The following is a 72,089-nucleotide window of genomic DNA, read 5'->3' as shown; positions in this document are numbered from 1 at the left end:
ACACATACAAGATGATACCACAAATGCCTGAAGTGATAATTATGCAACATGAAGTCACCCGAGCAATTAATTCTACGTGCAATTGGAAAGCCCCTGGAAGAGATAAAATAGCAAATTTCTGGCTAAAGAAGTTCACCTCAACACATTCACATCTCACTAAATTATTAAATATGTCTGCTTGTGTCTGTGTGTGTGTGTGTGTGTGTGTGTGTGTGTGTGTGTGTGTGTGTGTGTGTGTGTGTGTGTGTGTGTGTGTGTGTGTGCGCGCGCGCGCGCGCGCGCGCGCGCGCGCGCGCGCGAGTGTATACCTGTCCTGTTTTCCCCCTAAGGTAAGTCTTTCTGCTCCTGGGACTGGAATGACTCCTTACCCTCTCCCTTAAAACCCACATCCTTTCATCTTTCCCTCTTCTTCCCTCTTTCCTGACGAAGCAATTGTGGGTTGCGAAAGCTTGAAATTTTGGGTGTGTGTTTGTGTGTTTTTTTATTGTGCCTATCTACCAGCACTTTCCCATTTGGTAAGTCATGGAATCTTTGTTTTTAATATATTTTTCCCATGTGGAATGTTTCTTTCTATTTTATTTATAAATTATTTAACAGTTACATTGCAGAGCCATAAACATTCCCTGATACACTAGGAATAACTTATCTGAAACCTAAAGATCAAGCAGACACAGCAAACCCAGCTAAATATCGCCCCATAACATGCCTACCAACAATATACAAAATATTAACTTCAGTCATTACACAGAAATTAATGACACATACAACACAGACCAAAATTATAAATGAAGAACAAAAAGGCTGTTGCAAAGGAGCACGAGGATGTAAATAGCAACTGATAATAGATGCAGAGGTGACATATCAAGCTAAAACTAAACAAAGGTCGCTACACTACGCATACATTGATTACCAAAAAGCTTTTGATAGTGTACCCCACTCATGATTACTACAAATATTGGAAATATACAAAGTAGATCCTAAATTGATACAGTTCCTAAACATAGCAATGAAAAATTGGAAAACCACACTTAATATCCAAACAAATTCAAATAATATCACATCACAGCCAATACAGATTAAGCGTGGAATATACCATGGAGACTCATTTGTCCTTTCTGGTTCTGCCTTGTTCTGAACCCACTATCCAACATGCTAAATAATACAAAATATGGATATAATATTACTGGAACATACCCACACAAAGTAACACATTTGCTATACATGGATGATCTAAAACTACTAGCAGCAACAAATCAAAAACTCAACCAATTACTAAAGATAACAGAAGTATTCATCAATGATATAAATATGGCTTTTGGAACAGACAAATGTAAGAAAAATAGAATAGTCAAGGGAAAACACACTAAACAACAAGATTACATATTGGATAACCACAGCGACTGCATAGAAGTGATGGAAAAAACAGATGCCTATAAATATCTAGAATACAGACAAAAAATAGGAATAGATAATACAAATACTGAAGAAGAACTAAAAGAAAAATATAGACAAAGACTAACAAAAATACTGAAAACAGAATTGACAGCAAGAAATAAGACAAAAGCTATAAATACTTATGCTATACCAATATTGACCTACTCATATGGAATAGTGAAATGGAGTAACACAGAACTAGAAGCACTCGATACACTTACGACGATCACAATGCCACAAATATAGAATACATCACATACATTCAGCAACAGAAAGATTCACATTAAGCAGAAAGGAAGGAGGAAGGGGATTTATAGACATAAAAAAACCTACATTATGGACATATTAAAAACAAAGATTCCATGACTTACCAAACGAGAAAGCGCTGGTAGATAGGCACAATAAAAAACACACAAACACACACACAAAATTTCGAGCTTTCGCAACCCCCGGTTGCTTCGTCAGGAAAGAGGTAAGGAGAGGGTTTTAAGGGAGAGAGTAAGGAGTCATTCCAATCCCGGGAGCAGAAAGACTTACCTTAGGGGGAAAAAAGGACAGCTATACACTCGCACACACAAACATATCCATCCACACATATACAGACAAAAGCATACATATTTAAAGGCAAAGAGTTTGGGCAGAGATGTCAGTCGAGGCGGAAGTGCAGAGGCAAAGATGTTGTTGAATGACAGGTGAGGTATGAGTGACGGCAACTTGAAATTAGCGGAGATTGAGGCCTGGTGGATAACGGGAAGAGAGGATATATTGAAGGGCAAGTTCCCATCTCCGGAGTTCGGATAGGGTGGTGTTAGTGGGAAGTATCCAGATAACCTGGACGGTGTAACACTGTGCCAAGATGTGCTGGCCGTGCACCGAGGCATGTTTAGCCACGGGGTGGTCCTCATTACCAACAAACACTGTCTGCCTGTGTCCATTCATGCGAATGGACCGTTTGTTGCTGGTCATTCCCACATAGAAAGCGTCACAGTGTAGGCAGGTCAGTTGGTAAATCACGTGGGTGCTTTCACACGTGGCTCTGCCTTTGATCGTGTACACCTTCTGGGTTACAGGACTGGAGTAGTTGGTGGTGGGAGTGTGCATGGGACAGGTTTTACAACAGGGGCGGTTACAAGGGTAGGAGCCAGAGGGTAGGGAAGGTGGTTTGGGGATTTCATAGGGATGAACCAAGAGGTTACGAAGGTTAGGTGGACGGCGGAAAGACACTCTTGGTGGAGTGGGGAGGATTTCATGAAGGATGGATCTCATTTCGGGGCAGGATTTGAGGAAGTCGTATCCCTGCTGGAGAGCCACATTCAGAGTCTGATCCAGTTCCGGGAAGTATCCTGTCACAAGTGGGGCACTTTTGGGGTTCTTCTGTGAGCGGTTTTGGGTTGAGGGGATGAGGAAATGGCTCTGGTAATTTACTACTGTACCAGGTCGGGAGGGTAGTTGCGGGATGCGAAAGTTGTTTTCAGGTTGTTGGTGTAATGGTTCAGGGATTCAGGACTGGAGCAGATTCGTTTGCCATGAAGGCCTAGGCTGTAGGGAAGGGACCATTTGATATGGAACGGGTGGCAGCTGTCATAATGGAGGTACTGTTGCTTGTTGGTGGGTTTGATGTGGAAGTCGTGGAATCTTTGTTTTTAATATATTTTTCCCATGTGGAATGTTTCTTTCTATTTTATTTATAAATTATTTATAGGGAAGGTATTACATTATGGACAGGTGGACAATTTAAGCAAATTCTGTATAGAACGAGCAGAAACTAGCAAAATATATATATATCGGCTACACCATTGCAATTTCATAACCACTTCTATAACCCTTTAGATCACATAACATCAACAGATACGAAGAAAGTGAATTGGAAAAAGAAAACACTACATGGAAAGCACCCGTATCATCTAACACAGCCACACATCGATCAAGACGCATCCAACACATGGCTAAGAAAAGGCAATATATACACTGAGACGGAAGGACTCATGATTGCAATACAGGATCAAACAATAAACACCAGATATTACAGCAAGCATATTATTAAAGATCCCAATACCACAACAGATAAATGCAGACTTTGCAAACAACAAATAGAAACAGTTGATCACATCACAAGCGGATGTACAATACTAGCAAATACAGAATACCCCAGAAGACATGACAATGTAGCAAAAATAATACATCAACGACTTGCAATACAACATAAACTAATAAAACAACACGTTCCCACATACAAGTATACACCACAAAATGTACTGGAGAATGATGAATACAAATTATACTGGAACAGAACCATTATAACAGATAAAACAACACTACATAACAAATCTGACATCATACTCACCAATAAAAAGAAGAAATTAACACAACTAATCGAAATATCCATACCAAATACAACAAATATACAGAAGAAAACAGGAGAAAAAATTGAAAAATACATCCAATTGGCTGAGGAAGTCGAGGACATGTGGCATCAGGATAAAGTTGACATTATACCAATTATACTATCAACTACAGGAGTCATACCACACAATATCCACCAGTACATCAATGCAATACAGCTACATCGAATCGTATACATATACAGCTACAGAAATCTGTAATTATTGATACATGTTCAATTACCCGGAAGTTCCTAAATGCAATGTAACATATACCGTACAGTTAAAAGGAAGTCACGCTTGATCAAGGTCTGCGTCACTTTCCATTTTTAACCGGACATAATGTTTGAGACAGGAAAGAGAAATAGTAATAAAATAAAGGGATTGATAAATGGACACATACATTGAAAAATGAAAAGGTATTTACACAGTATCTACCCATAAAAGAAGCTGTAACAACAACTTGTATAGGGGTAGGAAACTGTAGAGTAACTGTCAGTCTCATTGTCAAAGTGTTCTCCAAAACACGAGGGGTGGCCATTAGTAATACAACTTCTTTCTTTTTTTTAAATCAGGTTAGTTTTATTCAGCATTCCAATAAATCATTATTCCCCATTCTTTTGACTAAAAAACCCTATTTTTCCACATAATCTCCACTTAATATAATGGCCTTACACCACTTTACTAGTAGGGCTCCTATGGTACCACCCTACTAGTTGATATCCGAGCCATCTTGTTGCATCCATAACTTCTACATCATCCACGCACTGCTTCCCATGGAGTGCATCCTTCAGTGGCCCAAACATATGGAAGTCAGAAAGCGTGAGATTTGCGCTTTAGAGTAGATGAGCAAATGAAGTTTTTAAGCTCCCCTCAGGTGCAGAGACTTTAGTGAGGCCTTTCATTGTCATGGAGAAGTTCATTTGCATTTTTGTGCCAACAAACACTCTGAACTCATTTCTTCAATTTCCTGTGGGTAGTACAATTCACTTCAGAGTTGATTGTTGCGCCATGTGGCAGAACATTGAACAGAACAACCTCTTCAGAGTTCCAGAAGACCGTCACCATGATTTTACTAGTTAACGGTGCAGCTTTGAACATTTCCTTCAGAGAAGAGGTGGTATGATATCACTCCATGGGTTGCCTTTTTGTTTCTAGTTCCAAGTGATGATCCCATGTTTCATTACTTGTGGTAATGTTCGACACAAACTTGTCATGGTCAGGCTCATAACACACAAGCGACCCTGCATGGATGGTCCTTCACTGCTCTTTATGTCTTCTGTTAGGCGGGGAGGGGCTCAGCGGACACACACCTTTGGGTATCCCAATTGGTGGGCAAATGTATCAGCAGTATCAACAGAGACCTCCAGTTGTACAGAGAGGTGTTTGTCTGTGATTCATTGATCACCTGAAGTGAGTGTGTCCTCATGTCCCGACACTACAGGAATCACAGATGTGTGTGGCCAGCTGGCACAGAGGAGATTGGACAAGTTTGCACGACCACATTGTGAATACAACAGATGCTTCAACCAATGACTCGCTGTGCTTTTGATCACTGCCAGATCTCTGTAGACATTCTGCAAGCACCTATGAATATCTGTGATGATCTGGTTCTCTGCCAAAAGAAACTCAATACAACTCTGTTTGGAACACACCTCCATTACAGACACCACTTTGAAGGCTACGTATAGTGCCACCACCTATCAGAACTCCATAGAACTATAGGGGCTGAAGGGGGAATATTCAATGACGTCTCAGAAAAAATTCCACCTTCTTTCACCCAAAACCACCAAAAAAAAGTGTGGAATTCCTTTTGAATACCACTCATAGTTAATAAATTTATCTGGGCACTGAGGATTCTTTGCATTTATATTTACATACATGTCTGACCTACCAGTGATTTGAGATTCAAACTATTGAGAGTGGTGTACATTAAAATGTCAGTCTGTACCTTCTTATGGTAATGATGACCCAAAACATTTTTTATCTCAATAAATTTGAGAAACTTTTGCTGTTGTTAACAATGAATTAAATACAAAGTAAATACAGTTACCTACAGGTAAGAGTACTGTAATAATGATATAGCCTGATTAAACAGCACAAATATTGCTCATGTTATGTATTAAATGGAAACAGTGTGTGTATAAAACAACTGCCTGACTGTAAAATGGGAAATCCAATACAAATTGACCAATAAATGGAAAATCAGAAAGTCAGTTATTAGATTATAACATGTAATGAACAACAGTATGGTTCAACAGACATACACCAGTATTTTGAATGAAGAGTGTGAAGTGTCAAATGAGGTGATTAAATACACACATTCTTATTTAAGCAAGCAAAATTATGTGATAAATATTTTTCTAAAATAAAAATGCAAAATTGAGAGCTAAGCTGCACAAGTTTCAAAAAAGAAAGTGTATGTAAGAAATAATGAATTAAGGCATTTGTTACAAAAAAGGTAGTAGTAAATGTGATGGTGACTTTTGTAATGTGTACAGATAAATCAGTAGAGAAGGTGTATGTTATAACTGTCAAGTTTATTCCAGGAAACCTAATATTCATTAATTACAAGGTCTAAAGAAAAGAAATATGATTATACATGTTCTGGTTGCTTGAGGAAATAACAAGAGGTTTGGTCTCAAGCAACTTTAAGTGCTGCTGCTGCTGCTGCTGCTGCTGCTGCTGCTGCTGCTGATGATGATGATGATGATGATGATGATGATGATGATGATGATGATAATAATAATAATAATAATAATAATAATAATAATTGGATGAATGTTAAAACTATTATCTGACGAACAATTTTTAATGTTATGAGGTGTCTATAATTAGTCAAGCAAGATGGCTTACACAACACCTTTCATCTCAGTGCAGGCACCTGTGGTATAGCACGTCAATTCTGTGGAATACCATGTTCGACTTCTAACAACTTAGATCAATGGATGTTTGTGGAAACTGGAAGCATCATTTAGGCAATTGTTAAGTGTGGAACATCCCACTCTGTGTGCTCTGGTTTGCCATATGTGCATACTCGGTGTAAAAGGTGTCAGCTCAGAACATCACAAGGGTGCAACAGCGAGTGAGGGTCTCCACATGCTGTGGAGGGCTGGGCTAGGCTTTTGCATTGTGGCTTAGTGGAGCAAAGGGCACAGGTGATAATGTGAATGCTAGAATAGCTTATGATTATAGAAGGAACTGTCATTCTGTAATGTCAAATCACTACAGCAATACATATTATGCTTTGTTCACATGAGATCTGTATCACCCACAATTGGAAATAAACTTGTGTAGAGGAAACACTGTGATTATAATACAGAAGAGTTATTGCAAAACTGATTATATCATTTTAGTAGACTGAGTAGACCATAGCTATCTTTCTGCACCCACTCACTGCAAAAAGTGAAGTCTCACATCAAGGTCTATTGCATAGCATGTCCACTACAGTGAATAACTTCAAAGAACAGTGCCCACATATCAAGTGGGTGACAGATTGTGCACAAAATGGAACATACCAAAACCAATTCATACGTAAACTTCAGGCTAACATTTATAAACATGTGAATGCACATGCATGTAATTGGTCCTGTTTTGTAACTGTGCACATATGTCAATACATGTTGAAGTCTCAGGAAACATTTTTCTGTGTCCAGTTTTGTTTTCTTGTTATTAGTTGCTTGCGATGAGCATTGTTTGAGTGGTGTCAAAACAACTAAAACAGGACCTCCTTATGCAGACAAAATGTGGGAGGGGAGGGGATACTGACAATGTATTATAAGATAGTGATTTTGTACTCGACAAAGAATCAAAGGGACATAGCTGGAATATAGAGAACGCAGAAATTTAGCATAGTGAAACTAGAACTTTCAAATACATTTAGTGGCACTGCAAAATCAGAAGATATAGGTTACAGTGGAGTTGAGATCAACTATGGTCAGAAACCTGCACTGACAGGAGTAAATAAATAAAACATCTGACACCTGGTATAAAGAATTATCTGACATGCACATTATTTATATACTAAACATGAGACTGATGACTTCAGTAGTTAAGTCCCATAGTGCTCAGAGCCATTTGAACTAAACATGAATATTTGCATATTATTCTATTAGCAAATCAGATTATTTTAAATTACTACTTACATATGGAATATGAACATTTGTAGTTGAAATGATCGACAATGCAGTGAATATATTTGAGAGAAATTATGGAGGACTGATGTAGCATGTGCAACTAAAAATCTACTAGTGTACAAAAAAATGAGGAAGGAAGCACGGAATGATGAGGTAATTAGAGGTGGAGTACACGTTCAGATTAGGAAAGGGTGGGAAAGGAAATCAGCCATGCTCTTCTAAAAGGAACCATCCCAGCAGTTGACCTAAAAGATTTAGGAAAAGATGGGGATTTGAATCATTGTCCTCCAGAATGTAAGACCAGTGTGTAAACCACTATGCCACCTCCCTCAGTAGTAAGTACATGAGAAATATTAGTCTTCTTGGAAATTTCATTTCGAACTGATAACATATTTTCAAATAATGGACCAATTACAAGACTGCTGAGCAAAAAAAATCTCCTATTTGAAAATATAGGATATAATTACCTTATGATTACATTTTCTCAAAAATTCACAGCTTGGACATCTCAAACAGTGTGGTCAGTAATACAAGGTACAATCTACACTAAACTACACTGCCTGACAACAAAAGCGAAGCATCCAGAATAGGAGCAGCAAATGAAATGAAACTTTGCAGGTTGACATGGTATGTGATGTTATTTCAGTGATTACAAAATTGAGTCAAATTTGTAAAAGAATTGGCAGTATGGGCCCACTTATCAGTATGACGCTGCCAGGACACATGAACTGCTTCAGCTGTGAAGGGTGCTGAAAAGTTGTTGTATTACTCTCTTGAGATAAACTGGCCTTGGTATGCAATATGCTGGCACTAGGACAGAGTTTACATTTAAGCTGGTCTCACATTTACCTCTACATGACTCCTCTGCCATTCACACTTACGTGCCTTGCAGAGGATTCATTGAATCGACCTTCAGACTATTTCTCAATTGTTACACTCTAGAAAAGAGTGCAGAAAAATGTACACTTAAATATTTATGACCAAGCATTCATTTCTATTATTTTATTATGATGATCATTCCTCCCCATGGAGAGGGGCATCACAAATTATTTTCACAATCGGAGGAGGCTGTTGGTGACTGAAATTTCCTGAGAAGATCTCACTGCAAGAAAAAAATACCTTTGTTTCAATGATTGCCACCACAACTCATGTATCATATTCATTACTCCCTCTTCCCTGTTTCACGGTAATACCTTTCTTTGAACTTCTTCAATGTTCTCTGCCTATCCTATTATACTGCACAGCAGTACTCCAGAACAGGATGGACAAGTATAGTGAAGGCAGTCGCTTTATTAGATTTTTTGCACTTCTAAGTGTTCTGCCAATGAAACACAGTCTTTAGTTCATGTTCCCCACATTCCTTATGTGATCATTCCAATCCAAATTGTTCGCAACTGTAATCCCTAAGTGTTTAGTCAAATTGATGGGGGGAGGGGAGGGGGGCGGGCAGATGCGCGTGCGGGCGTTGTTTCTCAGTGTCTGTTTATATCAGCGCCAGCCACGGTCCCCGTCGGACCGGAGCATTCTTGCCGAATTTTCCTAATTGCAGGATCCCAAGCTGTACTGAGATGGTAACCACTGTCTCGATTAATTGAATTTTCATGCAGACGATTCTCAACCACTTCGTTTATCACCGAATCCCAAAATCTGCTAGTGCTGCATAACTTCTTTGTTTCTTCGAATTTGATGGTATGCTTTTCGTTGATGCTGTGTTCCGCCACTGTGGACTTGTCAACCTGTCCAAGATGCACATTTCTTATATGTTGCGTATGGTGCTGTATAATGCAACATTGCGCCTGCCCTATGTATTGCATTCCACATTTGCATCCAATTCTATAAACACCAGGTGTCATTAGTCCTACTGGGTCTTTGGTCAATCCAAGAATATCCTTGATTTTCTTTGCTGCGTGAAAGACGGTCTTCACTTGGTGCTTCTGAAGGATTCTTGCGATCTTCACCGTTGGTGGTCCCGCATACAGCAGGAACGCACAACCTCTTGTGTCGTCCTCTTCTGGTCTCTCTCCTCCTTCTTATTGTTCCTCAAAGTGCTTCTTATTTGTTTCTCGCTGTAGCCGTTTCTTCTGAAGATTTCCTTTAGATGTTGTAATTCACTCAGTAAGCTCTTCTTGCCGCAAATGGACCTCGTCCGGTGTACCATGGTTGTGCTGGATGGTGACAGCTCCTAGCATTGAGAGTTAGGTCCGTATCTGTTTTCTTCCTATATACCCAATGTCCCAGAGTGCCTCCTGCGTTTCTAGTAACCAGAATGTCCAGGAAGGGTAGGCTTCCATTTTTCTCTATCTCCATGGAAACTTAAAGGATACGCAATCCACTGAAACGTTGTGACTAGAAGACGATGCCACTCGGCTGATAACCCGTGAAGATTTCATAGCTGAAATATACCGAGAAAGCCTGCAATCGCATATAGCCTTTAAATTTGGGTGATTTATTGTGTAACTGAAATCTAACAAACTCCTTTTAGTACTCATGTGTATGACCACATACTTTTCAATATTTAGTCATCTGTCACTTCACACAATATAGGTATCTTGTCTGAATCCTTGCCTGAACAATTTAGCAATTGGTTTTGATCATATGGATCTTCACTATATGATAAAAAGAACACCATCTGCAGAAAGACCAAGAAGTCTGCTCAGGTTGCTTTCTAGATCATTTGCATAGATTAGGAACAGCAGAGTGCATATAACACTTCCCTGGAAAATGCCAAATATCACTTCTGTTTTAATCAGTGATTTTCCATGAATTACTACAAACTGTGACTTTTGTGACAAGAAATTATAAATCCAGTCACGCAATTGAGACAATACTCCATAGGCATACAGTACAATTTGTAGCTGCTTGTTAGGAATGTTATCAAACGCTTTCTGGAACTATAGAAAGATGGAATCAGTTTGAGATCCTCTGTCAATAGTATTTATACCTCGCATATAAAGAGCTGGTTTTAGTTCACAAAAATGATTTTTCTGAATTTGTGTCAGTGTACAGTTTTATTCTAGGTAATTCATAACACATGACGAAAGAGAAATTCTTCCATCAGCTGCAATCTGGTACTGAAATAAATCCAATGGTGGAAAGTGAAAATTTGTGGTGAACCAGGACTTGAACCCACATATCCAACTTATTGTAAGCAGTTATCTTGATCAGTTTGACTACACAAGCACACTTCCCATCCAACCCAAATTCCCATATATTGCACACTACATACATAGTGTCCTCTGTCTATTATTTTCATTGATTGCAGCTTCACCTGATTCCCACAAGAGCTCAAATGAAGAGTGTAACTGCACTGAAGCTATCACTATTTGCTGGCAAGGCACATACATTCAAATGTATGGTGTCTGTTCTTTCAGACATGTCTGAAATCATAATGTTTGAACACAGTACTTGTACCAAAATGCTACTGTGGATTGACATCACTGATGAAGGTATGCAACTCAGCAGATTACTCCTTTTTCCTTTCTTGAATATTGGTGTGACCTGTACTACTGTCCAGTCTTCATGTACAGATCTTCTATTGAACAAGTATATGACTGCTAAATACGTTGTTGTTGTTGTTGTTGTTATTGTTGTTGTTATTGTTGTTGTGGTCTTCAGTCCTGAGACTGGTTTGATGCAGCTCTCCATGCTACTCCATCCTGTGCAAGCTTCTTCATCTCCCAATGCTTACTGCAACCTACGTCCTTCTGAATCTACTTAGTGTATTCATCTCTTGGTCTCCCGCTATGATTTTTACCCTCCACACTGCCCTCCAATGCTACATTTGCGATCCCTTGATGCCTAAGAACATGTCCTATCTACCGGTCCCTTTTTCTTGTCAAGTTGTGCCACAAACTCCTCTTCTCCCCAATTCTATTCAATACCTCCTCATTAGTTATGTGATCTACCCATCTAATCTTCAGCATTCTTCTGTAGCACCACGTTTCAAAAGCTTCTATTCTCTTCTTGTCCAAACTATTTATTGTCCATGTTTCAGTTCCCTACATCACTACACTCCATACAAATACTTTCAGAAATGACTTCCTGACACTTAACTCTATACTCGATGTTAACAAATTTCTCTTCTTCAGAAACACTTTCCTTGCCATTGCCAGTCTACATTTTATAACCTCTCTACTTCAACCATCATCAGTTATTTTGCTCCCCAAATAGAAAAACTCCTTTACTACTTTAAGTGTCTCATTTCCTAATCTAATTCCCTCAGCATCACCTGACTTAATTCGACTACATTCCATTACCCTCATTTTGCTTTTGTTAATGTTCATCTTATATCCTCCTTTCAAGACCCTACCCATTCCATTCAACTGCTCTTCCAAGTTCTTTGCTGTCTGACAGAATTACAATGTCATCGGCGAACCTCAAAGTTTTTATTTCTTCTCCATGGATTTTAATACCTACTCCGAATTTTTCTTTTGTTTCCTTTACTGCTTGCTCAATATACAGATTGAATAACATCGGGGAGAGGCTACAACTCTGTCTCATTCCCTTCCCAACCATTGCTTCCCTTTCATACCCCTCGTCTCTTATAACTGCCATCTGGTTTCTGCACAAATTGTAAATAGCCTTTCACTCCCTGTATTTTACCCCTGCCACCTCTAGAGTTTGAAAGAGAGTATTCCAGTCAACATTGTCAAAAGCTTTCTCTAAGTCTACAAATGCTAGAAACATAGGTTTGCCTTTCCTTAATCTTTCTTCTAAGATAAGTCGTAAGGTCAGTATTGCCTCACGTGTTCCAATATTTCTACGGAATCCAAACTGATCTTCCCCAAGGTTGGCTTCTACTAGTTTTTCCATTCATCTGTAAAGAATTCGCATTAGTATTTTGCAGCTGTGGCTTATTAAACTGATTGTTGGGTAATTTTCACATCTGTCAACACCTGCTTTCTTTGGGATTGGAATTATTATATTCTTCTTGAAGTCTGATTTCACCTGTCTCATACATCTTGCTCACCAGATGGTAGAGTTTTGTCAGGACTGGCTCTCCCAAGGCCATCAGTAGTTCAAATGGAATGTTGTCTACCTCCGGGGCCTTGTTTCGACTTAGGTCTTTCAGTGCCGTGTCAAAATCTTCATGCACTATCATATCTCCCATTTCATCTTCATCTACATCCTCTTCCATTTCCATAATATTGTCCTCAAGTACACCGCCCTTGTATAGACCCTCTATATACTCCTTTCACCTTTCTGCTTTCCCTTCTTTGCTTAGATCTGGGTTTCCATCTGGGCTCTTGATATTCATACATACAAGTGATTCTCTTTTCTACAAAGGTCTCTTTAATTTTCCTGTAGCCAGTATCTCTCTTACCCCTAGTAATATATGCCTCTACATCCTTACATTTGTCCCCTAGCCATCCCTGCTTAGCCATTTTGCACTTCCTGTCTCTCATTTTTGAGACATTTGTATTCCCTTTTGCCTGCTTCATTTACTGCGTTTTTATATTTTCTCCTTTCATCAATCAAATTCAATATTTCTTCTGTTACCTACGGATTTCTACTAGCCCTCGTCTTTTTAACTACTTGATCCTCTGCTGCCTTCACTACTTCATCCCTCAGAGCTACCCATTCTTCTTCTACTGTATTTCTCTCCCCCATTTGTGACAATTGTTCCCTTATGCTCTCCCTGCAACACTGTACAACCTCTGGTTTAATCAGTTTGTCCAGATCCCATCTCCTTAAATTCCCACCTTTTTGCAGCTTCTTCAGTTTTAATCTACAGCTCATAACCAATACATTGTGGTCAGAGACCACATCTGCCCCTGGAAATGTCTTACAATTTAATACCTGGTTCCTAAATCTCTGTCTTAACATTATATAATCTATCTGATACCTTCTAGTATTTTCAGGATTCTACCGTGTGTACAACCTTCTTTTATGATTCTTGAACCAAGTGTTAGCTATGGTTAAGTTATGCTCTGTGCAAAATTCTACCAGATGGCTTCCTCTTTCATTTCTTTCCCCCAATCCATATTCACCTACTATGTTTGCTTCTCTCCCTTTTCCTACTCTTGAATTCCAGTCACCCGTGACTATTAAATTTTCGTCTCCCTTCACTACCTGAATAATTTCTTTTATCTCATCATATATTTCATCAATTTCTTCATCATCTGCAGAGCTAGTTGGCATATAAACTTGTACTATTGTAGTAGGTGTGGGCTTCGTGTCTATCTTGGCCACAATAATGCGTTTACTATGGTGTTGGTAGTGGCTTACCCGCACTCCTATGTTTTTATTCATTATTAAACCTACTCCTGCATTATCCCTATTGGATTTTGTATTTATAACCCTGTATTCACCTTACCAAAAGTCTTGTTCCTCCTGCCACCGAACTTCACTAATTCCCACTATATCTAACTTTAACCTATCCATTTCCCTTTTTAAGTTTTCTAACCTACCTGCCCGATTAAGGGATCTGACATTCCACGCTCCGATCCGCAGAACGCCAGTTTTCTTTCTCCTGATAACAACGTCCTCTTGAGTAGTCCCCGCCCGGAATAGGGGACTATTTTACCTCTGGAATATTTTACCCAAGACGCCATCATCATTCAACCGTACAGTAAAGCTGCATGTCCTCAGGAAAAATTACGGCTGTAGTTTCCCCTTGCTTTCAGCTGTTCGCAGTACTAGCACAGCAAAGCCGTTTTGGTTAGTGTTGCAAGGCCAGATCAGTCAATCATCCAGACTGTTGCCCCAGCAACTACTGAAAAGGCTGTTGCCCCTCTTCAGGAACCACACGTTTGTCTGGCCTCTCAACAGATACCCCTCCGTTGTGGTTGCACCACGGCCATCTGTATCGCTGAGGCACACAAGCCTCCCCACCAACGGCAAGGTCCATGGTTCATGGGGGCATTATAATCAGAAAGGAATCTAATTGGTGTACAATCTTGACCAGAAAGCTTGCCACTGTCATGTGATTTAAGTTGCTTCACAGCACTGAGGACCTCTGCTAAGACACTCATGTCGGCAGATATTCAGTTCAAATTCTGGAAAATTTACTTCAACCTCTTTGATGCTTGAATTTCATGAACTGTGTTTAGTTACTCTGCTTTAGTGGCAGTGTCATCGATAACATTATCTTGCTATCATGCAGTGTAGATACAGACTGCGTCTTGCCACTAATGCACTTTACACATGACCACAATCTCTCTGGATTTTCTGCGTAATTTGACACTGTGGAAATATTAAAAGCAATTCACATTGAAGTCCACACTTATGTTGAGCTTCTGTAAAACATTGCTAATCTCTTATTAATGTATTTGGTACATCTCTCTCAATTTCTTTGAATTTAAGTCTCATCAGGTCTGCACTTACATAGTTTGGAAGTAGTGGAGTCTCTCTTAGGAAGGCATCTAGCCAAATTTTATCTGGTTCTACATGTTCTATTGGGGACAGCTCTGGGGGGTTTGCTGACTGTGGGAGTACCTGAGCATTATTCAGACAGGCAATGCTCTATCGAAAAAAACGATGCAACACTGTCGTATAAGCAGTAAGATATAAGAATACAGGATGTCTGTGAGGTACCACTGTCCCATCTGAGTTCCTTCGATCACTACCAGCCTTGACCTGAAGGCATACCCAATGGCTCCTCAAACAGTAACAGAAGTAACATTGCTGTTTCTCTCCAAAATATAGGAAGAATGGGACCACCGTTGAGGTCCTTACTCGCCAACAACAGTCTTTCAGCATAGTGCACAATCTTGATTCATTGCTGAACACAATGTGATGCTATTCATCAGCAGCACATGCTTCCTGGTCATGGCAGCAATCCAAACGCACTGTGCTGTTCACGGTAGCCTACAAAAGGGACACTGATTCCCTTGACAGGCTGCTGCTAAGTCTCGAAACAATTACATGGGATGACACAATGTTGCATGGAGAACATAATTTGTTCTTGGATGGCAACTGCACATGTGAAAGTGTTACAATGTGCTTGGTACACAATGTGATGATACTCCCTTGTGGTGGTCAGATGTGGTAGACCAGCACCTTGGCAAGAGTATTCATGTTCCCATGAAATCCTGTCCCATCTTGACAACCCTCAAATCTGGATACTGTACCGTGTAGAGACATTCAATGAGGCCCTTTTCAAACTCTGGCAAGTGTTGATAATTCTGTCTCTCACAATATATCTCTGGATCCTCACTGTAATCTCTCAACATCCGACACTGTTCACACCCCATATATAACCCACCAGACCAGGTAACAACACTAATGCACTCTGGTGGTCATTTTGTCACACATAATTGCAATTATAATCATTTATATACCCGCCTATGTATTTAAGTGTATGGAGTTTTGCTTCACTTCTTTCGCCGGCAGTGTATTTCAACAGTGTGTGCCAATTGTATTGTCTGAGAAGAGACCTATCTTTAGATGAATCATTATTTCTTTGATGGTAATACATGCAAAGCCAAAAGCATAAACAGGGCATCAATATATACGAGCTCAATAATCCAGGTTCTTCTGTAACAAAATATGCTGTATAGAAGGGGTGTTTGATGACATGGGGACAGATGGGGACTCATGCTAGAAAGGGGGGGGGGGGGGGTGTTTGCCTTTTTCAGAGAAGCCATACTCTGAAAACAAAATTAGTACACCATTTTAGAGGTTTTCAGTTCACTCTGGATTTATTGTTGCAACAGTGCACACAGAGTACATGAAAGGATAACATTTACAGATCAATAACACAAGTGGTTCTGAGGTACCAGATAGCAAGCTATGCTGAAACACCCACATTATTAACTGCACATCAAGTTTCATGGACAGTGTGTGGGAAGCTTTATCCTATTGGAACAACACATCACCTTCGTGTTGCAAGAACAGCAAAAGAATTGGTCTAACAACATTCTGCACGTACTGAGCACTTGTCAGCATCCCCTATGGAGACATCAAAGGTGTATGATAGTTTTAGTTCATCACACCCCAGACCATAAGGCCTGGGGGGGGGGGGGGGGGGGGTTCAGTGCATCTAGGGTGAATCCACTCTATGAGAGTGTTCACCAGGTCAACTTTGAACATGCAGATGACCACCACCTGCATGCAGGTAGAACCTGCTTTCAGCGCTAAAGACTATGGCACGCCATTCCATTGTTCATGTGATACTCTAATAGCATCACTCGAGCCATGCAGGTCGATGCTGTGGCGTGAGTGGAAGATGAGCTAGAGGTATGCATGCCCACAGTCCCACTGCTAATAACTGGTTCACAACATTTCGTGTAGACATGTCTGGGCTAGCAAGCCCTTTTATCTGCGCTGTGGTAGCTGTACGATCCGATACTGCTGCCCTTACAGTACAACTATTTTGGCAGGTGTCTGTGCTGTGTGGATGTCCAGAACATCCTCTATAGGTGTGAGAATGTTCACATGACCACTGATACCAGTATCATTGCACATCTAACACAGAACATCCAACTTGTGTGGCCATTCTCCCAAAGGACTATCCTGGCACTCTGAAGGGCACAATTTGATGCCTTTCAGACTTGCATATCTTGCTGTAAGAAGCACAAGTGCTCTCTGTAGCATGGTTGCCTACTTGCTTCACACGTCTGCACACCACACAGCCATCTGGCTACGAGCATTCCCTATTAAAGGATTGACACAGATGGCTCTCTGGCAGCTATGCACTATTGCACCTGTTGGTTGATGACACTGAAACCAATACCAGTTTATCTACCATCCCACATGTGGTTTCCCCCAGCGGTGAATTCACACGAATAATTACTTCAACAGCATTGTACTAAGCAAAAATCTTTGGCATCTAAAAACACATTGCACTCTGGCACATTTAATAGAAGGAACATCCTCAAAAAGCTGAAATGCTATTGGCTTGTTATTCAAAAAGTGTTCAAATGGCTCTGAGCACTATGGGACTCAACTGCTGAGGTCATTAGTCCCCTAGAACTTAGAACTAGTTAAACCTAACTAAACTAAGGACATCACAAACATCCATGCCCGAGGCAGGATTCGAACCTGCGACCGTAGCGGTCTTGCGGTTCCAGACTGCAGCACCTTTAACCGCACAACCACTTCGGCCGGCTTCAAAAAGTGTGATGACTGAAAAGTCTAAGGATTGATGAGATGTTTCTTTTCCACAGAGTTTAAGAATTCAATATCGTAAGTGCCAAATCACGGTAGTACTTAACCTGAAAACCACTTCCAGTTGTCATATACAGTACATGTATGTCCGATGTGAGACTAAGACAGTATTATTTATGTTGAGAGTCAAGCATCTGTTGGCTTTTTAAAAAAAAAAAAAAAAAAAAAAAAAAAAAAAAAAAAAAAAAAAAAAAAAAAAAATTCTTTCATAAAATTGATACGCTATTTTCCTGTCAGCATTACTTTACACCAAATACTCAGTGTAAAACAACAATGTACAGAGACATAATAAAATAAAGAGAATACTATCAATGGTGGTTGCAATAGGTAAATGGAAGAGACTTAAGAAAAATTCCCAGAATGGTTTAATCAACAAGTAACTTAAGTTTCTGAGCAATATGCTCACTCCTGTCATTTTCTGTAGTACTGTCAGAGGCAATGAGCATTGCTGAGGTAGGGTGGAGAAGGTGGTTATTGGAATGGAGCAAAGCCACCCATGCAGTCAATTCTTGGGTTACAAATGGGTATAAGTAAATAGATGTAAGAACTACTATACACATTTAGTGAACCCAGAGTGATGGAACTTACACAATGTGTTGTTGTGTCCTTTACATACCACAATGAGCAATGTTTTTTATTATACTGCTACTACTATGTTGTTGTTGTCGTCATCGTCATCTTCAGTCCAGAGACTGGTTTGATGCAGCTCTCCATGCTACATTATCCTGTGCAAGCTTCTTCATCTCCCAGTACTATTTGTAATTATTAAATAGATTATTTTATTATCCTCACCAGTGCACATCCTGATGGACAACCTTGCATGGGCAAAACAATGTAGTAGTTCAGGAATCAGCCTCTGAGGCTGTACACATCGCATCGTGTGGGCAGACCCATCGACACGTTACGGTATACGAGGGCAGTTCAATAAGTAATGCAACACATTTTTTTCTGAAACAGGGGTTGTTTTATTCAGCATTGAAATACACCAGGTTATTCCCCAATCTTTTAGCTACACAACACTATTTTTCAACGTAATCTCCATTCAATGCTACAGCCTTACGCCATCTTGAAATGAGGGCCTGTATGCCTGCACGGTACCATTCCACTGGTCGATGTCGGAGCCAACGTCGTACTGCATCAATAACTTCTTCTTCATCCGCGTAGTGCCTCCCATGGATTGCGTCCTTCATTGGGCCAAACATGTGGAAATCCGACAGTGCGAGATCGGGGCTGTAGGGTGCATGAGGAAGAACAGTCCACTGAAGTTTTGTGAGCTCCTCTCGGGTGCGAAGACTTGTGTGAGGTCTTGCGTTGTCATGAAGAAGGAGAAGTTCGTTCAGATTTTTGTGCCTACGAACACGCTGAAGTCGTTTCTTCAATTTCTGAAGAGTAGCACAATACACTTCAGAGTTGATCGTTTGACCATGGGGAAGGACATCGAACAGAATAACCCCTTCAGCGTCCCAGAAGACTGTAACCATGACTTTACCGGCTGAGGGTATGGCTTTAAACTTTTTCTTGGTAGGGGAGTGGGTGTGGCGCCACTCCATTGATTGCCGTTTTGTTTCAGGTTCGAAGTGATGAACCTATGTTTCATCACCTGTAACAATCTTTGACAAGAAATTGTCACCCTCAGCCACATGACAAGCAAGCAATTCCGCACAGATGATTCTCCTTTGCTCTTTATGGTGTTCGGTTAGACAACGAGGGACCCAGCGGGAACAAACCTTTGAATATCCCAACTGGTGAACAATTGTGACAGCACTACCAACAGAGATGTCAAGTTGAGCACTGAGTTGTTTGATGGTGATCTGTCGATCATCTCGAACGAGTGTGTTCGCACGCTCCGCCATTGCAGGAGTCACAGCTGTGCACGGCCGGCCCGCACGAGGGAGATCAGACAGTCTTGCTTGACCTTGCGGCGATGATGGCACACGCTTTGCCCAACGACTCACCGTGCTTTTGTCCACTGCCAGATCACCGTAGACATTCTGCAAGCGCCTATGAATATCTGAGATGCCCTGGTTTTCCGCCAAAAGAAACTCGATCACTGCCCGTTGTTTGCAACGCACATCCGTTACAGACGCCATTTTAACAGCTCCGTACAGCGCTGCCACCTGTCGGAAGTCAATGAAACTATACGAGACGAAGCGAGAATGTTTGAAAATATTCCACAAGAAATTTTCAGTTTTTTCAACCAAAATTGGCCGAGAAAAAAAATGTGTTGCATTACTTATTGAACTGCCCTCGTATTAATAATTTTTACTTATGGACCGTCTGACAGCAACTGAATAAAACACAATTTTAGTGCCATACGCGTTTCGCCTTTATTTTCTGCAAGGCATCATCAGTGGCAGGTTGCGTGGACAATTTCTTACATATTACGCTCCTGTTGCATTTTTGGTGTTTTTCTTCTTCTTATGAACGCCAATTTGCGGTTTTTTTCGCCATTCCACAACACTACGCACAGAACACTTGTTTTAAAGCAATGTTTTGGTTTCTGTTAATATACCGTAATATTACATGCAACTGAGGAAGACAGGACTATAAAAGTTGAAGATGTCCATCGACACGTGTTTACTTCGCAGCAAGACAAGTGGAGCAGGCCAGTGCTCATGCGGAGTAGACTGCAGAGGATCTAGCCTAGCAGTCATGCCGAAGGTTGTCATGAGCTCAAGTCATTAGCCGACCATGCCAGCCACGTGCCGAGTTACTGTCGTACATGTTTATCTCCCTGGGTATGGGCACTCTGCTTGCCGAATTTAAATTTGCTCAGCGATTTAGTTCCATTCACAATGTTCTGTTACCCAGGTGTTACTGAGTCACTGTCTGCCTGTGAAGTACCGTGCCAACCATGTCAAGTAGCGGTGTTGCCACACCTCCTGCAGATACCAAAATTATGTTTAGATAACGGCAAGTGATATTCCTCAGTGGCTCACTGAGTATGTGCCCAGGTGTAGGCTTTGAACCCAAGTGGGTCTTTGGTTTTTTTTTTCCCTGTCATCATCTGGCAATGATTTATTACTGTAAAAAATGCCAAGCTACACTGTGGTGTGGAATTCAGTTTAAGCTGGCAAGTCAGTTCCGAGGTTGGGCGAAGGCAAGGGCATACCAGAACCAATATGACTGTGCCTAGTAAAGAACTGCAGTAATCAAACCAACCTTCAGGATGAGGACAATTATACTTTTCTATGTCAATACGAATATTAGAAATTGATTCCTTTCTGAAACATCCATCCAGCCATTAAATGGAAGATATACAGTATACCGATGTATGATGAATCTGCAAGATCAACATAGCTTGTACCAAGGAAGTCCAGTTTTGAAACCATAGAGAGGTGGAGGGAGGGTATTTTCTACTTTCCATAAAAATATTGTTTAACACTTTATCAGGTTAACTTGTTGGCTTCAGTGCAACTATCAAGAAGAATAAAGAGTAAGGGCAACATGCAGAAGTGTTTCTTTATATTTCATCTCAGAGTGGAGTAAATATACGTGTGTGTGTGTGTGTGTGTGTGTGTGTGTGTGTGTGTGTGTGTGTGTGTGTGCGCGCGTGCAGGCACGCACGCCCCCTGCCCCCCCCCCCCTTCCCCCCCCCCCCCCACACACACACACACACACACACCCACACCCACTTCACTATGTTAACATGCATGAATTTTCGTCACATTTTGACAAACAATCTACAAAAGTGCACATTCGAAGTTTAAATCAACAGACCCCATCCGGTTAGAATGCTATACCTCAATTATTGAATTTGCAGTTGATAATTAAAATAGAACTCTCAAATCTACAAGTAGGTTACTTTCAAATTCTATGGTAGAGTATGGATGTGCTGTGTTCTACATCTCACAAGCTGCCGAAATAATTGTGGACACTTTATTGTTCACTTAATCCAAATATCTTTCAACATGAAATCTTCACTTAACATTACCACAGTGTAACTGCATTTATACAGTAAATTAATGAGTTTTGGAATTTGTCTAAGTCTAAACCACATTGCAAAGGCCAGTCTCTAACCTACTAATCAAAATTAACTTTGTGGTACATACATACATGATTTAAGAGAATCTTTAACATATTTCATTGAACTTTAAATAGTACAACTGCCCAATTAACAAATGCAGAGTAGAGAAGGTAACTGTGTTTGAAGGAGCGCAAGAACAACTGTATGGCGGTAAGAATTCAAACCAATTTTTTATTATTTTGTTAACTGTTGACAATGATTAACATTTTCGGTTCCAGCAACTGTTTGAGGGAACCAAATTTTGAAAAACAGAAAAGATGTACGTCTATGCTGAATTGTGTAACGTGATCTAAGACCTATTCTTAAATAAGTTGCTAACCACTTATAACGCAGATAAAAAATTCCTAGCTTTCTTCACTAAACTATCCAAGCATAGCTCAAAGGCCCTTTTACTTTCTTTCACTCAAGTACATGACAGAAAGTATGCATGAAAATGGTTCTGCTCTCATAGAATGGAAAGGACTTCTCCTTTCATAATAAACTCTCTCTTCCACCATTGGATGTCACTAGAGATTTTCTTGTAATAAATGACTCTTTAAATATTCTATTGTGATATACAACTGTGAGGTCAGTTTGACAGTAAACCTCAACGTGCTTAGATATTTTCTTGAGGCACTGTCAAAACTGAAGCAGCTTCATCCTGCCACACGTAAAATCTTGTGTAGGAGATTGTTCAAGGCAGTAATGGCAATGCCTTCCACATTCAGCAGTTTAGAAATTTCCATGTCTCTCAACTGAACAAAATCACAATCCAAGGCAGAGAAGCTGTGTCCAGAGATAAGAAACTTATGTTCTACAGCATCAAATGTGTCATTAGTGTAAAGATAAACACCCAAAAACAAATTCACTTAATTTTTAGTGGCTGCACAGATCTCACTCCACATACTGTCACACTGATCTCTATGTTGTAAAAAGACAACTGGAGACTTTAGCACATACTACTGTAAGTTTTGGGTCTATACATGAGATATTGCAGGTCTGTAAGTTTGGGGTCTATAAATGAGATGCTGCACGTCTATACACTCCTGGTAAGGGATCACTCCTGGCAGAGCACTACTTATAAAACCAATTTTTATGGCCTTAAATGCATGCTGTTGGTTTACTCACGATTAAGATGATGATGATGACAATGGGGACAGCTGTTGAAAGATCAAGAATTTTATTATAAATGATGGGGCTTGAGGATTTTATTAACTTTCTCCACTCTTCTGTGGGGCAATTCCAGTCCAGCTTCTGCAGTTTTGGCGAGTGATTTTTTTTTTCTCTCAAATTTTACATTTAGTCACTAATATTATACATATATCTAACTGCAGCCTTTGAAAGCGAAAGTTCAAAAAATACTTGCACAAAACAGTGTGGTAAAACTTGACTGTAATGTCAGTGTTGGGCTGTTTCATTGTGAAGGCTCAAAGCATACTGTTCACATTCAGGTCTGGGGTTCAGAATTTTTTGGCTGACTACGCCCTGTTGTAACAGCTTTCTTCTCTAACTAAGACCTGTTTTAATAGCTTTCTTCTCTCACAATATTCCTGTCCTAAAGACAGGAATGAGTGCCACAATCATATTTGAATGTTGAAATATCAGTTCACAACTGTGGTAAACTTTTTGAGGCTTTATGGGAAATGTTTGCAGAAATGTTTTTATACACCCTTTCAAATTTCCCTGTCAATCTAGGACAAAGCTTACAGCGTATTGACTATGACTGATAATTATCCACCATGGCTACATCTTGCAATTGGCATAGTTAGCAGCAGTCTCCTTCAAATAACTTCTCTGAAGGTTTTGGCCTCATTTAAAAAAAATCTCCGAGTGCTTCATCTTCATTCCCTCTAATTCTTTAGAACTATATTTGCACTTTACCTTAAACAAACAGACAACAAATTACTAACATTTCATCAATAAAATAATTTTTGTTCTTACTGGCTTATCTTTAAATAATGAAACACTATTTCCAAGATGTCTACAACAGTAAATTAACATGAAAGCTTCAAATGACAATTTAAAGACATGTAAGTAATAAAAATATTTAAATGTTGGCAAAAATAGTAATAGTACCTAATATTAATGACCTTTAATGATGTTTGTTTTGCCATTTTTCTTTTGTTTACTTCAGCAGTGTAGAACTTCCCACCAATTGTTATGTAGCAGCTTCCTTTTTCACTTCTCCTTCCCATTTCATCCCACACTGAAAGCTTCAACATCCACTCACAAGGTGGCAGATATGTCATGGCACTTTGATCTCTTCGGTGTGCAGCTGCCTCTGGCCATAGCAGCAGCACCATTTGTTAATGTCACAAACCACTACAATGGACGAGTATCTTCTTTAATCATACAGTTCTCCATTGGCATCAATGTGTACCTTACTATTGAACAAAACATGCTAACTGCCCAATTTTAGAACTTTGATTTATTAGCTTCCTCACTCTACAAATATTTGTTTTAGGGGAGGAATCATCTTTCTTGGTATGAATTCAATACTGGAAAGTCCTGGAAGAAACACAAATATGGAAGGAGCAAAGGTAACCCCTCACTGTACAGCTGATGCACTGAACAGTCAACAGGCAAATAAAGGCTGATACCATTGCTAAGCTCTCAGTGTCCTACCTGACTTGGCACTACAAACAAGTAGCATGTGCAATTGTATGTGTCTGTTTTGTTAGGCTGTTAGCTCACAAAAGAATATTGCCCGGAAGCTAAGGAACAAACAAGATTCAATGCATTCCTGTCAACTCCTCAATTATACAGTAAGTGGTTACCTTTAATTCCATTATTTCTTCACATACAACTTACCTTGTATGCAGATTCATACAACAACCACACTGGAAATATGATTTTCACTATGGATTCTGCTCCTGATTAATCATCTTGGAGCAACATTTTAATAGCAGTTATTTCCCACTTTGGTAACAGTACTAACTATTTGGTACAAACAGCACATTTATAGTATTTTGAAAAACAATGAGAAATATCAAAATCTGATGGATACTATATCAATTAAGATGCTGAAATTTCCTTGTAAAGACAGTTGGATACTATTGAAATTCAGGTTCACAAATGCAAATGTAATTATCTTTTGCCTGTAATCTGCTTCAGAATACGCACCAATACATACAAACCATTCGCACATGTTCAATGCACCCATCCTCTTATACAACAGTTAGAGTGGAGGAACCTGTTGAATACTGCTATCTCTGTGGAATTTTCAATTGAAAATACTTACTTGTCCCTCTCCATCTCTGGCATGAGATTTAACATAGTACATTGGGCAAACTGTGATCTACTGGTACTTCAATAAATCAAACAATTTAAGTAAGTGCAGTAAATCCAAAAATGTTTATATTTTCATATTTCAGGACAAGTTCAGAATGCATTAGCATCTAATGTAAGTGCAAAATTTATTTTTACTACGTACACAGTAATAAAATATTGGAACTTCAATGTGTTTGAAAATAAAAAAATTTGCTTTGTCTCACTAGTTATGCTATCAGTCTCATTAAATGCATAGAACCAACAATACGACAATTCTAAAAAAAATAATTAAAAGAAAATAATTTATTTTCACACATTAAACAGTTTACACATCTCATTTCTCAAACTGCTGATTTAAAATATAATAAAGGTTTCTATATACAGTCACTTCAAACTCAAATAAATTAAGAAACTAAAATATGTTTCAAAAAATTCTGCAACAGAAACAGAAATATCGTCCAGTCTAAAATCACAGTTTTTGAAAAAACATCAAATAAAGACCTCAAAAGCAAATTAATTTGTGGTCCACAAAACGCCCTTTGCTCCCAGTACTTTTAATTTCTGTTTTTTTAGTAAAATTATTAGCTTCCCTTTCTATGAAACCACTTCACCAAAAAATATCGTTTACCAATATCGGCATCAATGACTAAATAAAAATACAGCAGAAGTCTTAAAAAAATAAAGAAAGCAACACAATGAAGATGTGTAATTGCCAAATACAACTAGATAATCTGAACTTTTAACATTGATTTTGTAACAAATCAATAATTTCTTTCAGTAGATGATACAAACTGTAGCATCACTGACAAGAAACTGAATACATTGATGGTATAAACAAATAACAACACACACATCATGCATTAAAATTTTCATGACATTATGGAACTGGCAGTCTAATGAAGGTTCCTGATTTCCAAACAAATTGGTAACACATCAGAACCTGGAATTTTGTACACTGATGAATGCACGAAGTGTTCAACATCGATGTCAACGTTCAAAAATATTGCTCCATAAAATTTATTTAACTTCATCTTGGTACATTTTCTAAGTCTTCTTGTCTTTGCCTCACATCTGGTACCCTTAACGTACGATCTTCTTCGATGTCATTTATTCTTACTTGCAGCTGTGCAGCTACACCATTGGCAACCTCTGGAACATTTTGTGGATCCTGTGGAACAGCATTGTCCTCAATGCCTCGTGCATCAGTCCCATCTTTGGGTGTGTCTACCTGATAAAGGATATTATGACAAAGGGGGCACCTGTCTTGCACATACAACCATTTCCTCAGGCATACACCATGAAAAAAGTGATTGCAATGCGTAATTTTTGCACTTTTCATCTCTTGATAACAAATGGCACAGACATCATTTAACTCAACCAGCTGTTCTGGTGTGGCCTCAAGAAGGGAATTTATTTTATTTACTGCAGTGCGTCTTTTCTTGAACACGCTCCAGCCAGCTCGAGCTTCACACCAAATGTTGAAATATGCATGGACACACATCATTATGGCACGTATTGCACCACCAGATTCAAAAAACAAAATCCATGCTCCATTGAAAAACAGGAATATGCCAAAGCAGAATTCTACTGCATTTCCTGAAGCTCTAATATAATATACATAATCATCCAACTTCTCCCAGAATGTACTGCGGTATGCATCAATTAAGAAGAGAGAGTATATCAGGAGTGATACAACCACTTTTACTATCACTTCTATACTAAATGCTGAGACTGCAAACAGCCAAGTGCTGGTAGCATGCTGAGACCAAAGGTAAGTAAGGAGAGAAATTGGGAAAAGTATGAGGAATGCACAGACTAACAATGCCCTAACATGTCTGTGCAGTGACGGGTTGTGGGAAGCACTTAAAGACATTAACAATGGATTGACAATATTGTGTATAAAATGTAATAGGGCTGTAAATAAAAGACAGAAATTGCGACAAAGCCGAACAAATCTTTTCTCTGGGTCCAAACCAGTAAGTCCAGTTTGTAGCGCCAATATGTAAAACAATATTGCAGAGACAGTGCCAATACTTCGATCATCATCTTCCTCTATTAAGAGGACCCACTGGAAGAAACAACCAATATAGTGACAAATGTAAGAAACAACACTTGCCATTCCAAGAACAGCCATCAATGTCTCGCAACCACTTATTAGAAGGCTCTTTGCCATCCCAAATAGTGCTCCTATTGCTGTAAGACTGCTTCCATCTTCTGCCAAGTGATCCACAAGCAAGATGCTGGCATGTTCCCAAACTCTGAGAATCCAGAATGTGCGAAGCACCGTAGGGACATTCAAACGGGTCCATTCAGTTTCTACAAGTGCTGAGAGCCCGTAATTATTTATGAAAGTTCTTGTGTTTTGGTATCCACTGAAAATTGTCTGGACAACTGCCAAAGCACTGTACCACAACACAAATTTCACTATTGCTAATGGAAGCAAGGCTGCAAAAACAGGTGCATGGTGCAGTACTGATGGTGGTAGTACTGGTAGCACTGCAAGGACTGATGGTGCCATAAAACTCACAGGTATGAGTTTTTGCACCAAACTGTACCTTGGACCTAGGTGCACATAAGTAAAAACAAAGGCTAGGAGACACTGTATGAAATAATTCTGAACTACTGCAAACCCGCAACCATTTGGATCAAACAGTTTGGTCAAGTTCAGAGAAAGAATATCTTCTAGGATGCTAGTATCACTTTCATCCACCATTGATGTTATAACAGTCTTCATTGTACTAACATTTGTCCAGTATGAGACAAATACAATTCCAACAGACATCAGGTACATATAAACAATCATCAAATGCTTCGTTCGCAGCATAAATACGCACATTGCTGCTATGATACCTGGAAAGAAAAGAAGAAAAAACAAAGGTAATTAAAAATATTGTACCCATAACATGTATAACAAGAAGTTACCAACATATTCCACATTTTTATGAATTTCCGGTCTTCTGAAAAATGATAAAACCTCCCAATGGCATTGGTGGTGAGGACAGACAATTAAACAAGTTACTATACTGGTACATACACTCCCAACGATACTGTATGGTGAATGGCTGAGAGTATATACAAACAACATAGACTGGACAGGTAAATTGCTACTGCAATATCATGACAGCAAAATTTAACAAACTGCAACTAACTTACTAAATTTCTTGCACATGAAAAAAAAAGAAAAAAAAGAAAAAAACACATAAAAATAGAACTGAGATCTAAGGATTAATGATTCATATTTACATTCTGTGTCATTTTACTGTAGTGTTCCTTATGCAGATGAAGTGTGCACCCTGCAAACCATTTAACATTTGTTTGAAAATACAAAATGTTCTTAAAATGAACTTTATCTAAACAATATTGAATTGTATAATGGATGAATCTATTTTAAGAGTAATGATGTAGCATAAACATGAGCATCATAACATTGAATTTTAGTTGGTCAATATCATCCACATTATTTCAGACGGTGTTTGAAACAGACAATACCCAAAGTACCTGCCACCACACACTGGACAGTTGGTGTCTGCGTTATTTTGTCCATAAAGCAACAAGAATTTATGTTTTAAATGTTTTTGTGATGATTAATTATAAGTTTGTATGATGACTACACTCCATAAAATGTGTGCATTGTAACAAAAAATACGTTTTGACATCATTCAACAGCCAACATAAATAGATTATTTCTTCTTTTGTTTTTTTAACTGAAAGCTCTGCATTTTCAAACATTTGAATATTATGATAGATAGATAAAAATATTAAAGTCACATAGCCTCTCCTGCTACATCCTGTCTCTTAGCACCAAGTTGGTGAACCCTGGAAACCTGAGAAACTTTGTAAAGGATTGGGTACCCTACCCCAGCAGGAAATGATTCAGGGAAGACGAGAGCAGAATAAATGCTCCTCTGAAGGATAAGGGTTGAATGTAGGGCCAACACCACTCCCTTAGAAAAAAATACTGTTGCTAATAACTTGACAGAGAAAGCCAGACTGCTGTCGTGGAGACAAAATAATCTAAGGAACAATGATATGAATAGGACTCAATTTGGAGAATGAAATATACGTACCCTGCTGCAAACAGAAGCAATGAAAAATGTAGCCAAAGAAGTGTGTTGAGTTAAGGATTGGAATTAGTTGGCCTCCAAGAGATCAGATGGAAGTTTGAAAGAGAAACACAGAAGCAAAATTTTACATTATATTACTCTGGGAGAGGTGATTGACAACGAAATGTTGTTGGGTTCATGGTAACAAAAATATGCGCAAATCTATCCTTCCCTTCATGTCATGTAATGACATAATATGCATCCTCATGTAATATCACATTCTACTATGGAAATAATTGCGTCGTATACTGTGTTGTGTGTAAGAACTAAAGACGTTACTCCCTGCATAAGAAAAGCGAACATTACCTATGCATTATCTCCGATTTTTACTATCTCTGTTGAATGTAATGTTAATGACTATGGCTTTGCTTTTACTAAGATAAAGATGTGGGGAATTTGTAATTGTGAATATTACGTATTACAACTCACTAGCAAGAGCAAAAGTTGTATTCGAGGAAGAAAGAAATGAGTGCTCATCTCTGATAAATAATTGCATGAAGCTCAATGTAAATGTTACTCTAGTCATTCTAATTACTACAGAAGTTTCAACTACATTCTGTCAACATGGAATTGGAGAGACGCTGGAGAGATTGGCACACAGATGTGCAAATACACATGGCGACTTTTCAATGGACTCCAGAGCATGCAACAAGAAATCTGCCATAGTTCAACATATTACCACATGAGAAAAACACACACACACACACACACACACACAAACAAAGGCAAGCTTAGTTTCATTGGACATTCACACTGTTTGAAAAATAAGAATACATGCTAATCTTTTCTATAAAACCATAAAATACAATAAAAATAATAATATATAAGAATAAAAGGAAGATTCCACAATATGACTTTTGCAAACATGTATACTCCAACAGAAGGGTCAGATGAGGATCTGGTTCATAAGTTTTACAATCAACTGCATGAAGTCTGTGAAAGGTTACCATCACGATTCAAGAATAGTCTTGGGGGATTATAATCCAAAGTTTCAAAAAGAACCAACTTTTAATGCCCATTTTGGTAAGGAAAGCTTACATGAGGAACCAAGTGCTAGTGGGCTGAGAGCTGCCCAGTTTGCACCTGCCAATGATCTTAAAGCAATAAGCACGTTTCCCACAAAAAATATTCACAAAGGGACCTGGAAAATTCAGGAACAAATGATACAAATCAAACTGACCACATATCGGTATCCAAAAGATGGGCAAGCAACACTAAAATGTACGCACATTTCAGAGAGCAAACTCAGACTCTGACCACTACCATGTAGCTGCAAAAATGAAGTGAAAGACTGCTAAGGCACATAAAGGGAAAACTAGGGGAATTCTGAAATGGTAAGTAGACAAACTGGAAGACAGAGTTACAGTATTTGGATATCAGAATAAATTGAAACTGAAACTACAGTTAATGGTGCACAGTAATGACACAGATAAGGAATGGGAATGTATTAAGAATATCAGAACTGTGGCAAAGGGGACAACATGAATCCACAATGACTAGAAATGACGAGTGATATGAGGAGGGATGTAGACAAGTGGTGCAACAGAATAAAAAGCAAGACTAAAATGCCTGCAATGAAATACGAGAATTAATCAGGCGATGTATAATGAAAAGAGGGTAGAGACAGAAAGGGTATGCAGAAGAAAGAAAAAGAAAAGCCTTAAAAAGAAATGTAAAGACATGAAAGAGCATTGTAATAGGAATGAGAGTACCAAGTTTTGTAAGAAGTAAAAGAAGGAACACAAGGATACATACTTAAAATAATTGGATGCAAGGATAAATATGGAAACCTGATGACAAAAGAGGCAAGTGATGAACAGATGGAGAGAATACGTTAAAGAAATGCTGGATGGTGATCACACTGAAAAGGAAGCAACCGATATACCATACAGTAAGACCAAAAATAGAAGAGCTTGCTTTTACAGAATCACAGCAGGTGGTGAATTGTAAAAATCACAAACCTCCCTGAAATGACCTAATAATTGCCAAGCTGTTAAAGAGAGGAGACATTACTTTACACAAACAGATACATAAACTTATCTGTTTAATCTGAAATTAAGAAAGAACTCCAGAAGAATGGACTATAGGTGTACTTGGACCCATACATAATAAAGGCTACAAGGCTTGTTGCTCTAACTGCAGAGGGATCACACTGTTGAATGTGGCATACAGGATTTTATCTGGAATCCTATACAATAGTTTAGTCTCATATGCGGAAGATATATTGCATGATTATCAGTGTGGCTTTAGGCCTCATGGATCAACTGTGGACCAAATATTTGTTCTGAGGCAAATACAAGAAGAAGTGTATCAAAATAATTTAAAATTCTACAATATCTATACAGACATTAAGCAGGTCTTTAATAGTCTAAACAGAGAAGAGATGTTAGACGATACCAACCAGACTGTTTGTATACCATCCTAATATAATTCTGTTATTAACGCAACCTTGGCTGGCTCACAGGCAAAGGTGAGTGGGTGTGGAATTAAGTGATTGTTTCAATATCAATAAAGGTTTTAGGCAGGATTATGTTCTTCCCACAGTGTTTTTCAATTTGACCTTAGAAGCAATTGTATGAAAACTGCAAATATCTGTACAAATAGATATAAGAACCACACAAATTGGCTGCATATGCTGATGACATTGCAGTTGCTAGTTGATGAAGAATGTCACTGGAAAGAGTAGTGGTGGAACTGAAAGAAGCTGCACAGCATAGGGAACTGGAAATTAATCAAATCCGAAACTAAATATATGAAATTCCATAGAACAGGGGGGCAATAACTTGGATAACTTGCCAGCAGAAGGTTTTAATTTTCACATGCGGAGGATTTTGAATACCTAGGGACTAACATTCACAAAGTAAATTCTATGTCCACTGAAATAAAAGCACGCATTTTAAGTGGTAATAGGAGTTGTTATACATTTAAAAATCTAATGACAATGAGTATGATAAACTGAGAGGACAAACTGACAGCTACAAATGGTTAAATGTACAGTTATGATTAGGCCAGTGGTTACATATGGACGTGAAACATGGACACTAACCAGCTCTGATGAACAACAACTCAGAGTATTTGAATGAAAAATGCTATGGAAAATTTATAGAGGGATCCAAAATAACGATGGTACCTGGAAAGCAAGGGCCAATTATGAGTTGGACCATCTCGTACAAAGAACTGATATTGTCGCAGAAGAAGCTGAGTAGCACAGTCACTGTGGTGTAGTGGGTATGATACTAGACTGTTGCATGGAGGGTCAAGAGTTCAGAATTCACCCAAACTGTAAAATTTTAATTTCTATTTTCAGTTATTCAGTTCGAGTACTTTCAAGAAGTATCCACAAATGTCAAGAATCATTTTACTATATATATATATATATATATATATATATATATATACACACACACCGTATGTGTTCTGGCCGGAGGCAGTTTGCTCCACGCTCTTGTATGTGCAAGTGTTGAATAAACCTTTGTTAAGTTTGTGTTCGTCATTCATCTAATTACACCTTCTCCTATGTGACATTACTCTGGTGGAGACACTGGCTACTGGAACTAGTGATCATGCAAATTATTGATGACACAGTGGCTCTGATCACGCCACAACAGAGCCACCGTTTACGTGACGAGAAACCCAAGTTCAAGCCATATTCAACAGATCACAATTCATTGGAGACAGAAGAAGAAGAAGAAGAAGAAGAAGAAGGACATTACGATGACAGCAACAGTGTGCCATCACACGAGACATCCTTCCGGGTTCTCTGGTGACAATGGCCAAGATCAAAAAAAGTGGCTGAAGGTATTATAGCGTATAGCCAAATTTAACAAATGGGATGACACCATGTGTTTGGCTAACATATTTTTTTTACTTGGAGGGTAATGCCAAGCAATGGTATGAGAACAACGAGAAGCACACAAGCTGGGAATATTCCAGGCGGAAATGCGCAAGTATTTCAGTGACACACAACAACAGAAGTACAAGGCTGAAGATAAATTAAAGTGCAGGACACAGCATCCAGGAGAAACTACAGCATTCCACATTCAAGACATCTTGGAGTTGTGTAAAACAGTGGATCCTAGAATGAAGGAGGAAGATAAGGTTGCACATCTTATGAAGCTAGCCGCTGGAGAAGACGCTTCCCAACATGCTGATCAAGGTCTCCATCACTGTTTAGAAGCTCCAGCTGATCACCTAGCCACCACAACCTGGGAAACTAAAGGGTGCGACCTTCCTTGGAAGTGAGACTGCCGAAGAGATCACTACAAAAATGACAGGAAACTACGTTCATATCCTCATGGATGGCCGACCAGCCCAAGCTCTTGTGGACTCTGGAACAACATACTCAGTCATTTTGGAGAAGTACCTTCGCCAGTTGCAGAAAACTGTATTCGTCGGCAACAAAACATCTCTGCTATAGGTGGATAATGGTAAATATATAAAATCTACAGGAAGATGTGTCATTCATGTGGGTATAAGTGGCCATACACAGCCCGTAGAATTCATCATCTTACAAGAGTGTAGTCATGAAGTCATTCTCTGATGGGACTTTTTGAAAGCTTCTCAGGCAATTATAGATTGTGGTCACTCGAAGATTGTGCTAGATGACATGAGATACTGTGGACAAGAAGATGCACATCCGAGTGTGTAGAGACTGTGTGTGCTGGATGAAGTGATCATACCTGCAGTCAGAGCTAGAAAGGTAAACGCCATGTGTCATGCCATGCATCAACCCACATAGTGGAATGTAAGAGAAGAACACCACTGAAGAATAACTTGGTCATCCCAGCCTCTGTCATCTCGTTTAAGAACGGATTCGGTGAATTGTGGATAGTTAACTGTCGCCAAGAACTGCAGATTCTTCCAAGACGCATGTGCGTAGCAAATGCTGAGCTGTTAACTGCCGAACAGCTGAGCGTCATAGAAACCTCCCATGCCGAGTCTGTGAGAGAAATTGGCGCTACCACTATGACACAAGATCTCCTAGCTCAACTATCACCAGATCTCACTAAGGAACAACAGAAGAAGCTACTTGCCATTCTTCAAGAGTTATTTGAATGCTTCAATCCACAAGAGAAGAGCAAATTAGACAAATCAATGGTGAAGCACCTGATTAGCACTGGAGACTATCAACCAATAAGCCAGAGAGCATATTGTGTGTCAGCAACGGAACGTCGAATAATTTGTGACGAGGTAGAGAAAATGATGATGAATGACATCATTCAGCCTTCGCAGAGCCCATGGTCGTCACCAGCAGTTCTCGTCAGAAAGAAGAATGGCAGTTGGTGCTTTTGTGTTGATTAATGGAAGCTTAATAACATAACTAAAAAGGACATTTACCCCGTTCCTTGAACTGACGATACACTAGATTGTCTAAAGGTGGCTACGTTTTTCTCAACCATGGACATGTACTCGGGATACTGACAAATCGATGTAGATGAGGTTGATCATGAGAAAACTGCCTTCATCACCTCAGAGAGCCTGTACGAGTTTAAGGTTATGCCGTTTGGTTTATGTAATGCACCAGCAACTTTTGAACAGATGATGGATAATCTTCTACGTCACCTGAAGTGGACGCTGTGTCTTTGTTATTTAGATGACATTATAGTGTTCTCAGACACATTTGATGAAAACATAAAAAGACTGAGGACCATTCTTAAGTGTCTCCAACAAGCTGGACTGAAACTTAATCTAAGCAAGTGTCTCTTTGGAGCAAAAGAAATCAAAATACTTGGACACCTTTTGCCAAACAAAGGTGTGCAGCCAGACCCAGAAAAGGTGAGATCTATAACCAAAATTTCCTATTCCTAAAAGTTTGATCAAAAACTTTTGTATCAAAGCCAGGCTACTCCAAGAGTTGTTAAAAGTTGATACTAAATTTATCTGGGGTGGTGCTCAACAAGATTCTTTCAATGTGCTGTGAAAAGCTCTGATGACTGACCCTGTAATTGATCTGTATGATGAGAGAGCACCTACAGAACTACACACAGATGCCAGTTGGTATGGGATCGGTGCCGTTTTGGTGCAAATTTTGGATGGAAAAGAGAAGGTTATAGCCTATGCTTCTAGGACACTTCCAAAAGCCAAGAGAAACTACTCAACTACATAAAGAGAATGTCTTACTGTGATCTGGGCCATGTGCAAATTTCAACAGTATCTCATGGAAGGCCATTCATAGTTGTTACAGACCATCATTCACTTTGTTGGTTGACAGGTCTTAAGGATCTAACAAGACGACTCACCAGGTGGGCACTACATCTTCAAGAGTATGACGTTACCATAGTGTACAAAAGTGGAAGAAAACACCAAGATGCTGACTGTTTCTCAAGAAACCCGTGCAAGACCATCAAGACTTTGATGAAGATAGTGACTGTCTTGCTGCACTCCAGGATCTCTCTGCTGAGCACAAGAAGAATGTCAAGATATCGCAAATTATGCTTGCCTTAAATCGGTCAGAGGATGTGAAAGGACAATTTAAGGTAGTTAATAGATTACTTTGCAAGAAAAACTTTGATCTGTTAGGAAAGAGATGGTCACCAATGATTCCTAAACACATGCACTTAGACGTTCTAGAAATTCCATGACGCATGTGTGGACGGACATTTATGATTTATTAAGACATATGACAGGATCTGCAGGAGATTTTTCTGGCCAGGTTTATTGAGGAGTGTCCATCACACTGTCGAGAGTGTGAGAGGAAAAAGGTAGTTCCTCAGAAACCACCTGGCTAACTCATACCAATTCCACTAGCTGAAATGCCTTTCCAGCATGTTGGGATTGACCTCCTTGGACGATTTTCAACGTCTGCTAGTGGCAATAGATGGATTATTGTTTGCACTGATTATCTGACATGCTGTGCCATAACAAAAGCTGTGAAAACAGCCGATGCATTCGAGGTAGCCAAATTCATCATGGAAGACATTGTATTAAAACATGGTGCCCCAAGGTCGTTAATTACAGATTGAGGGAAAGTTTTTCCAATTGAATCTTGTGACAGAGAAAAACCGTCAGTGCAACATTACTCATCACATGACAACTGCCTACCATCTGCAAACTAACGGATTTACTGAACACCTTAATAAGACCTTGGCCAACATGCTATCAATGTTCGTCAATGTTGAGCAGAGCAACTGGGATGAAGTGCTATCTTTCATGATATTTGCCTACAACACCACCAAACAAGACACCACATGATTTATACCATTTTTCCTGGTGCATGGGTGTGAGGCGACTACAGCGATGGACACTGTGTTCCCGTTACATACTGATAACGTGGACGATGACTCCATCGGCTAGGTGTTACCCAGAACTGAGGAAGCTCGGCAGTTAGCTCGACTCCGCATGCTGCAGGCTCAAGAAAACAATTGCCGAAGGTATGACACGAGTCGCCACCCTGTTGTCTACCATTCTGGTGACCTTGTCTGGATCTCCACTCCTGTTCGGAAGGTTGGTCTCTCTGAGAAGCTCCTCAGGCACTACTTTGGACCTTATAAGGTTGTAACACAGTTGTCCGATATTACTTATGAAGTTGAAGATTATGACCCCAACAAAGACGACGAAAGATAAGAGATAAGGTCCACGTGCTGCAAATGAAGCCGTATAAGAATCCTGCACCCCAGGGTACATTCAAAGTTCCAGCGACAGGCGACAAGCAGAAAGGTGATGAAGAGCGTAGTGGCAAAGGAGGTTCTAAGATCACCGCTAGGGCAAATACCAGTCATCGGGAGTTGGAGTATGCACGACCGATGACTCTTTCTCGGACTACGAGGATGCAACACCACAACACTGTTCTCTTAAGGAGGGAACAATGTCGCAGAAACAGCGGAGTAGCACAGTCACCGTGGTGTAGTGGGTATGATACTAGAATGTTGCATGGAGGGCCAGGAGTTCAAAACTCATCCGAAATGTAAAATTTTAATTTCTATATTCGGTTCAAGTACATTCTAGAAGTATCCACAAATGTCAAGAATCATTGTACTGGAATGTACTGTAACTGTATATACACCATATGTGTTCTGGCCAAAGGCAGTTTGCTCCGCGCTCTCGTGTGCAAGTACTGAATAAACCTCCATTAAGTGAAGTTAGTGTTCGCCATTCATCTAATTACACCTTCTTCTACATGACAATATCATAAGGCTAATTAAAAGTAAAAGAATAGCCTGGCTGGGACATGTCCCGAGGATAGAGGACACAAGAACTACAAAGTAAGTCTTTCAATGGAAACCAACAGGAAGAAGATTAAAAGGAAGACTATGTAAGCAATGGTTGGACAATGTAGAAGAAAACATCAATGCCCAAGCAATCAGAGTATGGAGAAGGAATGCAAATGACAGCACAAAGTGGAAGGAAATTGCTAAGGGGGTAAAGACTGACAAGGTTGTGAAGCCACAAGAATAATAATAATAATAATAATAATAATAATAATAAGTGCACAAAGATTCCAATCATAGTTTTTTTAATACAAAATAAGGGCAAATGAAATAGTATAATGGTTAAAATGTGATGAAGGATTACAAATTTTAAAAAACTACAGTTATATATATTCAGTTAAATGGTTTAATTAGTAAAATAATTTAAATAAAGACTTAGATTAAAAAATGAGATTCAAACACACAACCTTCTGTAGTAAGGAATGTACGTTTACCACTACATCACAACACTGCTCTGTATCCTGTTATTTTATTTCTTTATTTATTTTTTACACAATATACTAGATTTTTTTTCCTCAATTACTTGCAAGTGAGGGCTCACCATATTAAATAGTTGCAGGATGTAATACCTGGGACCTTAACCTACAGGGTGGTTTTAAAAATTCATTCCCGCCCCTGCATACCTCTCCTGGTCAGATCATTAGTAATTAAAATTATCTACAACTAAAATTCTCTACCAACTTGTAAGATGGAATTGCACAAGATTGACTAGCAGGACATTATTTGCTGCCACTTCAAATGTGTGTGTTCATTTGACCTGCACTTCCACAGTAATGTGAAACTGTACCTATTGTTTGCAAGTGGATGTGGCTTCGACACGATGGTGCAGTATCTCATTACCACATTAAAGAACATGAGCATCTGAACAACAGATGCTCTCACTGACAAACTGGAAGTGAAGGTCCTCCACCATGGTCAGTAAAATTCTCGGTATTCACTCTACAGACACTTCCCCTGGGGTTACATGAACTTGTTTGTGTGTAAGGTCCCATAAGGATCTAAAGACACTGTGCAATAAATAGTGTTACATGAGAAAGGGAAAATGTGATCTACTATTGTTACACTAGCATTGAGACAGCTGGATCAAAAGGGATCAGGCAGTTTTATGGTAATCTTAATATTTTAGAAAAACATCATTTCCTGAGACTAACCATGTAAACTTTTTGGTAACATTAGTTACATTTAACACACACACACACACACACACACACACACACACACACACACACTCACACACTTTCCTCCTCCAGCTGGCACCTATGAGCAAGTCTGCTGCATCTACAATACAGACACACAGTCAAAACCTTTTTCCCTCTATGGAGTGGAGCCTGTAAAACAGAAGGTAGATAATAGTAGACAAAAACTCTGAATAAGGCTGAGGTGTGCCTGTTCCACTCAACTGGTGACTGAAAGATAAGGGTCTAGCGTTGAGACCCAGTCCAGTACGCAATTTTAATCTGTCAATATATGTCATTATTGCCATCACCTGGTGATGGGCAACTAATAGGCAGCTACTTAAAAAATAATCTGCTTGCTCAGTTTTATCCAAACATAAGGTCACTGATTCAAGAACACTCATACTGTGTTATTTGAATAGGGTTGAACGACTACATGCCTGTACGAACAATAACCAGGAACTTTCAAACAGTAGAGGCTGTGGAAATGATAAGTAGGTTTGGTGCGACATAACTTGGGGAAGAATGAAGAACCAAGAAGAATCAACAATACAGATATCAAAACTGCAATTACCGAGTGCTATTAAATTTTCTGACAAGGTCATTATTTTAGTTAGATATTTGTTTTTATGAGAAATAAAAAACTGGTCTGATCTGTAGGCATGCAATTTAATTAGACGTCGCTTGTGAGGAACAGTGTCAAAAGCCTTATGGAAACCTAAAAATATGGAATCAATTTGATGTCCACTGTTGATTGCACTTATTACTACGTGTTTCACAAGAATTATATTTTCTTAATCTGTGTTAGCCGATGTGTGCAACCGCTAGAATGTAGAACTACGTATGGAAAAAGGAGACTATCCAATCCTTTTTTAAAAAAAAAGAGAGAAGAAAAGAGGATCTCGGTCAGGGAGGTGGGTCTGGAATCTCCAAACACGGCTGACGGTGGGAGATACCCCAAATACCCCAACACTCACCGCCCTGCCCCAACACCAGAGAGAGATTAAAAACCTTAAAACTGAGAATAAAAACCACTTTCCCGGAGGAAACCGAGAACCAGAGAGACCATCCAGGAATCGTCAGCCAACATCAAAGGTAAAGTGCAGGGGAGTGTGTACTTAGCACGCAGAGCCAAAAGAAGGGGGCATTCAACCAAAATGTGGGCTACTGACTGGAAGGCTTCACAACCACAAAGTGGGGGTGGCTCATCATGCAAAAGAAAACCATGGGTCAGCTTGGTATGGCCAATGAGAAGATGACACAGTGTGGTCGAGTCCTTTCGGGGGAGGTGAAAGGAAGAACGCCACGGGTCTGGTGTCACCTTAATCGCACGAAGTTTATTAGACACGGAAGTAGCCTCCCAAGAATTGGCCCATGACTGTGCGAAGTGGGATTTGATGTGAAGCCGTAAATCCGCTGCAGGACGGGTTACAGAAAATGGGGGATAAGTGACTGCTCCCCCAACCAAACGATCAGCGAGCTCTTTAGCCAGGATATCCACATGGCCAGGGACCCAAAGGAAGTCAATGGAACAAGCAGCATGGTGAATATCAGCAAGATGGTCATGGATGGCAGAGACCAAGGGATGGCGTGAAAAAACACTGGTCAATAGCCAGAAGGCCACTCATTGAGTCCGTACATAACAAAACTTGGTTGTGTTGGGACTGTTTAATAAAGAGAAGCACCTGGGAAATTGCCATCAATTCCGCAGTAAAGACCCCACACGTAGGAGGCAGCAGACGACTTTGCGTTCCAACAGAGGACGTGAAGGCATACCCCACATGATCAGTAGATTTAGAGCCATCACTGTAAAAAACAACAGCATCCCGAAACTCCCATAAAATTTGGCGAAAAAAAGAACAGAACACCATCGGGTGGGGGGGGGGGGGTGGAGCGAGGAAGACAGGACAAAGAAGGAAGCTGAAAATCAAGGCAAAGAGACGCAAGGCGCAGCCCAACTGGTAAACCCGCACGAGGGCGGGAGTCGGGTGGGCGACGTCCATGGTCTGGGAACAGGATAGAATAGGAAGGATGAGTGGGAGAGGAACGGATACTGAGTGCATAAGACACCAGAAGCTGGGACCGCCGAACAGAAAGGGGGGGGGGGGGGGATCCCCGCTTCAACCAGGAGACTATCAACAGGGCTAGAAGGAAAGGCACCGGTGGCCAAACGGACACCACGATGGTGAACTGGATCCAGCACATGCAGTGTGGAAGGAGCAGGTGAACCATAAACTTGACAACCATAGTCCAAGTGAGACACAACTAGAGTATGATAAATACGGAGAAGGGGGGGGGGAACGGTCCGCACCCCAAGAGGAGTGGGCAAGGAAGCAAAGGACATTGAGTTTACAGAAACATCCTACCTTCAGAAGTCTGATATGGGGCAGCCAAGTGAGATTGTTGTAGAAAAAGAAGACCCAGGAAACGAAACTGTGGGACCACAGGCAATCGTTGTGCATCGAGATAGAGCTCTGGATTAGGGTGGATCGTAGTACGGCGACAGAAGTGGACCACCCGCAATTTTAGAGGAGAGAATTGAAACCCGTGTGAGAGGGTCCATGCAGAGGCACGCCGTATAGCTCCCTGGAGCTGCCGCTCTGCCGAGGCCATTGAAGAGGAACTAACCCAAATGCAGAAATCATCCACATACAGGGCAGGGGCGACCAAAGGACCGACAGAGGCCACAAGTCCATCGATAGCAATGAGGAAAAGAAGGACACTCAAGACAGAACCCTGTGGGATGCCCGTCTCCTGGGTCAGTGGAAAACTAAGAACAGTACCAACCCGAACCCCGAATGACCGATGGAACAGGAAATGGCGGATAAAAATCGCGAGTGGGCCCCGAAGACCCCACTGATGAAGGGTAAGTAAGATGTGATGGCGCCACCAGGCCGTGTCATAGGCCTTGCAAAGGTCAAAAAATACTGCAATCAAATGGCGGCGCTGGGAAAAAGCCTGCCAAACTGTGGATTCCAAGCGAAGTAAATGATCGATTGGAGACCATCCCTCTCTGAAGCCACACTGGTAAGGGGACAATAGATCCCGAGATTCGAGGACTCAATTGAGCTGACCGGCTACCATCCGTTCAAGTAACTTACAAACAACATTGGTCAGACTAATTGGCGATAGCTGTCGACAAATAGGGAGTTCTTATCAGGCTTAAGGACAGGAACGACGATGCTATCCCTCCACTGAGAAGGGAAGTCACCCTGGAGCCAGATACGGTTAAACACCCGAAGAAGATGTTGCCGTTGTGGAGCACGGAGATGTTGAAGCAGTTGGTTATGAATGGAGTCAGGGCCAGGGGCCGTATCATGAGAAGAAGAAAGTGCAGAAAGAAATTCCCATTCAGTAAGAGGTTCGTTGTAGGATTCTGACTCACAAGGGGTAAAACATAAGGTGGAAGCATTGATTTCAATTCACCAATATTTACTTCATCTTCTTTTGTGAAGGAATTTTGGATACCCATGTTTAGTAACTCTGCTGTAGCGGAACCGCCATCAATTACATCACCATTGTTATTGAGCAGTGAAGGTACTGATTGTCTTGCCACTGGTGTAGACTTTACATATGATCAGAAACTCTTTGGGTTTGCTACCAGATTTTGACACAGCATTTTGTTGTGGAAACTTTTTAAGGAAACACGCACTGAAGTTCACACTAAATTTCGAGCTCCTGTAAAACTTCGTCGATGTTGGGTATTTTGCATTCTTTTAAATGTGACTTTTTTTGTCGCTTCTGCAATAGTGTTCGACCTGTTTTGTGTACCATGAGGGGAGGGGGGTTCAGTACCATGTCTTATTAATTTGTTTGGTATCTATCTCTCAACTGCTGTCAACACTATTTCTTTGAATCCAAACCACATCTGGTCTACACTTACATAGATAGACTGGAAGAAGTGGAGACTGTCTTAGGATGGTGTCAAGAGAATCTTTATCTGCCTTTTTAAAAACAAGTAATTTGCATTTATTTTTGGTGGGTTTGGATGATATGGTATTCAGTCCAGCTACAACAACCTCATGGTCACTAATCCCTTTATCTGTCATAATGGTCCTTATTTGGTCAGGATTATTTGTCACTAAGAGTCAAGTATGTTATCACAACCATTTAAGTTTCCAGTGGGCTCCTGAACTAGTTGCTCAAAATAATTTTCTGCGAAGGCACTCAGTACGATTTTGGACAGCGTTTTATGCCTACCACCAATTTTAAACATGTATTTTCATCTACATATTGAAGGTAGATTGAAGTCGTCACCAACTATTATTGTATGAATGGTGTATTGATTTGAAATGACAATTTTTCTTTGAACCATTCAGCAACTGTATCATCTAAGCTGGAGGGGGGGGGGGGGGGCATGTCGGTAAAAGGTATCAGTTGTTAATTTATTATGGTTGTCAAGTATAGCCTCTACCCATACTAACCCACCACTCTATCCTTTCTGAACATTGTTAGTACTTTTGTAGACTTACTTTTGCCTTTAGCCAGGTTTCTATACCTATAATGATTTGATATTCAGTGCTTTTATATTAACGCTTTGAGTTCTGGTTCTTACAACTACAATATTGACTGTCCCAATGTCTTCACTTTTTCTATGTTCGTCCTGCACCCTTTGAAACTGAAGCCCTTTCTGCACTTTCCAGATACCTTCTAACCTAAAAAAAAAAAAAAAAAACTGCCCAGTCTCCTCCACAAAACTCCCTCTACCCATGTAACCGCTTCCTGAGTAGTGAACACCTGAACTATTTTGCAGTACCCAGAAACCCACCGCCCTATGGCGCAAGTTGAGGAATCTGCGAACTACACAGTCACACTACTGTCTGGGCCTCTGGTTCCGACATTCCACTAGGCTCTGTACCATAGGACCACAGTCAGTTCTCTCAACGATGCTACTGATGAAAAGCTATGCATTCATCTCATAAGCTGAACTAGCAGTCTTTATTACTTCCGCTAGCCACTAGAAATGAGAGAGAATCTTTGCCGATTCAAAGTGACACACATTGTTAGTACTAACATGAGCCATCACCTGCAGCTGGCTGCATCTTGTGCTCTTCATGGCATCCAGAAGCACCCGTTCCATATATGGAATGACTCCTCCTGCACTCCGAGAGCACACTGGATTCCTTCCCTCCTTCACGGCCATATCCCTAAGTGGCCTTATTACACACCTAATGTTGGAGCTCCCAACTATCAGTAATCCCACTCTCTGTGAATGTCCAGACCTTGCAGGTCAAGAGGATTACTCTGGAAAAGGTAGAGTGACTTCTTCTTTCTCAGGGACTTCAGTCACAGATAGTACCCAAAACCGTTCATCAGATGAACTGAGGAGGCCCTCCAATTAGCCCTGGGAAAGACTTTTGCTCCTGGGCACAGCTTGGAACGATATCCCACTTGATCATGGGAGAGGGATCAACCTAAGACAGGCAGAATCTGGGGTGGCCACAGTAGCGGACCAATTTGTGGACATGTGGGTTGTTTGTTGGACTGCCCCACCCGGTCCTCCAGTAATGCCCACTGGCAACAGCTTCAAGCTGTTTGTTGAAGCTGAAGAATACTGATGAAATATAAAGTAATTCATTTCATGAATCTGAACACACACTGAACTTAATATGTTTTTATCATTGTGTGTAAAAGTGTTACTGTGTTTAGTAGCAATGTGACATTCTGTACATTCACTTATGTTAATAGAAGGTAGCTATTATTTTAATAGTGCTATGTATGGTATCCCTTCTACGAGTCGTCAGGCACATTTTCTCTAGTGTTGCAGAAGATATTTACAATTTTGTTTTTGAATGTGTAGCTGCAGTCAGCTCACACAATACTGCTCATCACGTCCTTTGCACTACTTCCCAAGCTGACAGAAAACATTGGTTTGTTTCCTGTTTTAAACAAAGTTATTTTTAAAGGGGAATCTTAGATGTTCATTCGAAAGCCTGGTTCCACATAAGTCTAGTGCGAGACTTCTTTTATCAATATATATTCACAGTGACATTAAAAAACAAAGAATAATTATTACCCAGAGGCGACAGAGCACTGCCCTGGCCTGCTCTGATTGCTACTGCTGCACAGCAGCATTACTCACAAGGGAACCTCCCCATCGCACCCCCCTCAGATTTAGTTATAAGTTGGCACATTCGATAGGCCTTGAAAAACTAAACACAGATCAATCGAGAAAGCAGGATGAAATTGTGTGGAACTATGAAAAAATAAGCAAAATATACAAACTGAGTAGACTATGTGGAACATATGCAACATCAAGGACAATGTAGGGCTAGGAGCATTGTGGTCTCGTGGTTAGCGTGAGCAGCTGCAACATTAGAGGTCCATGGTTCAAGTCCTCCCTTGGGTAAAAATTTTACTTTCTTTATTTTCGCAAAGTTATGATCTGTCCGTTCGTTCATTGACGTCTCTGTTTACTGTAATAAGTTTAGTGTCTGTGTTTTGCGACCGCACCGCAAAACCGTGTGATTAGTAGACGAAAGGACGTGCCTCTCCAATGGGATCCGAAAACATTTGATCGCAAGGTCATAGGTCAACCGATTCCTCCACAGGAAAACACGTCTGATATATTCTATACGATACTGGTGACGGCATGTGCGTCACATGACAGGAATATGTTGTCGACTCACCTAACCTGTACACTTGGCGAATGGGTAAAAAGGTTCTTCTACCTTGCCCGATTTAGGTTTTCTTGTGGATGTAATAATCACTCCTAAAAAAGTGATGAAAACATAAGTGTATGTCACATAAACTGCAAATAAAATGTTAAAATTTTCACCGGAGGGAAGGCTTGAACCAATGACCTCTACATCCGCAACTGCGCACGCTAAACACGGGACCACGGCAACCGTGAGCTGATTGGTTCCTTGTTGTTGCTTATCTTGCGCATGGACTACTCAGTTTGTATATTTTGCTTATTTTTTCACAGTTCCACATAACTTCTTTCTGTTTTCTCGATTGATCTGTGTTCAGTTTTTCAAGGCCTATCCACTGTGCCAACTTATAACTAAATCTGAAGGGGGTGCGATGGGGAGGTTCCCTTGTCAGTCACTGCTGGAGTACTCACTATTTCTTCATGTTCTACTGTCTGTGTTAATACATACCTGTAACACAAACACCACATTAGACTATTTTGGGACTGTTCTATTGAACGGGCACATAAAATTCCATTTTAAAAATAATTTTGTTTTCAACGGAAAACAAACCAACACTTTCTGTCGACAGTGGGCGTCCCATGAAAGGTGTGTTGAACAAACTTATTTGGGCTGACTGCAATGAAACACTGCTAAAACAAAGTTGCAAATATCCCCAAATCATCTCATAAGATGTGCCCGATACTCTTGAGCAGGGGAACCCAAGTATACTCAATTTCAGTAATACACTTGTTAGCACTTGACAATGGCTGAATAAGATGAAACTGAGCAGTTTTCTTAGAATTAAGAGGTGCCCCCTTCCCATAAAATAAAAACACATAGTGTTGGAATACAGGTGTCATATACTAAATGTGTCCCCTCTTGTACAACAAGGTATATATGGGTCATGGAGCTATGTCTTATTCTGAGTTTAGTCAGAAACACTGACTTCCTTTTCAGCGTATCGGAGAGGCTTGGTGACAGATCTTCTCACACATCACTTGTGAATGAAACAAAATGGTGGTAGGATGTGAAAAATAGTGTTATGTTACACAGTTAAAATGTACAGTGGATACAAAAATGCACGATAATTAAATGGTTTGTGTTATTTCTAGCATCATCTTGTTTGTTACTTGCAATTACTATTCTTCAAACTGACAATTTTTCTTGTTGTCAATCAAATGGGAATCTACATGGGTATAGGGTAATCTTACTGTTGCCCCTGTGTTGTTGTTCAGCTAATATATGTGAATACCACTGCCCCCAATTCCCACATGCCCTGTTACCCAACAGGAATCATGTGAATCTAAAGCCTTCTCAAGTTATATTGCAGATGAAAAGCTGTTGTATTTCTGGTTGGGTGGCTGTGTTGGAATGTCACATGTATCAACTTTGCCAGGAGATACATACAGGGTGTTTCAAAAATGACCGGTATATTTGAAACGGCAATAAAAACTAAACGAGCAGCGATAGAAATACACCGTTTGTTGCAATATGCTTGGGACAACAGTACATTTTCAGGTGGACAAACTTTCGAAATTACAGTAGTTACAATTTTCAACAACAGATGGCGCTGCAAGTGATGTGAAAGATATAGAAGACAACGCAGTCTGTGGGTGCGCCATTCTGTACGTCGTCTTTCTGCTGTAAGCGTGTGCTGTTCACAACGTGCAAGTGTGCTGTAGACAAAATGGTTTATTCCTTAGAACAGAGGATTTTTCTGGTGTTGGAATTCCACCGCCTAGAACACAGTGTTGTTGCAACAAGACGAAGTTTTCAATGGAGGTTTAAAGTAACCAAAGGACCGAAAAGCGATACAATAAAGGATCTGTTTGAAGAATTTCAACGGACTGGGAATGTGACGGATGAACGTGCTGGAAAGGTAGGGCGACCGCGTACGGCAACCACAGAGGGCAACGCGCAGCTAGTGCAGCAGGTGATCCAACAGCGGCCTCGGGTTTCCGTTCGCCGTGTTGCAGCTGCGGTCCAAATGACGCCAACGTCCACATATCGTCTCATGCGCCAGAGTTTACACCTCTATCCATACAAAATTCAAACGCGGCAACCCCTCAGCACCGCTACCATTGCTGCACGAGAGACATTCGCTAACGATATAGTACACAGGATTGATGATGGCGATATGCAAGTGGGCAGCATTTGGTTTACTGACGAAGCTTATTTTTACCTGGACGGCTTCGTCAATAAACAGAACTGGCACATATGGGGAACCGAAAAGCCCCATGTTGCAGTCCCATCGTCCCTGCATCCTCAAAAAGTACTGGTCTGGGCCGCCATTTCTTCCAAAGGAATCATTGGCCCATTTTTCAGATCCGAAACGATTACTGCATCACGCTATCTGGACATTCTTCGTGAATTTGTGGCGGTACAAACTGCCTTCGACGACACTGCGAACACCTCGTGGTTTATGCAAGATGGTGCCCGGCCACATCGCACGGCCGACGTCTTTAATTTCCTGAATGAATATTTCGATGATTGTGTGATTGCTTTGGGCTATCCCAAACATACAGGAGGCGTCCGCCAGACACGTTGTCAAAGGTTTCGGGTAATTTCATTCAGAGACTACGCCATTATAATTCCTACGCATGGTGGATATGTGGAAAATATCGTACTATAGAGTTTCCCAGACCGCAGCGCCATCTGTTGTTGAAAATTGTAACTACTGTAATTTCGAAAGTTTGTCTCCCTGAAAATGTACTGTTGTCCCAAGCATATTGCAACAAACTATTTCTATCGCTGCTCGTTTAGTTTTTATTGCCGTTTCAAATATACCGGTCATTTTTGAAACACCCTGTATTTTCTTAGCTAGGAGACGAGCGTAACGCTTGTCAAAAAGCATTTCAACACCACCACCTGCCTGGAAAGCTGACAGCTGTTCATCACGAAGATTCTTCCAACAGCTTTAAATTTTCAAAAAGCTGTCTTGAATATTATGAATCATCTACATTTACAAAAGTTGAAATCCTTGGATAACATAAGAGATATTTAATTTAATTGATGAAAGGAGAAAACTTAAAAATGCAGTAAATGAAGCAGATAAAAATGAATACAAATGTCTCAAAAACGAGATCAACAGGAAGTACAAAATGGCTAAGCGCGAATTGCTTGAGGACAAATGTAAGTATGTCGAAGCACATATCACTAGAGGTAAAAAAGATGCAGCCTACAGGAAAATTAGAGAGACCTTTTGAGAAAGGAACCACTTGCATGAATATCAATAGAAAACCAAGCAAAGAAGGGAAAGCAGAAAGGTGGAAGGAGTATATAGAAGGTCTGTACAAGGACGATGTACCTGAAGGCAATATCATGGAAAAGGAAGAGGACGTAGATGATGGTGAGATGAGAGATACAATACTGTGTGAAGAATTTTACATCACACTGAAAGACCTAAGTCAAAACAAGGCCCCGGCAGTAGACAACATTCCGTTAAAACAACTGATAGCCTTGGGAGAGACAACTTGTCCATCTGGTCAGTAAGATGAATGAGACAGGCGAAATGCCCACAGACTTCAATAAGAACATAATAATGCCAATTCCAAAGAAAGCACATGCAAACAAGTGTGAAAATAACCAAGCTACCAGTTTAATAAGTCACGGATGCAAAATAATGACACAAACTCTTTACAGGCGAAAGGAGAAACTGGTACAAGACGACCATGGGGAAGATCAGTTTGTATTCCGTAGAAATGCAGGAAAATGCGAAGCAATACTCACTATGACTTATCTTAGAAGCTAGGTTAAGGAAAGGGAAATCTATGTTTAGAGCATTTGTAGACATAGACAACACTTTTGACAATGTTGACTGGAACACACACTTCCAAATTATGAAGGTGGCAAGGTTAAAAATATAGGGGGTGAAAGGCTATTTACAATTTGTACAGAAACCAGATGGCAGTTACAAGAGTCCACAAGTACAAAACAGAAGCAATGGTTGAGAAGGGAGTGAGACAAGGCCGTAGCCTATCCCAGAAGTTATTCAATCTATATTTTGAGAACACAGTAAAGGAAACAAAATAAAAATTTGAAGTAGGAAATAAAGTCCAGGGACAAGAAATAAAAACTGAGGTTTGCCGATAGCATTGTGTAAGAGACAGCAAAGATATTTGAAAAACAATTGAACAGAACGGACAGTGTTTTGAAAGGAGGACATAAGACGAACATCAACAAAAGCAAAACAAGGATAATGGAATGTGGTTGAATGAAATCATGGAATTACATTAGGAAATGAGACAAAGTAGTAGAAGAGTTTTGCTATTTGGGCAGCAAAATAACTGATGATGGTTGATGTGGAGGGGATATAAAATGTCAACTGGCAATGGCAAGGAAAGAGTTTCTGAAGAAGAGAAATTTGTTAACATCAATTATAGATTCAAGTGTCACGATGTCTTTTCTGAAACTATTTGTATGGACTGTAGCCATGTATGTAAGAGAAACATGGACGATAAATAGTTAAGACAAGAAGAGAATAGAAACTTTTGAAATATGGTACTACAGAAGAATGCTGGAGATTAGATGGGTAAATCATGAAACTAATGAGGAGGTACTGAATAGAATTGGGGAGAAGAGGAATTTGTGGCACAATTTGATTAGTAGAAGGGATCGGTTGGTAGGACATGTTCTGAGGCATCAACGGAGCACCAATTTAGTATTGCAGAGAAGCGTGGAGGGAAAAAATTGTAGAGGAAGGCCAAGAGATTGAGTACACTAAGCAAATTCAGAAGGATGTAGGTTGCAGTCGTTACCTGGAGATGATGAGGCTTCCACAGGATGGAGTAAACAGCACAGAGAGCTGCATCAAACCAGTCTTTGGACTGAAAACATCAACAACAACCTTTGCTGGTTACATTTCATGTACTGACTAGTCAGGCATGGCTGTGTAGCAGTAAAGGACATGACTGGAAACAGGTTACAGTATTGAATCCCAGACAGATCACAGCAATTTTCAGTATCATTTTAATCTAACCTTCACCTCTCAATGATTAGAAGAGAGACCAGGAATGATACACAGTTTGAATTCCATGTTATACCATAGGCTTCCTTTCTCTGATTAATAACTGGGATAGATTAGGGACATGCAAATTGTTGAAGTGGTGTCCAATTGGAAGACACACATTTGATCATTGAGTCACACAAAATTATTATGTACTGACTGAGGAGCAATGACAAAATCTGAGTGACCAAACTTCAGATGAGAGTGACCTTTCTTTCACTCAATGTGTCTAGGATTTTTTTGGCATTCTTACTGCCATTAGGCGTTCTCCTGGAGAAAAAAGCACGCCATTATGAGGCAACTGTATTTGGTTGGTTGGTTGGTTTAAAGATTAAAGGGACCAAACTGCAAAGGTCATCGGTCCCTTGCTTCATAAAAACACAGAGCACAGTGAAACCATCCACCAGTCAGGCGAAGCACTAAAATAATGCATCATGATGTACTGTATGAAGAAAAATAAGGGGTTGGGGGGGGGGGGAGGGGGAGGTTTAACTTACTGGAGTGCTGCTGCCAACATTATGATAATACAGCACTGTGTGGTCTCAGAATCTACATCATATGCCATCATCTCTATACAAACACTCTGCTATTACAAACTATTTAAAAACATTGTGTATCAGTTGAAACTTACTATGGCTCGTGGCAAGAACCATCCTTATATACTGGACAACTTCATGATGGCCAATGTCAAAGAGTGATCAGGTATTGCACAGCAACATTTCAGCTAACTTGTGGATGGCATTCCTAGGAGGATCCAAGCATTTTCAAATACACAAGGTGCTGTTGTACTACAACAAATGTGAAAATTGCAGTATTATTAAAAATCTTTACCATGAAATAAAATAAAAAATATCCAGATTGAAAGCAACCTGTTAGAATGTGTATATCTGTGAAATTTACAACTGCTACTGGATAATATTCAATGCAATCTTACTGAAACTCAAGCGTTTTAAAATGCTTGGATCCTCCTTGGCATGCTATCCACAGGGCAGCACACAAGGCTGCTAATGCCTGTTTACTCTTCAACAATAGGCATCCTGAAGTCATCCAGAGTGAGAGGAAGGTTTCTCCTATGACCCACACCACATTTGGATTGGTCTCTAGCATGCTCAATCTGCTACATACCAGAAAATAATGAAGATCATTCCATTTACTTGATTCCCACCACGTGAGGCAGATGTGCTGATGAACCATCATCATGAGAGATGAACCCATCCCCAAAATGTTGACTGAAGGGCTGCTTGCCCCCCCCCCCCCCCCCCCCGAAAACATGGCTGTGACTGATCGTGTGGAGATGGTTGCAAGCCGTTTATTGACACGGCCTTCCTAATTGCTTATAAAAAAAGATGGTGTGCACATCTGTTACTTTCTCCTCTGAGTACCAAAGGACCATAATTTGTAGGTATCAGTTATCAGCTTGTGTTGCATGCAGGCACCCACTATGAGGCAGAATTCTCAACAGTGACTGAATGGTGTCGACTGGTGTATGAAAAATTCTGCAGGCAACTTCCCATGTAAACGTTCTGTAAAGTGATAAAGCTTGTGTGATCAAGTTTGAAATCACCCTCCAGATTATTTCTCAGGACTCTTACATGTCCTCCAAGGTCGTTGTTGCAGTGCTATACCATATTTTCTGGAGACAGTTTACGACAGTCACTTGTCAATAGCACATTTCTAAATTCTTTCATGTAACTGAATTCAAGGGGTTACCAAATAGCCAATTTGGTTTAAAGACATTTGAATTGATGAGTTTTTTTGTAAAGCTCTGTGACTGTTGAGTTCACTTTTTCTCTTGTTATGGATACCAACAAATGAGGGTGCTCTATTATCAATACCTCCAAGGAAAGATTAAAATAACTACTCTATATATGCGCTACAGTAATTCCATCACTTTTGTAAATGAGAAAGAATATGTACATACTGCCAAATGCTTGTCATTTTTTTAAACAATACAATTATAAATATATCATTAAACAATATTGTACCCATTGAATTAGTGGGTCATGTAATATGGCAAATGATAATCTTGAGAAACACTTCAGTTTACAGTTCTTTAACAAACTAAGTTTTAATCACAGCATGTTTAGCTTAGAACTACTTAGCTATTATACATTTTACTTCTACATATTAATTTGGAGGGGAAAAAAACCATCAATTGTTGTTTGTCATAATATTATTGCACTCTCTGAAGACAACACCCAAGCAGCCTGAAATGCCATGGAGACATCAGAAGTGGTGGTAAACCTCTCGAGAACACCAGGTGCAGCTGCAATTTCAGTGTGGGTTGATGGTCTCATATTATGTTACTCCTCAGATGATGAGGACAGTAAAGTATTATCATTCTCTTCTGCATCATCAGTAGAACTTGTGACTAGTTCTTCAGCAGCACAGATTTTGTCATCTGATAGCATTCTTTGTTCCACACTGAAGGTACAAGGGGGGCACCAACAGGGTGTAAGCCTGTACAAGAGCAACATCAGAACCTATAGTTGTACCTGCATTATGAAGAAGTTCAGATATTGGATCATCAGTTCCCTCTTTAGTCTCAGCAGCATTATCAGTTGCTGCCCAGGCCTTCTTAAAACCAGTAGTTACGATGTCTGTTGTAGCTTCATCCCAAGCAGCAAGTTATGTTGTGGATAGCTTGCAGTACATTCCAATGTGGAACTGTTTCTTGTATTTCAATTTTACTGATAACATCCTTAAGAAGTCTGCATCTAATTATGCTTCATTGAGACAATTATTCTTTGATCCAATGGCTGCAGATGGCTCGGTGTTAGCTGATAGGAAGACAACTTCCATGTTTGGAAGTTACAGGTCATCAAACTGATGTGCAGAGCAGTGGTCCAAAGTTAGAAAAACATTTCTGTTCCTCACAGTCATTTGTTGCTAAACCTTGAACAACCAGCTATGGAAGAGAGATTTGGTCAGCCAAACTTTGTTATTCTCATAGTTGCATAAGACACTGAATAGGTTGACATTTTTAAAACAAAGTGGATTTTTGTACTTCCTAATCAGTAATGGTTTGAGCTTCTCAGATGCCGCTGAATTACACAGAATCACTGCCGACTCTCCTTACTGTGTTTTCCTCCATAAAATTTTTCACACTTGACATGTAATGTTTTTTCAGGCATCAAGTTATAGAAAATGCCAGCTTCATCCTCTTTGCTTCAAGAATGGGACAGGATAACAGGATATGCTGTGTGCTCCATGTGTCGAAACCATTCAAACAGCGAATCACCCACTTCTTCACATTTGGCTCCCCTAATGCGCTTGCCATTGCTACTAAATGAACAGCTTCCAGACTTGTCTGCATCTGCATTCTTGAACTTATTATTGATGAGAGAGCAGACTTCAGGATCCAAAAGTGTTCTGCAACCTATGTTTTAGTCTTCTCTCCAGTGTCCATCATATGTAGAAATTGCTGCTTTTGTTTTAACATCAAAATTTTATGAGGTTGTCTCTATTTTTGCTACACATTATTAGTGATTGGAAAAACACATTCACTGTTCACAAAAACAAAACAGATGAAAAACTCTGGATTGTAGCGTGCTGAACACTGTGTGGTCTGCAGAATGACCCATCTCTTCCCCAGTTCCCCAGCGTCTTAAGCTGTTGAAGTGACATGTGAGCAGCAATCAAACAATTGGGCCACTGCTGTGAAATTACAGTACAGTATATTATTGAGAAAAACCATGTGAAATGCATTATGGAAAATACCGTAGTGCAAAGCACTACATAAGTGCACATTTATTTGTGTTTAGACAAAGAATAAGATATGGAATATGTAATGTGGGGCCCAATATTTAGTTTGCTGTATGAATTATCAGGAATTTGGTTTAAGCGGTACATTTTTAGAGGTAATTCGTCAGGGACTGAACAGCTAGTAGGGTTAACCAAGTTTTAGTGTACGCGATTTCAAAATAATGAAGGTCTACTGTATCCTGCTATAAGCCATTCCCACTTTGGAGATCTACTACTGGAATTTATAAGTAGTAGTTTAAGACATTCCCTCACTGTGCCCAACAACTCAGGTTCTCTGGAACCAGTGACTGAAATTTAAATTACAGTGTCAAAAGTACTTTGTAATTGAACTACTAGCTTGATAGACGTGTTTATCTAGACATGGTATCATAATTGGCTCTTCAGACAGAAGACTGCTTGACCCTGGCATGGTCATATGTACTGATTACTGAGCATATATGGACTTTAACCGTATTTCCAAGGCTGAATGCTAAAGCAATTATGACTAGCTACAAAATATTTGATCAACTGTGTATCCACAACAGAGGAAAATATTTGCAGAATGAAAATCCATCTCTGTTGCCAGAAACTTCTTAATTTATTCGATGACCAGCTTTGAAGTATAAAGCTTTGTCTTCAGGTACCACGAAATTTATGGGAACATAAATGTATGGCAGTCAATCCAGTCAGTCTTGGGGGTCACACCTACATCAAACAAATGCATGGAGTGTAGGACCAGCAACCACAGTGCCCACCTGATCATCATGACACAGAAGTAACACATGCAGACACCCCAAAAGCCAGCTGACTGCTCTTAGTCGAACTGCAGTGGAGTGATAAAATCAAACTTCACTGCAGTGAATAAATGTACAGTGAGGCTCTGGTTAATATTCACACTCACTTAAATAGCTGCCTGCAAGATGAATGTGTGCGACCTCTACATAGTTCTAATTACTTACTTTTATGGACTTAATGCATCTTCACCTAAGTACGGAGTTACCATGAAAACAGTGGCTGGATTTTTCACTCCACAATAAAACAGTTAATGCTGAACTTGGGCATATTTTACTATGGTAATGCTTCTGACAGAGTACCCAACATTAAGGGTTCTTCCAATCATGCCCAACTTCAAGTCACTCAACTCTTCATTTACTAAGATGGACACACATTGTGCCTGAATTTATAGTACAATTAAATTAACTTGCCACTTTCTACTGTCTTATGTACAGTAAGTGGTTCATATCCTTGTCGTCGGCATGTGCCAAGCACGCCATACATATTGAGCTGAGTAATCCAAGAATCACTGATAACTGGTACCACATGATACTTTTTTAACTGACAGTGAGCCAAGTTGCACTATACCAACTAAATTGTTGCTTGGGAAGGAAGTTAAACATCATTTGTGTTACTAGAACAGTGGTGTTACACTCCACCCTCCTACTAATATACAGGGTGTTTCAAAATGAATATATGGCTTTTAAGGCTTTGTAGCACATATTACATTCACCTTACAATTATAAGTAATACACCAAATGAAAGAGAAGTGAAACTTTGGTGAATGTGTCAGGAGTAGCTGTTGCAATAACACTGTTTCTGAAGTCAGGTAGATCAGCTGGTATTGGAGCCAGAGACACACGATTGTGTTAGATCGTGTGTGAACATGGAAGTCATGCATAAAATGCTATGTCAATCAGCCCCTTACACCCAATCAACTGGTCAGATAAGTCTTCGTCTAACCAGTCACGTACTGAGTTATGCCAGTGAGGCAGTGCACCATCTTGCTCCCAAATAAAGATGTGGTGTTCAGCTTGTTCCCATTGAGGCATGGGCCATAGCTGCAGCACATCGAGATAAGGAACAACAGTTACAGTTGATTCACTAAAAAAGAAAGACCCATAAACTTTCTGTAGGGATATTTCTTGGGGCTAAGCGTGAAAGACTAACTCGGTCAACAAGTTTTTCAGTCATTCTGTCATTCCATACTCTTACTCCCATTGTGCACAGGTATACAAACAGAGCTGTTTGAATTGCTCTTTCATTTGGTGTATTATTTACAATTTTAAGTTGAACATAACAAATGCTACAATGCCTTAAAACTGGTATGTTCATTTTGAAACACCCTGTCTATGGAAACACAGAGTCACTGGGCCATCAAGTCTTCTGCAAGGAATGAGTGCATATTTTATTCTTATGTCTTATATTTCATTCTTATAACGCTGCCAGATTTAAAGAAGTGTCTTATCTTTGTAAAACACACTTTTAAAAACGCTTGCTAGACATAGCTTGGCTGTAAAGTTGCAACTGTTTTCCTTCGTTACAGTGTGGTGTAGTGCAAGATATGATTGATTCTCTCTTCTCTCTTACTTTTAATTGACTATTTTTACATATATACTAAACAACACATTGTTAAATTGAGTGCTTCTTTCTGATTCTTCAGTTAATGTTTTATTTGTACCAGTGGCCTTTTATTTGTACAACGCGTGGCTCATTTACCCCCTATACATTTATGAAATGGGAAAATGGGCCACACGGATATGCTAACTGAATTATATGGGGCAACTGTGCAACATGCTAGAAATAACTTGACCATATGGGGGCCGGATGCCTCAAATGGCCCTGTTGCCCTATTTCTTTAAAAATGATCTGTATCGCACTACTGTAATTATTAAATGTGTTTTACAAGTAAATTTAAATATAATATTCATGATAAGATTAGCATAACCTTTAATCAGCATAGGTCATGGTGCAGAAATACAGGAGTAAAACACAAAAGGGGACTACATTTACTTAGAGTACTAAAGTAGAGTAAGTGCTCAATGACGTGAAAAATGAAAATAAGATTACTTATGGTGCGACAGTTTTGTATGCCCCTCACTTCACACTAAAATATTATGTTAATAGTACATTAAGGAATGGACACATATCGTGAGAAGGTAGAGATGGTGACGGTGTCATCTTATCTACATCCAAAAGACGAATTGGCAAATGTCATCAGAAGATGTTGAGTATTACATCAAACAAAACAAACTATAACTACACAGTCCGATTCACAACAAAAGCAACTGAATTTTATATCCGCATAACTACTGATCCCACCTGAGAAACGGATGCATGAATTAACTGCACGGTACTTTGATCAACTTCCTTTTTAAATTTAAACAGCACTGGCATTACAGACTGCTCATAATAACCAAAACTTGAGTAATGGAGAAACTGAACATTAAGTCTTGATACAAACCATTTACAGCAGTGAAGCAATGAATTGTAAAAATGTTTTAAAATGATGTGAAATGTTTCATGATGGTTGAAGAGAAAACTGAAAATGATCCTAATTCATGATCATCACTGGCAGTTCGGGCCAAAGAAAATGTTCAACAAGTGGCTGAAATTCTTTAAAATGATTATTGTGTATTTACAGCGTTAACTGAGGAGCTCATTGGAATTCTTAAAACAACTGTCCATCACATTTGAACTGAAAATTTGCACAAAAAGAAAGCCTGTTGTTGCTCTGTACACCACCCCCTCACTGAAGATCAAAATGATTGAAGAGTACAACACTGCAGACACACAAAAGTATCACCAGCTAGGCACTCAGACTCGTGTCTTGCATCATAATAGGTGGTGAAACATGGTGTTTTCACTACAAATCAATTACAAAACATCAAAAGTTAGCAATGGAAAGGTCCAGAATCTATGGGAAAGGGGGGGGGGGGGGGGCGGCATCCAGAAAGCCCCTGTCAAGACACTACTATGTTTTCTTTGATCCAGAAAGAATTAACTATAAAAATGAATGCCAGAAGGTCAGATGGTGAATGCAGACTTGCTATTTGAGTGTTTTAAATCTTTTATGGATGTGGACTGTTAAAGGGGGCAGTGAAAGGAAAGCATTTCAAAACAATTTCCTGACATCCTGACAGCTACAACCATGATACTACAGGCATTCCAAAGGTTGAGTATCAGAACTGTTTAGAATAATTTCTACATTTCCAGTTATATAATGGTACACAATGGCCTATTTTGAATAGAAAGTCATGCATACTAACAAAAAACAATGCCTTGTATTTTACATTTTATTTCACACAGTTGCTTCCCTACAGGACAGATTGTGCATATTATTCAAAAACTTACAAATGGGTATGCATTTATTTTTTTTCCATTCAGGAAAAGGCATTACCTTTTTATAAAGACATTCAAAGTACTGAACTTCCTCGTTATGATAAGGTCAATCCACAATTAACTTATGATTCTTTTTTTAAAAGCTCACAGACACTGTGATAAAACTAAATGGCCCTTCTCAAACTAAGAGTTGTTTGAGTAGTTGGCATCAAATGAAAGTGTAGGACTAATTATTCTAGGTATGAAAATACTGCAGTTTTTGTTCCTCAGCTCATGGTAAAATGATAGTAAGGCTTTCTGGATTTAAAGGAAATTATGTAATTGAAAACTGGATTGAGAAAAGTGCCTATACAGACCACAATGTCAGCAAGTGAACAAGGTTGGTTGGAAACCACACTTTTCTCAATGGGTTATTTTTACAGAATATTGGGTCATAGATGCAAGCATCATTAATTTGTGATGTAAACAAAACCCACATTTCCAGCAAACTGATTCGGGTAGCTTAGGAACACTATGTTACTGTCAAGGCTGCCGTCTCACAATGCCCATATTTCACAACCCCTTGATGTTTTACTGCTACAAACACTCACATGTAATATAACTCCTTTGGCATTAATAACGATAGAATTACAGACATGAATGTCATCCTAAACTAGACTAACACAGCTCATTTAGAGTGCACTATGTAGACTATCTGGGTACATTTTCTCTAAAATCTTGAAGTAACTGGGTTCATATTAAGAGAGTTGGGTTGTTTGAATTTTTCTGTAACTCAAACATTCAGAGAGTTTTAGATACGACATTTCAAACAGCAAGTTTCTGTCTATAATAAATGACTACTTTAAAAATTATCTTTAATAAAACATATGAAATGGCAGCGTTTAAAATAAAATGGATGAAGTTCATATTGTAACACCGTGACCCAGTCACCCCACATTTCTTTATCCGCATATACTCTCCTATATAGCCACATTACAGACACAGCACATTCTGTGGGGTTCGTAAGACTTTTGGCTATGAAATGTATGATACTACAGCAGCAAGATTTTTCATCTGAACTATATACATACCACATTCACAGTCAAAACAAAGAGAGAGAGAGAAAAAAAAAGGAAATCAGAGGGAAAATATATTTAACATGATATGCACTCATTGTTATCAGCACTTTATTATGAAATATAGTTAGCATCTTCCGGACCCTGTAAAGCCAAACAAACAAATAACTTCTACCAGTACTCTTGATCAATCTTAAGCAGTTTGTGGCACAGTTAAGGTGGTTTAGGTGAAGTGCAATAGGATGTATGTTACGCATGTTACAGTAAGACAACTTAATTAGCCATGTAGTATAAATTTGTTTCCCTACAAAAAAAATTATTTTCTGACAACTTTTCCTCTGGTAAACTCCAGAGTGTTATGGCTGTACCATGCATAAACGCTGTTGCAACATGAAAATGAGCTTCCACTGTTTACATTTTGTTACTGTTACCATCACCATCACCCCCCCCCCCTCCCTCCCCCTTTCAGAGATCAAACTGGTTGTAAGAAATTAATTATTATTTAAGATATTAAGACTATTGTAGGGAATTTTGTACCTGACATATTCCTCTGCCAGGAATTACAATTTCTACCAACCCCTACTTGAATTTGAGATGATAATCAAAGAGCCCATTGACACTGCAGTCTAAGGCTTGTTTCTATGGCTAATGTTTCATCTCCAAATCGACAGATGACAAAGACTAACTCAAACAAGCTCAGGAAATCAAAATATTTTTCTTGTTCTTGGGTACTTAGTTGGGTGCCACCACAGAAATAAATATGTACTGAGATACATTTAATTTTATGTAGCTTAAGCAGCTGACTGTCTTAGTAGACCCTTGATAAACAGAAAACAATATGAAAAGATACTGGATTCAAACTGGATAGAGATGCTGTACTGTATACTCAATTTATACATTTAGTACTTCTGAGCCTTTTGCTCAGACTGACAGAACTAAGACTTTCAGTGAATTTCAAGACCGTTTTTATATATTATGTGCACAGAATAGAGGCCCCTCCCCCATTGATAGTCTCTTTGTTTATGCATGAATATACACCAAAATATCCAGGACAATTCTTAATTACATTACATGCCTTTTTTGAATTTATCTTTGAGCTTTAATTGTTTACAATGAAAAGTGAGTTATAAACAATTTAAATGCAGATATTATGCTATGCTACAAATCAATGTTACCACAATCATAATTTCATATTTACAATCAATTACCTTCTTCCAACAACCAGCAAAATTGTCACTTCCAAAATAAACCAGGTATTTGGCTACATAACAGATCAGAATATCACCACAGCCCATATTTCTAGAGGGGGCATTACCACACTCAAAGATTACATCAGTCAACTTTGTATCATAAAAAGCTGAAAAATATATGAAAGTAAGGGTTTCATTGTACTGTAACAAACATTTTCCACTTCTAGTTGGAAAAGATGATTCCAGATTACCACACTGTTCTCTGATTAGAACAATCATACTGTTATAGCTGAAGTACACGAAATATTTGAAATTTGAGATATACTCTTTAAGAATATGACATGCTACCTCACATGTATTGTCTATGAAAGCCTACTAGGTTCAGTGACAGAAGACTCACACTCAATTTCATGTGAAAAGCTTGTACTGGGAAACATTTGAAGAATTTTGACTAGGCTATGTTGTACTCTTAGTGTTGTCCACCATAAATTATACCTAACAAAAAATATTTTATAACAAAATGACACCATCTAAAAAATAATCCTCGTCAGAAATTACAGCAATTGTTTCTTCCACAGAACAAATCTGCTCAGGTCTCTGGTTATGAATTAAAGGAAGTGACAGTTTCAACTGTCATGTTATTCAAAACTGCATCAGAAGAAGATATTTCTATAAACACTACGGTTGTTAACAGGACACCACTACCGAGGGCGAAGTAAAAACAAGCTTGAAAGAAATTACAGTAGGCCTATGCAAAACTTGTGTTCTTTTACGGGTTCATTTTTATTTTTGCTATGTTCCTATGCAGATAGCAGCTATCTATTCTTCAGCTTAAAATTTAACAGGCAATACAATGATTTGCTATTTATGTAACTCTGCTTACAACTTAGAGCGTGTTTTTTAAATATAGTTAAGCATCATCAAGGTGATGACATTTAAAGTAAAACAGGTGGCGAACATCAATTATAGTAAAAGCTATTTTACAATATGTATCATATGACATCACGCGAAAGTTTGTCATCTTATGAAAAACGATGTTTATCGGGTCACAGTTTACTAAACAATTTGTGTACAACTCTTGTCACAATAATAATTACACTAACTGAGTGACAACATACAGTAAACAAAAAAAGGAAACAAAATGAAAAGAGCTGTACATTCCCACAGTATACTGACACTGACAGAATTAGTGACAGAAGTAAAGCATTATCTCGGGTACATGATGCGGCAAAATATTAACCTACGTCATTCTGACACTTAACTTTGTACTCACCAAAACCGGAGAGTATGAACTTAACAGCTGCAATTATGAGAAATTCGTAAAATCTGTCTTCACCAAAGCTGTCAATTTCATCAACGTTCTGACCATTGGTTTCGAACGATGAATTATCAGAATTACTTTCGCCAATAGGCAAACCATGTCCAATTCGTAAAAGTTCGTCTATGACAAACAGTGGTGGTACACGAAGAATGACGTCCACTAGGCTAAGAAACCTCATTCTCATCGACATCTGTAAATTCTTAATTTAAAAACTGTACTAGAATTTGATGTTCGAAACACCCTCCTAATACACCAATTCCTCTTGTTTTCCACACAACCACACTAAGCAATGATATTATATACACAAATGCAACAGTCACTTCAAAGAAAATATATCTTGTAAACAGATGTCGCTGACGCACGAAGTCTAAGCTAGTCTCTACACAGACCGCTAACGACCCCATTAATGTTGAAACCAGCTGGACTGTGTTTTGATCTACGTAATCCCAAAGAAATGCATGTTTTAAACCTGCCGTTTCTGAGAATATGGTGCCTCGAAAATCTGAATATCTTTAATTTTTAAGGATTAAAGAGTGTAAAACTGTTCAGATAACAATGAACATTTCCAGTTTTAGGGGCCTATATAACAGTTATCAAACATACATTACATAAAGCAGGAAAAAAAAAAGTTTTTGCTGAGGCAAGCAAAGAGAACAAAGCTTTAATTTCACTGGAATAAACAAAGTACCATACTAAATACGGAAATAGTAATTGTATACATATTAATATGTACGTTCTCTTCAAACACACGGCAATAAGTGGCAGATATTCCCATTATGTTGTTAACAATGCTAATGGTTACGTGAGACACGATATATTTCATTAATGTATTCCAATGTAGAGTCCTAAAAGTGGACCATTAGTCTCATAACTTATTCCATTTATTCCGCAAGCCACGGGAGACTATGTTATCGGACGAATTTCAGAAATATAAAGTGTGAACTTCTTTATTTATTACCGGTATTTCTTGTTACACATTGATTGTTCGTATGTTCCATGCTAAATAAACCGTCTACTAGTATCACTTGAAATACTTAGTAGTAAAGTGAATGTAAGTCACAGATTAAAGTGGTGCGCCTACACCAGATTAGAAGGATGATTTATATTTTCGGTAACAGTTTCAAAGACTGGTATTTACATTGGTATATCGCTACCTTACAATTAGTATCGTTTATTCCTTATCTGAAGAATGTATGTTCAATATCTGTTGTTAAGTAATTAATTTCGAACCGTAATTTTGTACTTTTTCTGTTGTTAATACGTATAGATTTTTCATTCAGTTTTTCTTGTTACCGTCGATTCACATATGACTAAACGGAACTTCAAAATATTCCACTATGCAATTCAATTGGGGACATTTACACAGGTGTTAGTACAACCAACAGAATGGGACAGGAAGGAACTGGACGTCACGCTCAACAGTGGTGAGGAAGAAAGTTCTGACGTCGACGTTGGTAGAGGGAACGGTGTCGTCGTATGCAATCATCAAAAATTAACCTATTTTCGCTGCGCTCGCTCATATTAGTGGATTTGCCTCTACTCAGTTTTTACTTTATTACTTAATTGTTGGCGGCATGTCGCAGTTGTTCCTGACGACTTGGAATTTTTTTAAATAGAGTGTTCTTCTACAAGAAAGGTCAGATATGTGAAAGCTAAGAATGAGTTACTTTTCACAACAACTGAACAGAGCTGACACTTAATCTGTGAATAAATAAGAGCGTAAACAAAAGAAGCAATTTTCATTAAATATCAATTTTTTAAGTGTAAAAGTCAGCTCCATTGAAGGAGAAAACCAATTGTTTCTGACATTATTTGTTTTTTGGGGAGAAAGCCACATTCGATACAGTAAACAGGCCATATGAATTTGATTATAAATATTGTTTAATGTATCAACAGAACAGAACGACAGGTGACAACACTACGAAATGGTGGAATGTTAACACTAGAAGGAATGTCAACATGATGTCAGTTCACTTAACCAACTACTGAACTGTGAAAATGAAGTTATGAGATACCATCTTTGACACAACAAGTCAAAACAAGTATCACAATTAAGGAAATAACTATGGTAATGCTTACTAATGACCAAGGCAAACTTAATAATGGATGTTCTTTATGGGTTTTGCATGATAAAATACTGATAATTATGACAACAGTTTAAAACATCGACATATACTTTCTAACGAAAATATATACATATAAACGAATAAAACAGTATTTTTTAAGGGAATGAATAGAGCCTATTTACTTTATTCTTTCTGTTGTCTGAACACAAAGTAAATAACGTCAGAGACAACTATATTTTTCTGCTTCAATTGAGATTAGTTTTATACTTAAAGAAGATTATTTAAAGAAAACTGCTTCATAAATTTATATTCTTATTTGTAATACCCTACACGCTAGCTCTGTTCAGATATTGTAAAGCCTAAATCATTCTTCACTTTCGGATATCTTACCTCTCTTGTAGAGGAACACTAAATCTGAAAAATATCTAATTCATTATGGAACATTTGCAAAGAACCATGAAAGGCAAAATAATAAACTAAAGATTAAGAAGTCGCAAAACATGGAATACACTATCATAAGATGGGTGAGCTTGGCGAAAATAAGTTAACTTGCGATATAAGTATATTATATAATTTTTCAAATTCTTTCTTCTTGAGTAGCCATAATATTTTTATGAACTGTCGATTTCTAGTGATTTTTTACCTATAATTCTACCACATTCACATGTAATCTTAATTTTGTGCTAGTAAGATACAAATTCTTTACAAATCCAACTATATCAATCTTTTTGATACCTATCCTTATGAAATTCGTTAACATTCTTCTTATTCAGACAGTCACCACACCGCCTTAGGTGTTTGGTATTACCCATCTAAAGATTACAAAATGTACTAGGAAAAAATAAAATTTTTAACAATTTTTTGCAGAGTGAATTACAGATCATGAAATTCATTATTTATATACTTAAGTTTTTTAATTCCTTTATATTTGAGTTTCATCTGTTTTTTTCAATTAATTGAAAATCCCAATCAGTAATTAAATTATAATCTGTATCTGGTAAAATAATCTTAAACTCATTATTAAGTTGCATACAGATTTTTTCCTCCATATCTGGTATTTAAATATTCACATCCAGTAATATTATAAAAAATATTTATCTCGAGCTCACTTAATTTTTAAGCTCTTTCAAGACACTTGCATTGTTGTGCTTCTTGATCAGAGTCTCCAATTATATAGAAAAAACTTTATTAGATTTTTTAAAATTTGTAATGTCTGTATGTTAATTTACATAGACATAAAAGTTTTCTGGGGATGGTACCCCATCATAATGTAAAAACTACTGCTGCTGGAGAAAAACCAACGTTTTGGCCATGGTTGCAGAGGTCTTCTTCTGGGTCTAATCGTGCGTTCTAGCTATGCAGTGTTCTTTATATTTTGTTGTTACTGTTCACTGCCCATGCCATTACGTCATAATTTTAAAAAGGTAGTTAGTTTCATTGGTCAGTTAGGAGAGGGAACTTTATTTTAATAGGTTATTGTGGTGGAGGGAGAATGTAACCTCTGTTGTCTATTGGCTCTTGTGTTATGTGCCGTGACTGGTGGTCACCATCGAATGAGAAGTTGGCTGCTGTTTACCAACTGCTGGATGTCTGCCAGGCGGCAGTGTCGGGAGTAGGCAGCAGTACAATAGTGGCTATTAAAGTGAATGATCAAATAGGCGCGGAATTTATATGTAATAATTTTGGTTTTCGGTGGGATAATTTTGAGTAGAGATAGTTACTGTATGGTGAATATCGGAACTGCTAACGGCTTGATCTTTTCGTTTCTCCTGTGCATATGTTGGTCAGTAAATGCGTGTGCATGTTGATTAATGGATACAGTTGAATATGCTTTTCTTCTGATCCAAAAGTGGGCACTTATGGTAATAAGAGATACCATTCCGTAGGAGACCATAGACTCGCTGGTAGTCCTCGTGCCTCGTGTTGACAGTGCAGGCTGTTGGGCTCTGATTGCTGGCAGCCAAGATGGGGCAAGCCTGAGTCCATCCTCCTTGTTCATGTTGTTAGGGTGTTTAACTATTTCGACGGCCTTTCTGATTTTGCGTTTCGTCATAACTGGCTGCTTGGTCAACAAACAGGCTTCGCTGAATTTTACTTCTTTTCCACAGTCTTGCTGATCTTCTGCCACTGCGGATTTGTTGTGCCCTAGGCGCATATGTTCCCTAAGGCGCGTTGCTATTGGCCTACCAGTCTCGCCGATGTATGCCTCTCCACATTCACATTCCACCTTGTAAACACGTGCAGTGTGTAATGCATCCACATTGTCCTTAGTGGGGCCTAGCACGTCCTGGATCCTATGACCACTATAGAAGACAGGCTGCACCCCAACGCGGCAAAAGTGTTTGCCTATCTGGTCAGTAACATTTTTCACGTAAGGTAAGTGCACTGTTGGGTGCAGTTTGTCTATTTATTGCTTATCTTTCTTACTTGTATTCGTCAACAAGGCTGTATGGATCGACTTGTGGCTACAGCCATTGGCTAGAAACGTTGTGCTTAGCCTTTTAAGCTCAGGTGTGATGTTTTGAGCATCACTTAGGCGTTGTGCATGGATTGCCAGGGAACGGATGACAGAGTTCTTCTGCGCTGGGTGGTGGTAGGATTGGGCGTGCAGACACCTGTCTGTATGTGTAGGCTTGTGATATACTCTGTCCCCCAGTGTGCCCTCCATTCTCCTGTATACTTCGACGTCTAGAAATGGAATTGCACCATTCTTTTCTACGACGAGCATGAACTGTATCTTCCTGTGCATATTGTTCAAATATTCGTGAAACTTGTGTAGCTCTCTTTCAGCATGGGGCCATATAGCAAACGTGTCGTCCACGTATCTGAACCAGCAATGTGGGCGTAAAGGAGCTGAACCGAGGGCCGTTGCTTCAAAGGCTACCATGAATATGTCGGCTGCCAGCGGAGATAGGGGAGACCCTATTGCTACGCCGTATGTCTGCTCATAGTATTTTCCTTGCCATTTGAAGTACGTTGAAGTCAGGCACAACTCACCCAGGTCGCATATGACTGGCGGGACATGCTCCTGAAGGATGCGGATAGTTTCATCTACTGGCATGTTCTTAAATAGTGATTTCACGTCAAAGCTGACCATGGTGTCCGTAGGTAAAATTGTTTCTCCCTTTAGGCGTTCTGTAAAGTGCGTCGAGTTCTTCATATAAGAGTCTGTCTTAATTTGCAGGCTAGATACTTTGCCAAATTGTAACTAGGCGAATTGATCCCATTCACTATTGGCCTCAAAGGATAACTTTCATTATGTATCTCTGGAACACCGTAAATTCTAGGAGAGACTGGTACTCTGGGAATAAGACCCTTGCCAGTGTCAGTGTCAATTCTCGAGTCCTTAATCGCGGCCTGTGTCTTTCGAGTTATCTTCGCTGTAGGGTCCGCCCTTAGTTCTTTGTAGATGGGATCATTTAATAATTCTTTCATCTTGTCTTCGTACTGCAAGGTGTCTAAGATGACTGTAGCATTACCTTTGTCTGCTGTTAATATCACAATTTCGTTGTAGTTCTTCAATTCCTTGATAGCTGCCCTTTAAAAGTTTTGTTTTGGTGGCTTGGCACGTAGTAGAACTCGAACGGTTTCCTTCCTAATTTTCTCAGCTTCTATCACAGATGCGTGCCGGAGTGCTGTTTCCACGGATTCGATAATTTCTTCCATGGAAATATGCTTGGGTGTGATGGAAAAGTTTAGTCCTTTAGCTAGTGCTTCTGTAGCTTCGTTACTGATGGTATGAGATGAAAGTTTCACCACCGTTCGAGATTTATCCAGGCGAGGCGTAGAGTTACGTGTCGTCTTTGCTAACTGCTCAAATTTCTTCTTCTGGCGAATGGCGGCGGTTTCACTAGTTGCATACGGTTGCAGGTGAGTGATTCTGTCGACGTTATTCCAGTTGGTAAGCTATTAGATTAGATTAGATTTACTTTCATTCCAATTGATCTCCAGGATGCAGAACATGTCAGAAAAGCAAAAATACATGACAAATATGTACAACTCAAACAAATAAGCTAATGTACCATTCCAATGGTCCCAAGTGGCAAGGTAGTCTTTTTTAATGAACGCTATATGAAAGAATTATTTTATAAATACTAATGCACTGAATTTAAGATAAAAAGTTTTTTATTTATTTATAAGGTAATAAACTTGTAATAAAACTACTAAATACTTATTTATAATGAACACATTACTGCATTGAACTGGTGCAGAAGTTAGATTGAACTTACAAACACACACACACACACACACACACACACACACACACACACACACACACACACACACATATTTACAATGAACACATTACCGCACTGAAATTGTGCAGAAGTTATATTGTACTTATATATATATATATATATATATATATATATATATATATATATATATATATATATATATATATATATATTGGTTCTACTGAGAAATTCATCAAACGGAGTAGAAGGAGTTGGCCACTAATAAATCCTTTAGGCTTCTCTTAAACTGAATTGGTTGTTAAGCTTTTTATGGCTGCTGGCAAGTTACCGAAAATGTGTGTTCCTGAATAATGCACACCTTTTTGTACAAGACTAAGTGACTTTAAATCCTTGTCAAGATTATTCTTCTTTCTAGTATTGATTCCATGAATTGAGCTGTTGGTTTGAAAAAGTGATATATTTTTAATGACAAATTTCATTAAGGAATAAATACATTGGGAAGCAGTAGTTAGTATCCCTAGTTCCCTAAACGGGCTTCTGCAAGATGTTCTTGAGTTCACACCACATATAACTCTTACTGCACATTTTTGTGCCTGGAAAACTTTAGCTTGGCTTGATGAATTGCCCCAAAAAATAATCCCATATGACATTATGGAATGAAAGTATGTATAGTATGTCAGCGTTTTCATTTTTATATCCCCTATGTCTGACACAATTCGCATTGCAAATAGAGATTTGTTAAGATGCTTCAGCAGTTCTGTGGTGTGCTCCTCCCAGTTGAATTTATTATCAAGCTGTAATCCCAAGAATTTAACACTGTCCAGTTCTTCTATCTGCTTGTCATCGTATGTTAGGCATATACTCATGGGACATCCCTTACAAGTTCTGAACTGCAGGTAGTGTGATTTTTCAAAGTTTAGTGACAAAAGATGACCTTTCTAAGACTACACTTGATTTGCTATTTATTGCAATGTTTGTATCATCGGCAAACAAAACGAACTTGGCTTCTGGTAATGTTACTGATGAAAGACCATTGATATATACAAGAAAAAGTAAGGGTCCTAAAATGGAAAATGTGGGACCCAACATGTAATTAGTTCCCAGTTGGATGATGCCTGATAGCTTGATACCTGGTTCTTTCCTTCCAGAGATACCAGATTTTAACCATTTTGCATCATTTCCTGTTACACTATAATATTCTAATTTACTTAAAAGGATATTGTGATTTACACAGTCAAATGCCTTTGACAGATCACAAAATATACCAGTTGTCTGCAATTTTTTGTCTAATGAATTAAGCACATTTTCACTGTAAGTGTAGATGGCCTTCTCAATATCAGAACCCTTTAGAAATCCGAACTGTGACTTTGACAGTATGTTATTTGAGATAAGATGGTTATAAGGCCGATTGTACATTACTTTTTCTAAAATTTTTGAGAATGCTGGCAAAAGTGAAATTGGGCGGAAATTTGATGCTATTTCTTAATCTCCCTTCTTAAGCAGTGGCTTAACTTCAGCATATTTCAAGCGTTCAGGAAATATTCCACTGATAAATGACTAGTTACACAGATAGCTTAATATGTTACTTAACTCAGAATCACATTCTTTAATTAACTTTGTTGCTATTTCATCATACCCACTAGATATTATTGATTTTAATGACTTTATGATGGATATTATTTCTGCTGGTGTAGTGAGGGTCAAATTCATATTATGGAAGTTACTTGAAATGCCTCATCTGAGTTATTCCATAGCAGCATCTACAGAACCTGACAACCTCATCTTATCAGTAACAGTTATAAAATGTTTGTTAAAAAGTTCTGCAACACTATACACATCTGTCACCAGTGTGTCATTTACTCTTAATGCTATTTATCCCTCTCCATGTCTGGTTCTACCGGTCTCCTCCTTCACTATATCCCATATAGTCTTTATTTTGTCATCTAATATGGCTATCTTTTCCTTGTAATATATTTGGTTTGATGTCCGTATTACAGCCTTTAATATTTTGCAGTATTTCTTGTAATGTGCTATAGCATCAACATTGGAACTGTTACGGATTGACAGATACAGTTTTCTTTTTGTTTTACAAGATACCCCTATTCCTTGAGTAATCCATGGCTTCTTTGTAGACTTTGCTCTAACCTTGATAAGTTTTGGGGGAAAACAGTGTTTGAACAAGGTAAGCACTTTATTAGCAAAAGTGTTATATTTTTCATTCATGCTGTGAGCACTAAACAACAGTCTAGTGGATGTCTCTGAGGAGTGTCCTAAAATAATCAATTTTTGGCTTATTGATTACCCTCTTGAGCTCAGATTTAACTGATTTTATATCCTGTTCAGTATAAAACATTTAACAGAAGGCATTGCATGTTATGGTCTGAGAGGCCATTGACTATTGGTTTTCTAATATAATTTTGTTCATTGGACTTTCCTATAAAGATATTATAAATGGCTGTTTGTGAGCAACTGGCTACACTAGGGGGGAACTTAACAGTGGGAATTAAGTTTAATGATAGTGTTACTAACTCGAATAAGTCCTTATTGGGAGAGTCTTTAAGGAAATCTACATTGAAATCACCAGCAACCACTATTTCTTTGTTTTTGGTTGTTAAATGGGCCAGTACAGCTTCAAGGTGGTTTATGAACAGATTAAAGTTACCTGCAGGTGCTTGATACACACTTAATATTATGAAGGATTTTTTGTGAAATTCTACTCCTGTTGCACATGCTTCCATATGCTGTTCTAGGCAAAATTTATGAATGCCTATGTTTTTAAATTTATGACAGTTCCTGATGAAAGTGGCAACTCCTCCTTTCTCGATTTCTGATCTAAAAAAGTGAGATACTAACCTAAGCCCTGTAACACTTAAAAGTTCTATACCAGTGGTCACATGATGTTCAGAGAGGCAGCTTATGTCAGCTGGGTTTGAAGACTCTAATTCAGGGCTTCACAACATATGTGCTCATGGGGCAAGCTGTGAGCAGCAAGGCGCGAGCACGGAGCAGCGCGAGCATGCTACCCCCACTACTGGAGCAGAGTGGAGAGTGGGGAGAGTCAAGTGGAGCACACAACAGCTGCCGCCAGTGAATGTAAATCCACGGCCACCTGTAGGGATATCACTCACGAATTATTACTGTGACAAATAAAACAAATAAAGGAGAATGTACACGTGCCACATAATTTTATTAGCTTAGTGTATGCCTCTACATTCGTATTAATTTGTGAACTGTTACACAATAAAAGGTGTTACTGAAGTGTGGGATTCTCGGTTATCTTGTACTTTTTGCCCTTTACAATTGCGTCTATGTTCGGAGTAATTGTTCTTGTGCATTGTAGTTCCTGTCATCACTGGTGCACCGTCTATAGACACTGAAACTAAAGAATTCCACGACAATCCTATATTTTCAACACTTTCTTCAACACTACTTAAAATATCACCTCCGGTTGTAGTGTTCTTCATGGCTACTACATTGAGGAGCTCCTCCCTCACCTGGAGATCTCTGTTAACACCTCTAATAAATATGGCAAGCTGCGCTGTTCCAGTGATATCAACACTTTCGTCCAGAGCTAGAGAATACGCCATAAAATCTTTACAGATATTTGCAAGCTGGCTCTGGACTTCGTCTGCCATGTCCTGCATGCGACGTATAATGGTCATATTAGATAATGGCACAATCCGAAACTGTTCAACTTGAGATGGACAAAAATGTTCCGCTGCAACTACCAAACATTCTTATATTAAATCGCCATCAGTGAAGGGGCGCAGGGATTTTGCTAAAAGCAAAGCAATTTTGTAACTCACTCTGAGAGCTGCCTCAGTTGATTTTTCTTCGTCATCCAGATCTTCTTCGGATAGCTTCCTTTTAAGGTTAATAACTTCCTGTGCATGATCTGGTCTATCACATTTTCCACATCCGTAGTCTTTCGCGTGG

At 39.2% G+C, this 72,089-nt stretch overlaps 1 protein-coding gene across 1 annotated transcript; it reads right to left on the bottom strand.

The window, feature by feature from the left end:
* Positions 1-25,392: 25,392 nt before the first annotated feature.
* On the bottom strand, positions 25,393-62,465 carry LOC126175879 (protein TRC8 homolog). The gene is made up of 2 exons (XM_049922920.1): positions 61,841-62,465; positions 25,393-28,187 (listed from the first exon to the last, which is right to left on the bottom strand). Exons 1-2 carry the CDS (start codon positions 62,076-62,078, stop codon positions 26,365-26,367), a joined length of 2,061 nt encoding a protein of 686 aa, XP_049778877.1. The 5' UTR covers positions 62,079-62,465; the 3' UTR covers positions 25,393-26,364.
* Positions 62,466-72,089: the final 9,624 nt, after the last annotated feature.

This window comes from Schistocerca cancellata, chromosome 3, assembly GCF_023864275.1.
Source record: "Schistocerca cancellata isolate TAMUIC-IGC-003103 chromosome 3, iqSchCanc2.1, whole genome shotgun sequence".
NCBI classification, from domain to species: Eukaryota; Metazoa; Arthropoda; class Insecta; order Orthoptera; family Acrididae; genus Schistocerca; species Schistocerca cancellata.
The sequence above is the reverse complement of the archived record's forward strand: the minus strand, read 5'-3'. Positions and strand labels throughout refer to the sequence as shown.

Excerpts from the sequence above, each read along its gene's own strand:
- LOC126175879 (XM_049922920.1), bottom strand. The coding sequence starts at position 62,078 with ATGTCGATGAGAATGAGGTTTCTTAGCCTAGTGGACGTCATTCTTCGT. Across the intron at positions 28,188-61,840 it reads GTTCATACTCTCCGGTTTTG|GTATCATAGCAGCAATGTGC; the intron begins GTGAGTACAAAG and ends TTTTCTTTCCAG.